This window comes from Plecotus auritus (genome assembly GCF_963455305.1).
Source record: "Plecotus auritus genome assembly, chromosome: 6".
NCBI classification, from domain to species: Eukaryota; Metazoa; Chordata; class Mammalia; order Chiroptera; family Vespertilionidae; genus Plecotus; species Plecotus auritus.
In genome coordinates, this window is record NC_137773.1 from 114,964,112 (window position 1) to 115,035,505 (window position 71,394).

The 71,394-nt window shown below is 52.3% G+C and overlaps 1 protein-coding gene and 1 pseudogene across 2 annotated transcripts; both read right to left on the bottom strand.

Annotated features, from left to right (window-relative positions):
- Positions 1-3,999: 3,999 nt before the first annotated feature.
- LOC308251877 (large ribosomal subunit protein uL24-like) lies at positions 4,000-4,470 on the bottom strand (annotated as a pseudogene). Its single transcript has one exon. The product of its transcript is annotated as a large ribosomal subunit protein uL24-like (transcript).
- Positions 4,471-8,632: 4,162 nt separating this feature from the next.
- Positions 8,633-42,535, bottom strand: ALPK1 (alpha kinase 1; the record flags this gene model as incomplete). The annotated part of the gene is given in 16 exon segments (XM_080675495.1): positions 8,633-8,820; positions 10,482-10,536; positions 10,540-10,668; positions 11,483-11,645; positions 12,160-12,313; positions 14,379-14,529; positions 14,533-14,864; positions 15,137-15,405; positions 15,407-15,720; positions 15,724-16,443; positions 18,394-18,498; positions 18,870-18,892; positions 20,473-20,532; positions 27,589-27,787; positions 39,359-39,513; positions 42,412-42,535. Coding segments are annotated over 16 exon segments (3,141 nt in total).
- Positions 42,536-71,394: the final 28,859 nt, after the last annotated feature.

Here is a 71,394-nt window from a genome sequence, read left to right on the forward strand (position 1 = left end):
AGAAGTCTATAGATTCAATGCACTCCTTACTAAAATACCAACAGCATATTTTACAGATCTAGAACAAACTCTCTAAGAATTTATATGGAGCCAAAAAGACCCCACATAGCTGCAACAATCTTGAGAAATAAGAAGAAAGTTGGAGGGATCACAAAACTAGATATCAAGATATACTACAAAGCCACTGTTAAGCAAAACAGCCTAGTACTGGCACAAGAATAGGCATATAGATTTATGGAACAGAACAGAGAACCCAGAAATAGATCCAAGGCATTATGCTCAATTAATATTTAACAAAAGAGGCAAGAGCATATAATGGAGTCAAGACAGTCTCTTCAACAAATGGTGTTGGGAAAATTGGACAGATACATGTAAATAAATGAAATTAGACACCAACTTAGATGATACACAAGAGTAAACCCAAAATGGGTAAAATATTTAAATGTAAGTCACAAAACCATAAAAATCCTTGAAGAAAGCATAGGCAGCAAAATCTCTCATAGTAACACATTTATAGATATATTTCCCAGGGAAAGAGAAACAAAGGGAGAAAATAAACAAATGGGATGACATTAAAGTAAAAAGCTTCTGCTCAGCAAAAGAAACCAGCATCAAAATGAAAAGGGAGCTCACTGTACGGGAGAACATATTTGCCAATGATACATCTGATAAGGGGTTAATTTCCAAAACATATAAAGTACTCATGCAACTCAGCAAAAGGAAGACAAACAATCCAATCAAAAAATGGGCAGGAGACCTAAGTAGACATTTCTCCAAAGAGGACATACAGATGCCAAGAGACACATGAAACAATGCCCAAAGACACTGATCATCAGAGAGATGCAAATTAAAACGACCATGAGGTCCCACCTCACACCTGTCAGAATGGCTGCCACCAACCAATCAACAAAGGACAAGTGCTGGTGAGGATGTGGAGAAAAGGGAACCCTTGTGCACTGCTGGTGGGAATGCAGACTGGTGCAGCCTCTGTGGAGAACAGTATGGAGTTTCCTCAAAAAATTAAATATGGAATTGCCATTTGACCCAGTGATCCCACTTCTAGGAATATACCCTAAGAAACCTGAAACACCAATCAGAAAGAATATATGCACCCCTATATTCATAGCAGCACAATTGACAACAGCTAAGATCTGGAAACAGCCCAAGTGCCCATCAGTAGATGAGTGGATAAAAAAGCTGTGGTACATTTACACCATGGAATACTATGCAGCTGTAAAAAAGAAGGATCTCTTACCCTTTGGGACAGCATGGAGGGACCTGGAGAGTATTATGCTAAGTGAAATAAGCCAGTCAGAGAAAGACAAGTATCACATGATCTCACTCATATGTGGAATCTAAGTAACAAAATAAAGTGAACAGAGTGGACCCAGAGACATGGAGGCAGGGAACAGAGTGCGGAATCTCAGAGGGAAGAGATTAACCAAAGAGCTTGTAAGGTGGCTCAGTGCATTACCCATGGACAATAGTGGGAGGAATGGGAGTGGGGAAGAGGGTGGTCAATGGTGGAAAAAAGGGGACATTTGTAATACTTCCAACAATAAAGGTAAATTTTAAAAAGAGCATGTTTTCTTTTTAATCATGTATTTTCTTTTAAAAAAATATGTCTTTAATTCATGAAACTTACAAAACACCCCTTATTTATTGCTCTTAAAAGCACCTGCTTTCCCAGCCAAGACCTATATGAGGCCTCCTTTACCACTTATCTTTAAAGTAGTTGGTGCTTTAGCTGGAGCATATGATGAAATGATACAGATGATGCAGGTTAGCAACGTTTATCCATCATTTAAAAAAATGAGGTTATTAACACATTTTGGCCATGTAGGAGCGAGTGCTCCTGGGATAGTGATGCTTCCTCATGGAGGCCAAGGGCAGATGGCAGGCACTTTCGCCAGAGTCATCAGATTTGCAGATGCATGAAATAATAATAAAACTGGACATCAATACAGAACCAGGAACAATTGTGTGTGTGTGTGTGTGTGTTTTTACCAATTTTAATCTGGGTACCCCGAATTGTTTAATTGTCTTAATTAAATAAGCACTAAAATAAAAATCATAGAAAACAAGAGGGGACTGGATGTCCCTAAGCAATGAAGCCCACAACATTTTTACTTCTTTCTCCAGACAAAAAACTAAAAACAAATAACAAACAAACAAAAAACTTGTCCAGCCAGGGGCTAATCCATTTTCTACACTCATTATCATTCAGATGAGCCTTTTGAGAAACAAAGACGTGGGCCCAGCTCTTTCCAGGGCCTGAGACCCTTTCTTGTTTGATTCTACAAATAGAGAGGACCCTCTGGATCTAATTAAGAGACTCTCACCTGCCATAGCCACTCATTCAGGCCTCCGACATCCATGGAACGCGTGCGCTAAGCACTGCATTACACCAGGAGCCGTGCACACTGGGCCGCTCATAAAACCACACTCTTAATTAATCTTGTGATTTTTAATGATTTAATTCTTTTATTCAACGAGGCCTTATTAACAACCAAGTGCTGGGCTGCCCCGGGGGTGACGCACTGAGCTCAGGCTCTGCTCTCCTGCTCACATTCGAGTGGGGAGAGACATAAACAAGTGATTACTGTGTAACTAAGTCCCACCACCAAGGTGTGTACATGAGCATGTGTGTGCTTGCATGTGTGTGTCTGTGTGCACCAGGGTGCATGAGCACGTGTATGTATGTACGTGTGTACATGTGTGTGCCTGTGTATGTATGAGTGTGTGTGTGTGCATGACCATCCACATGGATGTGCATGAGTGCATGAGTGTGTATGCGTGAGCATGTGAGTTCTCTGTATAAGCACACGTGGGCAGGTATCTGTGTGCACTGATGTGAGCACATGTGCATGTGTGAACATGTGTGCATACAAGTATATACATGTGTGAGAGCATGTGTGTGTGAGTGTGTGAGCAAGTATATGCATGCATGTAAGTGTGTGTGTCTGTGTTACTAGAGTAAAATAGGAGCAGAGGGTCTAAGGCAGGGGTGGGCAAACTTTTTGACTCGAGGGCCACAATGGGTTCTTAAACTGGACCGGAGGGCCGGAACAAAAGCATGGATGGAGTGTTTGTGTGAACTAATATAAATTCAAAGTAAAGGATTGGAGGGGAGAGCAAGAGAACCCTCTGCTCTTTCGGCTCCGCGGGCCGGATAGAACAGCCGAACGAGCTGGATCCGGCCCGCGGGCCGTAGTTTGCCCACGGCTGGAGACTCTAAGGGGTGGGACTTGGGCTGAGTCTTGAAGGATCAGTGGGAGCTCCCAGGAGAGGGGGAGGGTACTCCAGGCCCAGGAGACAGCCGTGGGAAACATGTCCCCTCGGTAGACTGCACTCAGGGGAGGCTGCGAGGGTGGGGGACACCTGGAGGCTGGAGCGACAGAGAACGAGGAGTCATGTTGGGTGCTACGTAGGCTGAACCATATGAACTTGCCAATATTAGACTATTTTGACTTAAAAAATAGTGAATTGCTTGGGTTTCAATAATATTTCAAGGTGACATGATAATGAGTGAGTCATGAGGACATGAGCGGCATCTGTTATTGTTGTTACCATTCGCGTCCCCACTCTCCAGCTGCTCAGAAATCACTTCTCGGGGACACTCCAAGGACACAGGCAGGACCGTAATCTTGCGAGTGGGAGTGGGAACGCGCTCTGCAGGGTCACGCTGGAGAATGCCATTGGATGGCAATGAAGATAAAGCCCTGTCCTTCCCTGAACCCACATGCCCGCCTGTGCTGAGCCTGGGAGCCCTGTGTGTCTGTTATTCCCATTGCCGCCTGGGAACGCAGGGGGAGGGGGCACCTTCTGTGGCAGCAGCGCCTGGCGCATTCCTGTGACTCTTGGGGCCTGGTGACCCTCACCTAGAGAGGAGAGGTGAGGCCAGAGACTGGGTGTGGCCCCAGGAGTCACTTCCGTGTCAGAAGTCCTTGCTTTTTTTCCCATTTTAAGTTTGTAATGGAAGTTGTATATAAGATTACTTTATTCCTGCATCTTCTCAATTGTGTCTTCCTTGTATTTCCCCTTTTCCTTTCCTACTTGGCGAGATTTGGCTCTACATTCAAGGATCTTTTTGTGGTCTTTGTCCTGCTTTAGTCTAGTGATCATCACCTTGCTGGGGCGGATGCTGCATAAACAGTGGCACCGTTAGCTTTCCCCGTTGCACGTGTTCAGTGTACCTGGCATATGTCTTCCTGTAAACCGGGGCTACTTTGCCCATTTGCTGCCCTTTGTAATGTCCTCAGACAACCTGAGCTTCATCATCCTTTCGGATGGGCATGGATCCAACATCGTACTTCTGTCTCAGCTCTTTGGAAAGAGGAGATGACATAATCTTCCTGCAAATGTGGGAAGGTGTATTGAAATCCTTTTACGGTTCTTGCTTCGGTCAGAAGTCACAAAGGGATTGAACTTCATTTTGACCGCTGGCGTTCCTACGATGGCCGCGAGAGGGAAGAGACCCACACGCTGTTTTCGGTTCTGTAAGTTCACCAGAAGTCCTTGCTTTTCAATGTCAATGTTTTTGGCCTTAGGGAGGCGGGGAGGGAGGAGATAGTCAAGAAGCAGGATGGGGTGACCTCTCCTCTCCGCCTCCCGGGCAGACCCCCACCGGCTCCACAGTGCACGCTGGGCCCCCGCCACAGGAACGGAGCAGGCACTTGGAAACTACTTCCCATCAATGGTTGCATAAAGCTGTGTAACATCACATGATGAAGACATTCTCTTTGTTCCCCTAAAATGTGCACAGGAAGGAATGTGTAATCAAGAAATATAATATCACCGGGCCGGTGTGGCTCAGTGGTTGAGGGTCGACCTATGAACTAGGAGGTCATGGTTTGATTCCCGGTCAGGGCACATGCCCGAGTTGTGGGCTCCATCCCCAGTGTGGGGCATGCAGAAGGCAGCGGATCCATGATTCTCTCTCATTATGGATGTTTCTCTCTCCCTCTCCCTCTCTCTTCCACTCTGAAATCAATAAAAACATATTTAAAAAAAGAAACATAATTTTGTTGAAAGAGAAAACAACTCGAGTTATTTCATTAGGGATGAAGGGAACTCATCTCCAACAGAGTGGAAAGCAGAATTAATCACACCCGTAACCATGGAGACTTCAGCGGTCTCTCTCTTCCTGCAATCGTACGGGACTGTGGAATGCTCCCTGAAAACAATACTTCCTTGAAAGTTGGATTGAGTTTTAGAATTTATAAAACGCTAATTTCCTTCAAGGGTCTTTTCAGTTCATCTTTAAAAAAACACATGCTTTTATTGATGGGAGGGAGAGGGAGAGAGAAACATTAATGATGAGAGAGGATCCTGGATCAGCTGCCTCCTGCACGCCCCACCCTGGGGATCGAGCCCGCAACCCAGGCCTGTGCCCTGATCTCCTGGTTCATAGGTGGATGCTCAACCATGGAGCCACCCCAGACGGGCGGACTTTGATATCTTAAACTTCCTTTGTCGGAATAATTTATGGCTTTGAGTCTTTGCACAAGGCTCCTGGCCTCCACTGCGCTGAGCCTTCATACCATTGAAGAGCTTTCCTATGGCGTCCATGGGGCAAAGAGGCCACTGCTTGGAGGGGCCTGTGTCCGGCCAGGCCCATCAGCTCCAGCACACACACGCCCTGGAGGCCAGGAAGGGCGCAGCTGCCCGAGGCCTGTCCGAGTCCCAGGCCTGCGATGCAGGTGCTCAGGCTGCGGTCCAGCCCAAGGGAACGCTGCGCACGCCCCAGGTGCTGCCCAGAGAGGATGCGCCCCGTCGCCAGCAGCCGCGTGGGCCCTCTGTCATTTGGAAAAGACCATGTCAAATGCTCACAAAAGGGCTCCCGGCCCCTCTGCTCCGGGGTCTGTGCAGGGAGAGAAGGCGGATGCCGACTCAGTCCCGGCAGAGAACACACTCCCCTTCCCGTCATGGCCACAGAACAGTGTAGAACTGATAGGGAGGGACAGTGACCGAGGGTTGGCGATGCAGTTACAAGGAACAAAACGAGGCATTCTTTGATTCTCAATCCCTGTGAGTAGAAAACGGTCAGTACTTTGAGAGAGACGGTGGCGTGTCAAAATATGCCCCAGAGGTACCCGATGACGACATTTCTAGTAACAGTGCCGCCTAAAGTTCACCAGGACCTGGGGGGAGCCACCGCTGCTTCTCTGCAGCCACGTCCTTCCCAGGGCGAGGGCTAACTGGCAGAGCACACATTAAACCCGGAAGTTACTTTACCTTTTAAAAATGTGATTATGAAGGCATTTTTCTTTCTTTTTTTAAAAAAATATATTTTATTGATTTTTTACAGAGAGGAAGGAAGAGTGATAGATAGTCAGAAACATCGATGAGAGAGAAACATCGATCAGCTGCCTCTTGCACACCTCCTACTGGGGATGTGCCCACAACCAAGTTACATGCCCTTGACCGGAATCGAACCTGGGACCTTTCAGTCCGCAGGCTGACGCTCTATCCACTGAGCCAAACTGGTTTTGGCAGAAGGCATTTTTCTTACATTCATTTTAATCAATGCACTTATTCAGTATAAAGTGAAACCCAGTGGGCTTAGTTTTCTTCTTGCTTTTGAAATTCACTTCTAAAAGCAAACGTAGCACAGCTGCAGACTCGGTTATTTTAAAAATACGATTTTGTGTAATATGATACTATTTGCTTCGGCTCTGTAACTTACAGGCTTCCGCTGTGAGCTCCTTTCTGTATGCAATTCATTTAACACGCGATTCCTGTGTGCACTGCGCCCCAAAGAGCCATGGTAACAGCTCTAAGTAGCTGCAGGATTTCCAACCTGCCCCCAAGCAGAAGCAAGAACTGCCCCGGGCAGGGCTGCTCATCTGTGGCCGTGTCCCCGTCATTTGCGGAGACAATAAATCAGTGTCCATCGCTGGCGACACACTTGGCCCCTCTCCAGGTGGATTCTGTGTTGTCGCGCCGTCTCCAGGGAAGCCGTGTAGACGGAAGTGACATTCCAGATCTGTTTTCCTGTTACATTCTCTGTTTTCCACCTTTGCAGCTTCTGTGACGTTCCCACTGGCTGCGAGGGAGCCCTTTGTCTGGGCCACACAACGAGCTCACCCACTTAATCTCCCTCGGAGCACGCGAGCGCCCACACGTCGTGTTAATCGGCGGAACGCGGGCTGTGGCGTGTCCCATGCTGATTTGACGTTTCTATGGGAAAGCGGCTCCCGGTCCAGTGATGGATGCCTTGTTCCCGCAGAACAGCAGTCAGGATGGGGAGTGCCCTGGGGGACAGACGGAGGCGCTGGGAACGGGCAGCCCTGACGGCCATGCTCGTGCCGGACAAAGAATCGGCTCCGAGCGGATTAGCCACACTCGCCTCGTGGCGGCCAAAGCCTGTGCTCCTCGCGCAGCTGCAGAGCTCGCTCTCCTGGCGGTTCTGCGCCACCAGGAGATTTACTTTCCTCTCGCTCTCCCTGACCTCTCGCCTTCACACCTAGCTTTTTAAAAACATACTTTTATTGACTTCAGAGAGGAAGGGAGAGGGAGAAGAGAGAGAAACATCAATGATGAGAGAGAATCATGGACCGGCTGCCTCCTGCACGCCCCACACTGGGGGTTGAGCCTGCAACCCCGGTGCCCTGACTGGGACTAGAACCTGACCTCCTGGTTCATAGGTCAACACTCAACCACTGAGCACCTCCTGGGGGCAGGTTGGAAATCCTGCAGCTACTTAGAGCTGTTACCATGGCTCTTTGGGGCGCAGTGCACACAGGAATTGCGTGTTAAATGAATTGCATACAGAAAGGAGCTCACAGCGGAAGCCTGTAATTTACAGAGCCGAAGCAAATAGTATCATATTACACAAAATCATATTTTTAAAATAACCGAGTCTGCAGCTGTGCTACGTTTGCTTTTAGAAGTGAATTTCAAAAGCAAGAAGAAAACTAAGCCCACTGGGTTTCACTTTATACTGAATAAGTGCATTGATTAAAATGAATGTAAGAAAAATGCCTTCATTGTTTTTTTACTATGAATTAATTTTCAATTATAAGTATTTTTTCTGAATCATTTGATATTATAATATGATTTCCCCCTTTATTTTGTTAATAAGATGATTTTTTTTCATTTCTTTTTTAAAAAATTTATTTTATCTTATTGATTTTTTTACAGAGAGAAAGGGAGAGGGATAGAGAGTTAGAAACATCGATGAGAGAGAAACATCCATCAGCTGCCTTCTGTACACCCCCTACTGAGGATGTGCCCACAACCAAGGTACATGTTCTTGACTGGAATCGAACCTGGGACCCTTGAGTCCGCAGGCTGACTCTCTATCCAATGAGCCAAAACGGTTAGGGCCCATTTCTTTAATAAATGTGTTAGTTTGGGTTCTTAAGAAGCAAATATCAAGAAGGGGGTAGACGTGCAGACATTTATTGGGGGAGATAGCTGTGAGGGGTAAGTGGAAGCGGGAGAGAGACCCCAGGGTCTGGCACGGGTCTAAGTGTGAGCCTGAAATGGACTCATCAGTTCCTCTTGCAATCCTTGGCCAGACCAGCCCTAGGGCCCCAGGCCCCGGGACCAGGCTGTTCTGACCCCTGTGCACCTGGAGGGGGACCCACTCATGGCTGCTGCATCCCCAGAAAGCCTACAAGTTGTTTCATGTCTCAGTTGGCGGTCTTGTCAGAGAGAGACGCCTGCAGATGTCGTTGCACTGTGCATGCTGGTGGTTGAAGAAGTAAGAGATGCCCCTTTTCCCGAAGTTGGTGGTGACCTCTCTGCGGCCCAGCGAGTGGATCTGGGGGTCCATCAGGTAGAGCAGCCCCTTCCCGTCGCTGGTCACCCAGCCTGCGGAGAAGCACGTGTCTGAGGACCAGGCCTTTGGGGCGTCCGCGACGCGTCCCAGAGAAAGAGTTACATGCTTAACAAAACACAGAAAGCCCAGCCGTCCTGGGCTTCACGTGTAATAAAGTTCTGCTGAGCAACTGGGTGTTACGTGCGCCAATGATGGCTTGAAGGAGAATTGAATATTGGATAATTAAAACTGTCTCCTATCGCATACCCAAAGGAATGGTTTTCAAGGCCCTGGAGAGCAATAAAATGCACCTGCATCACGACTAAAAGCACAGGACTGACTCTTTCGTGGTTCACACGTTTCTTTGATGCCTCCATCATTCATGCGCATCTTCATTTGTGTGAGAAACAGTCAGCGAGAGCAGATCCTGTACAGAGCCCAGTGCTCGGCCCCGGGCCTGCGATGGACAAGCTTGTTGCCACCTGAGTGCTCGCGGGGCTAACACTGTGGACGGGGCAGGTGGCTAAGTGGCCTGAGTAAGTATAACACATGAGTGAGAAAGCGTGAGGACAGGCACTGTGGGGGACAGAGAGGACCAGGGTGGTCATAGGAATAATGGTAATAAATCTCATGTATCAGTGAAACAAGCTTGAGCCCGAACCGGTGTGCTCAGTGGATAGAGCGTCAGCCTGCGGACTGAAGGGTCCTGGGTTCGATTCCCAGTCAGGGCACATGCCCGGTTGCGGGCTCGATCTTCATCAGGAGGCAGCCGATTAATGATTCTTTCTCATCATTGGTGGTTCTATCTCTCTCTCCCTCTCCCTTCCTCTCTGAAATCAATAAAAATATTTAAAAAAAGCAAGTGCAGAGTATTGGCTAATAAATTCTGATAAATAATAATCGGGATGAACAGAAACAAAATTAAGACATGAATGCAGAGAACGTAAAGGAAGTCAGATTGAAGTACACGCAGCTCTGTCCCCTGAGGAGGCCAAGCAGGTCCCAGAGCTCCTGCTCTGCTTCGAAGCGGGGCGGCTGAACCTGAGCTCCCGCCTCAGGGTGCCTGCAGCCATGCACAGCACTAGAGGTGAAGGCGGAGGGAGGAAAGTGGGAGGATTTTCACTCGGAAACTTAGAAAGTGGGTGTGTGTGGCAGAGGACTCAGCCTCACAGAAGGGGAGCCCCATCTCTTCATGGATGAGTTGACATCTTAGAGACTTGCAGAAGTCTCGAGGTATCCTTTTCAGGCAGTATTTACTCCCTAGAGTCAAATTGATCAATTAATTAAATTTTTTTAAAGCCAAGTCACGTTTCATTTGTGTGTGTGTTTTTTTAAATCGGTGATGCACATTTGTTTATTTATTTTAAATATTTTTTAAAAATTGATTTCAGAGAGGAAGGGAGAGGGAGATAGAGATAGAAACATCAATGATGAGAGAGAATCATTGATCGGCTGCCTCCTGCACGCCCCACACTGGGGACTGAGTCCACAACCCAGGCATGTGCCCTTGACCGGAATTGAACCCAGGAGCCTTCTGTCCGCAGGCCGACACTCTAGCCACTGAGCCAAACCAGCCAGGGCTCAAATTGATTAATTTAATTCCAAGCAGGCACTGCACAATCTGTTAAAGAGGGATGGGTACAGGTAGTTGCAAAGCCTCACACTGACATGTAAACAACACTACAAAGGAAGAGGAAGCTCCTGCTGCACGTACCTTGTAAATCTACGACGACATCCTGGTGGTTGGAAACCTCGTAAGAAAAGTGGCTTTAAGCCAAGCCGCATTTGGTGGCTTTGTACACTGTCTTCACCACTTTCGTGTTATTGGATAATTTTACAAACTCCCCTAGTATGTAAGGCTCCACACTGACACATACTTTTATCATCTCGTCCTCTAAAATCTGAAAAACAGAAGTGGGAGGCCGTGTGACATATGGTGAGGGCACGGGCGTGGCACGGGCGATGGATCTGTGAACCTCGGCTTTGCCGCTCAGGAGATTGATGACTGGACCTGGCTCGCTTATTTGCATGTGAAGTGCGTCACATCAATGGAACACCATAGAACAGGGTGGGCAAACTTTTTGACTCGAGGGCCACAATGGGTTCTTAAACTGGACCGGAGGGCCGGAACAAAAGCATGGATGGAGTGTTTGTGTGAACTAATATAAATTCAAAGTAAAGGAGTGGAGGGGAGAGCAAGAGAACCCTCCGCTCTTTCGGCTACGAGGGCCGGATAGAGCAGCTGAACCGGCCAGATCCGGCCCAGGGGCCGTAGTTTGCCCACGGCTGCCATAGAACCTACAGTTATTCTTCTTTCACTGAAATGCTTGTGTCAAACTTGGGCCATGATGCTTCTTTTTTATTTTTAAAAAATATATCTTTAATGATTTCAGAGAGGATGGGAGAGGGGGAGAGAGAGAGAAACATCAATGATGAGAGAGAATCATGGATAAGCTGCCTCCTGCACGCCCCCTACTGGGGATCAAGCCAGAAACCTGGGCCTGTGCCCTTGACTGGAATTGAACCCATGACCTTTCAGTGTGCAGGCCAACCTCTATCCACTGAGCCACACCAGCCAGGGCTCATCATTGATGTTTCTATCTCTCCCTCTCCCTTCTTCTCTGAAATTAATAAAAATATATTTTAAAAAAGGAAATCTAACCTAATAGGTGTCTATGGGCCTGTTTCCCCCAGCCCTGGCTTCTTTCCTCTCACCAGCAGCACTGTGGACGGGACGTAGAAGATCTGGGTTGGGATCTTTTGCTCATAAATTCGCTTGTTGAATTCCGTCATGTAGTGCTGGGCGGTCACCTGATGCTCCACATCAGAGAAGTGCAGCCACAGCGCCTTCAGCTCCTTATATGCCTTCCCAACGTACCTACTGTTAAATAGAACCACCAGGTGACCTTCCCAAGGAGGCGGCCTCCCCGCGTCCCGGATCCATGCACCGTCCTCACCGGCTGCCCCCCGCCCCGCCCTCTGGGCAGGTGTCCAGGGTTCATGCTCTGGTCCACACCTGGGCTGCCTCATCTCTGGCCTAAGATGGTTGTCCTGCCTTTTTTGCAGGCTCATTCGTTTACTCAAAGTGTGGCTTTAAGAGTTGAACTAGACTTTTCACCAGCATTTAAATATTCTTTCTAAATCCTCGCTCAAGGATGTTTAAAAAAGTTGATATTTTTATTGATTTCAGAGAGGAAGGGAGAGGGAGAGAGATAGAAACATCGATTATGAGAGAGAATCACTGATCAGTGCCTCCTGCATGCCCCCCACTGGGGATCGAGCCTGTAACCTGGGCCTGTGCCCTGACCTCCTAGGTCATAGTCAATGCTCAACCACTGAGCCACGCCGGCCGAGATAATCATCCCTTTTACATGAATGATGTCGATCAGTACCTTCCCAGCGTTTCTTCTTGATGGAGATAATGAACCCAAAAGGGGTTTCTCTGTCTGCCCATCTTTGTCAACTTCAGGTAGTCCTCCAGGTATACAGCAGTCTCCTGGGCCGTCCACAGTTCCGATTTCTTGGAATATTTCAACAAAAGAGCATCTGTGAAAAACAGATCAGATGAAAACAGACCTAGGCTCCTACCTATGCCAGGATGGCACAGTTATGAATACAGTTGAAATGGCTCAGGGCCTAATTCAGCTGATCTGAAATCTTCAGCTTCTGTATACGTTTCTCAAAGGTTAGCCTCTTCCATGGAGACTAATAAAAGTTAGTGAAGTACAATAAACAAGCAGAGCTTCACTAATAAGACAAAGACTAGCCTTTGATTCACAGAATCTTGTTTGTGGCGGCAACATGAAGATAAGGCCAGGGTTTCAGGATGAAAGGAGAGGAGAATAAAGGGCTATTTATTTATTTTTAAATAAATTTTTATTGATTTCAGAGAGGAAGGAAGAGGGAGAGAGAGAAACATCAATGATGAGAGAGAATCACTGATCAGCTGACACCTGCACGCCCTCTACTAGGGACTGAGCCCGAAACTCAGGCATGTGCCCTGACCGGGAATTGAACCATGACCTCCTGGTTCATAGGTCGATGCTCAACCACTGAGCCACACCAGCCGGGCTAAACAGGGATACCTCAGAGACATCCTGGAACACGTGCTACAGGCTTGCATCTTCTTCTGATAACCTGGGGGCTCCAGGTAACGGGCTCTTACCTATGCCAGGTGCTATGGACAGAAATACATATCAACACTTTACCTCAGAGGTCCCTGGCATTCCAGGGATCCTAGATTACATGTTAAAGCACACCCTCATCTTCTCTTCCTTGTTTTGTTTAATTTGGAAAAACCCAATAATTACTTGAGAAAATATAGCTACTGTACAAAGATATGAACTCACCTGAAAAAGGGAAAGATATGAAGAAATAAGGACCATCTTCACCTTGAAGAATGAAGAACAGCCTAGCCAACCTGGCTTAGTGGTTGAGTGTCGACCTATGAACCAGGAGGTCATGGTTCAATTCCCGGTCAGGGCACATGCCTGGGTTTTGGGCTCCATCCCCAGTGTGGGGCTTGTAGGAGGCAGCCGATCCAGGATTCTCTCTCATCATTGATGTTTCTATCTCTTTCTCCCTCTCCCTTCCTCTCTGAAATCAATAAATCCTATCTAATAAAGAGGGAATATGCTAATTGATGCTCACCCCATCACAAAAGATGGCAGCGCATACAGCCAATAAGGAGGGAATATGCTAATTGACTGCCACACCCTCAAAAATGGCTGCACCCAGAGCCATAAGATGGCGGCGCCCAGTCCCCTCACCCTGCCAGGCCGCCTGCCTCCAGAGTCCCCCAGTCCCCTCAGCCCCCTAGCCACCCAGGGCCGCGCAAGGCTCAGATAACCAGGGCTGGCCGAGGCTTGCGCTGCCGGCAGTGGCAGCAGCAGAGGTGTGATGGGGGCGATGCCTTCCCCTGATCGACAGGTCACCTCCAGAGCCATGTACCCACCTCCTGGGGCCATGCACTCACCTCCGGGGAATGCACTAACCTCCGGGGCCATGCACCCACCTCTGGGGCCATGCACTTACCTCCAGGGCCGTGCACCCACCTCTGGGGCCATGCACTCACCTCCGGGGCCATGCACCCACTTCTGGGGCCAGGCACCCACCTCCGGGGCCATGCACTCACCTCTGGGGCCATGCACTCACCTCTGGGGCCATGCACCCACCTCTGGGACCATGCACTCACCTCCGGGGCCATGCACTCACCTCTGGGGCCATGCACCCACCTCTGGGACCATGCACTCACCTCCGGGGCCATGCACTCACCACTGGGGCCATGCACTCACCTCCGGGGCCATGCACTTACCTCTAGGGCCAGGCACCCATCTTCGGGGTCATGCAACCACCTCCGGGGCCATGCACTCACCTCCGGGTCCATGCACTCACCTCTGGGGCCATGCACTCACCTCTGGGGCCATGCACTCACCTCCGGGGCCATGCACCCACCTCCGGGGCCATGCACTCACCTCCGGGGCCATGCACTCACCTCCGGGGCCATGCACCCACCTCTGGGGCCATGCACCCACCTCCGGGGCCATGCACCCACCTCTGGGGCCATGCACTCACCTCTGGGGCCATGCACTCACCTCCTGGGGCCATGTACCTGTCACAGGCTGTGTTTTTCCGTATGCCTGGTGCAGCTGGCTGGGCTTAAACAGCCTCTGGAGCAGCCAGTCATGTGTCACGCCCGCCAGGAGTCGTTCCAGGTCATGGGGCTGCAGTGTGCGAGCCTCGAGCATCTCTTGCCGAGTCTCTCACGCCAACAACATTAAGGAACTCCCGCTGGATTTCAGGAAGGACCAGGGCTTGCCCCCCTCAGAGGACCCGCTTGACGCAGTGGGCGGTCTCCACCTGCGACCCCAGGAGGAGCTGGAGCTCCCGCTGCCACTGAGGCTGAGCACTTGGGCGGGCTTGTTCCCCTCCTCTGTGGTGGTGCAGGCCTCGTGGCTCCTGGAGGCAGGGGGCAGCCTCGGAGCACAGGGCCTGGGGCAGCCACGCGGTCCGGTGGGGTCCAGCAGCTGTCCCCCCTTGTCCACGGTGGAGGCATCGGGCTCCACCTCCTGCTCTTGGACAGGGCCCCCGCTGTGTCCTGATTCCAGATGTTGAACGGGCCACGGTGACGTGGCAGGGTGACGTGCCATTGCAGAGCTTGCGCCCAGAGAATTGCCCAGGACTCCATGGGATTCAACGGCTTCTTCTGGGGTTCCCCAGGAGGGGCTCCTTTAAATGCAGGGCCTGCTCCTTGTGTGCATCCTGCTCCCAGCTCCTCTCCAGACCTGTGTGCGGCATTGCCACTGACTGCTGGAAACTCATCCATTATCTCAAAGGTTTCTTCTTGAAATGAAGGCTGTGTGGCCACACTCTGGGGCCAACGGGAACCAGAAGACCCAAATGCAGACCCCAGTGAGGGCCTGGGGTGAGCAGAGGCACCTCCAGGGCCCGTGGCTCTGCCTGCCCGCCTTGCCTCTGGGCCTCCCTCTGCCAGCCCTGCCCCGGAGGGCACGTGAGCGCCCGCCCTTGCCTCTGGGCCTCCCTCTGCCAGCCCTGCCCCGGAGGGCACGTGAGCGCCCGCGGTGCTCCCAGGAGGGCAGGTGGCTGAGGGCGTGTGGCTCCGAGAGGACTCGGAAGGGCGCCGGGAAAGAGAAACCTTGAAGCTCCGAAGACAGAGCACGCGCAACTGCGCTGTTCCCATGGCTGCCCGGCTCTCCTGCCCCGGCAACAGGCCCCCTAGTGTCCATAGGGCGTTCCCTGCCGGGCGCTTGACTGGGTGATCTGTTGTCCACGTGGGTGTCCACTTCCTCCCAGCTGGAGGAGAAGCTATGTCTGGACAGCCTGTTCCAGGGACTGGTGCTCCGGCTGCCACTCAGAGCAGCGTCCCCGCTGCCATGGACTTGCGACGCAGCCTTGGTCTCCACGTCTGGGTCCAGGGAGACGCGGAATATATCCTAATGGATCCAGTCCCTCCTCCCCACCCGCTGGGGCGCCTCCAGACTCCTCTCAGCTGCCTGGGAGGGAGACAGTCCCCTGCCTGTTTGGAGGCACAGCCCGTCCTCAGCACTCGCGGTGTCTGGGCCCCGTGTGTCTGTTTTCAGTGCCGTGATGCAGATGCCCGTTTTTGGATCCTTCTGTTCATTTTTCTTGTTTCCACAGATGCTTTCAAACGCCCCACACACCGAGGTGTGGTGCTGGGCATGGGCCTGGAGGACCGTCGGGAAGGCCATGTGCCCCAGCAGGAGGGGCCTGTCCAGTCCATGCATGAAGCACGCAGGGACGTATGCCCTGTCTTCCGAACTTGGGAAGCTCTGAACTGGTAGCAGGTCCTTCACCTGCACGATCCCATGCATGCTCTCCCGAGAGAGCGTTGCCTGCTCTGGGGCTGCGGCCGCCGCGCCAAAGGCATACGGCTTCCCCACAGCCTCACGGCAGAGCCGGAGGGCGGCGTGGCCCGGCCCCGTGTCCCCGTGGAGCCTGCAGTGCACCGTGCAGAGGCTGAATGCGGCCCTGAGGAAGCTGTGCAGCCCCTGCCTCCCGGGCACCTGCTCATCCCCGCGCTGGGTGAGGAGGCCGATTTCAAATGCCTCTCTGGCGTCGTGCAGACACGCCGTCTGCATCCCAGGGAGACAGGTGCCGGCACTGGCGTAGGACAGCAGGCACGTGCCCCGGATATTCTGGGAAAACACCAAACACAAAGGTAGACATGGAGTTGGAAACTGCAGGTGAAGCAGGAAAAACTTCTCATTCCTGGAGGACAGCCGTGAGAAATGTGGAAAAATAAACTCTGTGTGTGGGACACCACGGGCCACAGACATCCTGGGGAAAATACACAATCGAACATTGAAGAACCTGAGGTCTTGTCTGGCCGGCGTGGTTCAGTGGGTGAGCGTCGGCCTGTGAACCAGGAGGTCATTGTTCAATTCCCAGTCAGGGCACATGCCCAGGGTGCGGGCTACATCTCCAGTGTGGGGCATGCAGGAGGCAGCCCATCAATGACTCTCATCATTGATGTTTCTATCTCTCTCTCTCCTTCCTCTCTGAAATCAATAACATTATATCCTATCTAATAAAGAGGGAATATGCAAATTGACTGTCATGCCGTAAAAAGATGGCTGCACCTGCAGTAGAGGCGGGGATCCTGTAACACAAGATGGCTGCACTCACAGCTGAGGCTGAGTTCCCTTAACGAGCCTTAATGAGCAATCAGCAGGGACCTGAGGCTGTGTGATGCTGGGCCAGGGCAGGGGACCTGAGTCTGTACCCCCTGCCTGGTGGGGCTTGACAGGGGACCTCAGGGCATGCCCCCGGCTCGGCAGTGCCCGGGCACTGAGCCAGGGGATCTGAGGCCGCGCCCCCCGCCCAGTGGGGCTTGACAGGGACCTCAAGGCGTGCCCCCTGCCCAGGCCGGGGGACCTGAGGCTGCGCCCACCACCTGGTGGGGCTTGATGGGGGACCTCAAGGTGCGCTCCCTAGCCCGGGCCAGGGGACCTCAGGCCACGCCCCCTACCCCAGTGTCAGGCCAGGCAACCTGAGGCTGCACCCCCCACCCAGCGGGGCTTGATGGGGATGGGGCCGGCCATGTCTGGATCAAGCCCAATGGGGGGGTGGCCGGCCGGGTCTGGATCTCACGCTATTTCGAGGTGCACGTGGGTGGGCGGGGACTTGACTCTGGGTCCTGCGCCCCAGACTCTGACAGGAGGAAGATTTTCATATACATTTTACTAATTTTCTTTCATCTCTGACACTTCTATTATAGAGAAAGGGCAAATAGCAATATTAAAATATTCCCTCTAATTAATTCCCTCTTAATGTGCATGAATTTCATGCACCGGGTCACTAGTTTATATATAAAAAAAGAACCTGAGGTCTTTCTGGTGATGGGGAGGAGGGCCAGGAGGTCTGAGTGGCTGCTAAGAGCTGCCTACGAACCACTCCTCCCAGAGCCCCAGACTCTTTGATTAAAGGTGTTCCTTACATTTGTTGCTGTTGTTGGTTTTAGCAAGTCTATATGCGGGACATGGACATGAAAGCTTCTCTATGCAAATAAAGTTGCTGTGTTTAAATATGCTTTATTCAATAATAATCAACATGATAGGCTAGTGCTTCCACACCCCCCTGTGCATTTCAGTCACCTGAGCAGGGTTGAGGGAGGGGCCCGGGAAGGTGTGTTTTAAAAAGGCTCCTATGGCCAGGCCAGCGCACTTAGTGGTTAGAGCATCTGCCCACACACTGAAGGGTCTCAGGACACGTACCTGGGTTGCAGGTTTGATCCCCAGCCCCATTCGGGGCACATGCAGGAGGCAACCAATCCATGTGTCTCTCTCACATCGATGTTTCCCTCACTCTCTCCCTTCCACTCTCTAAAAATCAATGGGAAAAATGTCCTCAGGTGAGGATTAACAAACAAACAAACAAACAAACAGTCAATCAATCAATCAATCAATCAAACAACAGGCTGCGAGGGCGATTCCGGGTCCTGGGGACACTGCTCCGGAGCAGATGGCACCGGGGCCTCCAGCTGGATTAAGGGAGCCCCCACCAGGATGGCACCACCTGCCCCATACACCTCCCACACAGCATCTGACCGTGTTATCCGACCAGGCCCGTCCCTCCCGCCTCCTCACCATGGCTGTGAGCACGAAGAGGGGCGTGTAGGGGCTAAAGGCGGCGGCCAGCTTGCAGGCTTCAGCGGCCAACAGCAGGCGGTGGGCACAGTCCCTCATCAGGCCCTGGAAGAGAGTGGGGGCCACGGGCCGTGCCCACAGTTGTTCATCCATCAGCCAAAGACAGACCGTGACCCCCGTGGGCCCCTCCCCGCCGTTTCTCTTCCAGATTCCTGGGGATGCCCCAGCTGCCAGCAAACTGTTTCAGAGCTGTGCCCAGAGAGGGGCTGTCCCCCCGCCCCCAAGCCCAGCCTCCTGTCCAGGCCACGTGGGCAAGGCTCAGGTGCCAGTGGCTTCCTCCCCACAGACCCCCTGGAGGGACTAGGTCCACTTCGCAGCCACGTTGATGGCTGGCTTCTGAGTCATTCTCGGTGGAGAGCCCTTAAATTTACGGTCTCATGGCAATCAAGGTCCCCATTTGTTCTGGAAACACGTACTGCTTGTCTCTGTGCGTCAGGCACTGTGTTAGGCACAGGGACACGCAGAGAGCCTGCTACGGACTGCCTTCCTGCTGAGGGAGGGGATCAGACACCCAGCGTAGGTAAGATGCTTGTAGCGAGGGGCCCGGGGAGGAGGGACAGAGCCCTGCGCTGTTTGTCCGAAAGCAAGAGCAGCAGCTAGAATTCCGATTCCGATCGCTGCCAACAGCTGTGTCCTCACGTGTCATAGCGCTGAGCGTCGTGACTGCTGTCACTCAGGACTTAACGGAGTTGGCAACATCAGGGATCCTATACAGATCTCACTTTCCACCCGGCCAGCGTGGCTCAGTGACTGAGCGTTGACCTATGAACCAGGAGGTCAGGGTTCGATTCCTGGTCAGGGCACATGCCCAGGTTGCGGGTTCGATCCCCAGTGTGGGGCTTGCAGGAGGCAGAAGATCCATGATTCTCTCATCATGGATGTTTCTCTCTCTCCCTCTCTCTTCCTCTCTGAAGTCAATAAAAACATTTTTTAAAATCTCCACTTCCATGCAGGACGGAGCAGGTCACTGTCCCCACAGCCGCCAGCTCAGACCCACTGGGACACCCTCCTCACCAGTCTGTCATGTCACCTCTGTGTTCACCCAGCTTCTAATCCCAGTGTGTGTGATTGTGTGTACGTGCGTGTGCATGTATACACCTGTCTGTGCAGGCATATGTGTGTGGGCACACATGCATGCATGTGTACATGGGTGCACATGTACACACCTCTGTGTGCATGCGGGCATGTGTGGACATGTGTGCCTCTGTGTGTGCAGGCATGTGTGTGGGCACATGTGCATGCATGCAGGTGGGTCTCTGTGTGCAGACATGCGTATGTGTGGACATGTGTGCAGTTGCACACACATGTCTCTCTGTGTGCAGGCATGTGTGCATGTGTACTCATGTGTCTCTCTGTGGGCACATGCACATGTGTACATGTGTCTGTGCAGGCATGTGTATGGGCACGCATGCGTGTGTACACATGTCTCTGTGTGCGTGCAGTGAGCAGATGAGAAACGTGCATGCTGTATGCTAGTGGCGGTGGCCACACTGGGGGGTGTGGGGTCAGTATTTGTACTTCAAACTGCCTCCCCTGGGAATGTCTGCCAGTTCGAAGGCTCTGGGACCTCCTGGCCGAGCAGACTGAGCGCAAACTGCTGGGAATTGCCATCGACTAGCTGCACACTTGCTGCCCAGAAGGCTTCAGTGACTTGCGCCCCAGCCCCTGGGACTCCTTTCTTTCATGTGGGAGTCAGTATCTGCCATGCCCGGGGCTCAGTTGGTTGGAGTGTCATCCTGTACCCCCAAGAGGTTGTGGGTTTGATTCCTGGTCAGGAGACATGCCCAGGTTATGGGTTCGATCCCCAGTCTGGGCACGTATAGGAGGCAACCTGATCGATGTTTCTCTCTCACGTCGATGTTTTTTTCTCTCCCTTCCTCTATCTCTAAAATCAATTTAAAATAACTTATCCTCGGGTAAGGATTAAAAATATATATTAAAAAATACCGGTTCATAAAGCTGTTTATGCTGGAGCTCTGCAGGCCTGAAGGTGGAGGCGGGACATGTGGACGCTCTTACCTGTTGCTCCCTTGTTGCTGATCAAACTGCTCAGGATGTCCTTGGCTTTTAAAAGTTTCCCTGAAAAGAAGCACACAGATGCCACGCAGTCAGCTCTGAGCAAATGCTTTACACACAATCTACCCTGAACACGTCACAGCAGGGGCCACGGCCACAGGGAACGCTCTGTGTCTGTCTAACATCAACACCGTCATTACATACAAGAGGGAGAAGGACAGGACTCTCAAGAGTTGGGAAGGTGGGACGTCGTGTCTGACATGACGATCAGGCTCGTGCATAAGAAGGACAGATCACGGATCCCGACCTCTGCGTGAGCGTGGCATTCCTCCCGTGGGACAGCGTCGCGGGCGAGCTGGGCTGACTGCAGGATTCACTATCAGGAAGAGTTCTTAGGGGCGTGGGAGGTTCTTTCTAAACTTCCCACTTGTGCTGCCATGTAGTAAGCGGGAAACATGACCATTTACTGTCTCATCCGCCCCTCATCCAGCCCCTGGGACGTCTCATGTCATCGAAGTGACTTTGGCTCCCTCTGCCTGGGGCACAGTGGCCTCCTGACCCATCCTGGAACCTGTCCGGCCAGTTTGCCCTCCACTCTGTGTGCTTGCATCACTCTGGACTGGAATCTGTTTATCCTAAACCTCTGTAAGGCTCCACCCCGCTCCTCAGCCCCTGCTCGGATGTGACTATCGCTAAGGCCTCCCGGCCTCGGTTCCATTGCACACCGTGCCCCCCTGGTGCTAAGCTATGTCCCCGAAGCAGGTCACACACGCTGTTCTGTGGGGGGCCTGCCAGCTCCTCACCAAAGGCTGGGACTCACGTTTCTTCCTTCTCCTCTAGCTAAGCTGTCCCCGGGGACCTGCTATGACCAAACCAGTAAATTCATGTTCGTTCCCTGCTCTGCCCTGTGCTTTAAGCAGACTATTTTTTAAAATGTATATTTTTATTGATTTAAGAGAGGAAGGGAGAGGGAGAGAGAGAAACATCCATGATGAGAGAGAATCAGGAATTGGCTGCCTCCTGCACGCCCCACACTGGGGATCGAGCCTGTAACCTGGGCATGTGCCCTGACGGGAATTGAACCGTGACCTCCTGGTTCATAGGCCGATGCTCAGCCATTGAGCCACGCTGGCTGGGCTGGGCAGACTACTCTTAAGCCACGTGTTTCTCGTGTTTATTTCTGTCCTTTCCTGGGTTTTAGGGTGCCGTGTTCCCTGATTGCTGTCTGTGCTATGCCCTTGCGTGCTGCTTGTGAATTGTGACCTCAGGCGCCTCTGGCAGGTGGTCCCTACCCCCCACTCCCCCGCCCGCCCCCGGCCCTGTGCACACTTATCTGGAGCCCAGGTTTGCACGCACCCTTCTGGGCCCTGGACATTTCAGTCCTGATCTAGTTTTTCCTCAATTGTTTGGTGGGATTCTAGTGGAGAGGGCAAACTCAGACTCCACATGCACATTTGGCACAGACATGGCGGTTTTACTTCTTTCGGGGGATTTTTTTGGCTTCCACCCAATGCGGGGCAGCCTGCATGCCTCCCTGTCACGTGGCGGGCGGCTGGGGGCTGTGCAGACCTTGAAGGATCCCAGCTTCTGCAGGTGTTTCACGCCTCGTGGGCCCATGGCTCTGTCTCTGTCCTGCACAGAGTGGGGCTGGCCTTCCCTGGGACCAGACCACGTGTCTCAGCATCTGCTGCTCTGACTGAACCTGCCGTGTCTCAGGTGCTTGGACGTCTAAGTCACTATATCTGTGGCTGGGGGAAGGTCCACACGTGCAAGCCTCCGTGTGGAGGGAGCTGAGTGGGACCTTTAACTGGTGGGAGAGGTGTAACTCCAAGTGTCTGGGAGCGGGGCGGGCCCAGGGCAGCCCCTCTGACCCGACCCCCACCACATTGACCGCTGGGCCTCTGGGTTGTATTTCAGGTGGACGCCAGGAAGGGCGGGTCCGGGGACAACAAGAGGACGTGCTGTCACCTCATATCACACTATCCCTGTCACCCTGTGACAATGCATAACTCCCACCTCTGCACGGGTTCCTGAGGCCGAGGATGGAGCCTGCAGCCAGGACAGCGCCTCCTCGGTCCCTGCGGGACGCCCAGGCAGGTGCAGCCCCAGAGACGTTAGGGGCAAGCGTTGGACATAAGCACCAAACACTGGGCTGTGAGGTCTCTCAGGCGCCTCTGAGAGTGTCCTCGAGGCAAAACAGCCCAACTGTCGGGGAGTAAGATGGGACTCTCATCCCAGACATGGCCTGTGAGCCCTGCCCTGAGGCCCCCACGCTGGGACATGGCCTGTGGGCATGGTGCCTGAGGCCCCCATGCTGGGACACGGCCTGTGAGCCCTGCCCTGAGGCCCCCACGCTGGGACATGGCCTGTGAGCCCTGCCCTGAGGCCCCCACGCTGGGACATGGCCTGTGAGCCCTGCCCTGAGGCCCCCATGCTGGGACATGGCCTGTGAGCCCTGTGCCTGAGGCCCCCACGCTGGGACACGGCCTGTGGGCCCTGTGCCCGAGGCCCCCACGCTGGGACACGGCCTGTGGGCATGGCTCCTGAGGCCCCCACGCTGGGACACGGCCTGTGGGCATGGCTCCTGAGGCCCCCACGCTGGGACACGGCCTGTGGGCATGGCTCCTGAGGCCCCCACGCTGGGACACGGCCTGTGGGCCCTGTGCCCGAGGCTCCCACGCTGGGACATGGCCTGTGGGCATGGCTCCTGAGGCCCCCACGCTGGGACACGGCCTGTGGGCATGGCTCCTGAGGCCCCCACGCTGGGACACGGCCTGTGGGCATGGCTCCTGAGGCCCCCACGCTGGGACACGGCCTGTGGGCATGGCTCCTGAGGCCCCCACGCTGGGACACGGCCTGTGGGCCCTGTGCCCGAGGCCCCCACGCTGGGACATGGCCTGTGGGCATGGCTCCTGAGGCCCCCACGCTGGGACATGGCCTGTGGGCATGGCTCCTGAGGCCCCCACGCTGGGACACGGCCTGTGGGCATGGCTCCTGAGGCTCCCACACTGGGACACGGCCTGTGGGCCCTGTGCCCGAGGCCCCCACGCTGGGACACGGCCTGTGGGCCCTGTGCCCGAGGCCCCCACGCTGGGACACGGCCTGTGGGCCCTGTGCCCGAGGCCCCCACGCTGGGACACGGCCTGTGGGCATGGCTCCTGAGGCCCCCACGCTGGGACACGGCCTGTGGGTCCTGCGCCTGAGGCCCCCACGCTGGGACAGGCCCCCACACTGGGACACGGCCTGTGGGTCCTGCGCCTGAGGCCCCTATCCTGGCCGTCACCAGACAATTCTCTATGGAGCACAGCTCTACAGAGACAGGACAGAAATAGCAAAACCAAACAACAAACAAAAGCAAACAGTTAGCCTGGCTGGCATGGCTCAGTGGTTGAGTATCGACCTATGAACCAGGAGGTCATGGTTCAATTCTCAATCAAGGGGTCAGGGAACAGGCCTGGGTTGCAGGCTCAATCCCCATTGTGGTTGTGCAGGAGGCAGCCAGTCAATGATTCTCTCTCATCATTGGTGTCTCTCTCTCTCCCTCTCCCTCCCTCTCTGAGATCAATAACAATATACTTTAAAAAAGGCAGAAGTTAGGCCGCGTAAAGCAAAGCAGTCGGCGCATCTACTCCCCATGGGACCCCACCCCCACGGGACCCCACCCCCATGGACCCCACCTTCACGGGACCCCACCCCCACGAGACCCCATCCCACAGGACCCCACCTCCACGGGATCCACCCCCATCCCCACACCACTCCATAGCAGTGCTATGCACCACAAAGGTGCCACACCAGCTGTGTCCCTACAGGGCTCTCCCCACGCAGCACAGCGTGGGGGTCCCTCAGATCCGACATGCTATAAAATGCCACAGATCAGGGACACAGAAAGGTAGGGACTTTTTCTAAGGTCAACACTGTCCCTGCCATCCCTCTAGCAGAGTAAATAAGGAGACATGGGCACATGGAGGTCCAGCTGCGTGCATGGGGACTGAGGGCCTGGCGTGTGGAAAGCCCGCGGCCTGTCCCAGCAGCTCAGCCTTCTCTGCAGCCAGTATTGCCCGGGGTGGTGGTGAGTGCAGCTCCTTGTCAAAGACAACGAAGTGAAGGCATCAACCTCCCAAAGACCAGGGTTATCCAGACCACAGCCACAGCACAGCCACAGCCACAGCACAGCACAGCACAACCACAGCCACAGCCACAGCTATGCCACAGCCACAGTCACAGCCACAGCCACAGCCACAGCTATGCCACAGCCACAGTCACAGCCACAGCCACAGCCATGGACAGCTACAGCCACAGCATAGCACAGCCATAGCACAGCACAGCCACAGCCACAGCCACAGCACAGCACAGCACAGCCACAACCACATCCATGCCACAGCCACAGCCACAGCACATCCACAGCCACAGCCATGCCATAGCCACAGCCACAGCCACAGCACAGCCATAGCAGAGCCACAGCAGAGCCACAGCCATAGCCACAGCCTCAGCCACAGCCACAGCACAGCCACAGCACAGCACAACCACAGCCACATCCATGCCACAGCCACAGCACAGCCACAGCCACAGCAAGCCACATCCACAGCACAGCCACATCCACAGCACAGCCACAGCCATGCCATAGCCACAGCCACAGCCATAGCACAGCCATGCCACAGCCACAGCCATAGCAAGCCACAGCCACAGCAAGCCACAGCCACAGCCATGCCACAGCCTCAGCCACAGCCACAGCACAGCCACAGCACAGCCACAGCCACAGCACAGCCATGCCACAGCCACAGCCATAGCAAGCCACAGCCACAGCAAGCCACAGCCACAGCCATGCCACAGTCACAGCATAGCCACAGCACAGTCACAGCACAGCCACAGCACAGCCACAGCTACATCCATGCCATAGCCACAGCCACAGCCACAGCCACAGCACAGCCACATCCACAGCACAGCCACAGCAACAGCCTCAGCCTCAGCCACAGCACAGCCACAGCCACATCCATGCCACAGCAACAGCCACAGCCACAGCACAGCCACAGCACAGCCACAGCCATGCCACAGCCACAGCCACAGCACAGCCACAGCACAGTCACAGCCATGCCATAACCACAGCCACATACACAGCACAGCCATATCCACAGCACAGCCACAGCCATGCCACAGCCATAGCCACAGCCACTGCATAGCCACAGCACAGCCACAGCCACAGCCACAGCACAGCCACAGCCAGGCTCCTCTCTGGGGAGGCAGCTCCCACTGGTTCTTGATTCTTTCACTCATGGACATGAGAGTGGTGGCCATATGTTTCTAACCCTCACGTTGTCGGGAATTAAAGACTAACTGAGAGCCTGTGGAGGGGACCCCACTGGGCCGGCCCCTCCCCTCAGCCCTCTGTAACCCCAAAGTTACAGACGAGCCTCCCTCTCTATTCCACTCACAGGGACAGGAGGGAAACACGCGCTTTAAGTAAATTGGGGACAGTGCCCATGTCCCATGTCCCATGTGTGTGGCGGGAACCGCAGTTACTCCGTGTGCTTGTCAAGGGCCCTCCAGCAAGGAGCCGGGCCCCAGAGAAGAAGAATTTTAACCTGATGCTTACAGGCTCCTGCTCAAAGTGCAGCGATGCAGGCCCCTCTGTCTGACAGCAGTGGGACGGCTTTGTAGGAGACAAAAGCTCCAACTACACTGAGTGACCAGATTATTATGATCTCTGAATGCATAATAACCTGGCCACTCAGTGTGTATGTGTGTGTGTGTGTGTGTGTGTGTGTGTGTGTGTGTATATATATATATATATATATATATATATATATATATATATATATATTAGAAGCCCAGTGCACGAAATTCGTGCACACCCCCCTCTGCCAAATTTCGTGCACCGGGCCTCTAGTACAGAATAATATTGCACCCTCTCCAATCTGGGATCCCTCAAGGGCAGTTGGACATCCCTCCCACAATCCAGGACTGCTGGCTCCCAACTGCTCACCTGCCTGCCTGCCTGATTGTCCCTAACTGCTTCTGCCTGCCAGCCTGATCACACCCTAACCACTCCCCTGCCAGCCTGATTGATGCCTAACTGCTCCCCTGCTGGCCCGATTGCCCCTAACTGTCCTCCCCTGCTGGCCCGGTCACCCTATCTTCCCTCCCCTGCTGGCCTGGTCACCCCCAACTGCCCTCCCCTGCAGGCCTGGTCACCCCTAACTGCCCTCCCCTGCAGGCCTGGTCACCCCCAACTGCCCTCCCCTGCTGGCCTGGTCACCCCCAACTGCCCTCCCCTGCAGGCCTGGTTGCCCCTAACTGCTCTCCCCTGCTGGCCTGGTTGCCCCTTAACTGCTCTCCCCTGCAGGCCTGATCCCCCCCAACTGCCCTCCCCTGCAGGCCTGGTCACCTCCAACTGTCCTCCCCTGCAGGCCTGATTGCCCCCAACTGCCCTCCCTTGCAGGCCTGGTCCCTCCCAACTGCCCTCCTTTGAAGGCCTGGTCACCTCCAACTGTCCTCCCCTGCAGGTCTGGTTGCCACCAACTGCCCTCCCCTGCAGGCCTGGTCCCTCCCAACTGCCCTTTCCTGAAGGCCTGGTCACCTCCAACTGTCCTCCCCTGCAGGTCTGGTTGCCACCAACTGCCATCCCCTGCTGGCCTGATCGCCCACAACTGCCCTCCCTGCAGGCCATCTTTGGTGGCCATCTTGTGTCCACATGGGGGTGACCATCTCGTGTGTTGGAGTGATGGTCAATTTGCATATTACCTCTTTATTATATAGGATATTAGAGGCCCGGTGTATGAATTCGTGCATGGGTGGGGTCCGGCCAGCCTGGCCAGGGGAGGGGACATGGGCGGTTGGCTGGCCTGCCTGCTGGTCGAACTCCTGATCTAGGGGACAATTTGCATATTAGCCTTTTATTATATAGGGTATACACTGAGTGGCCAGATTATTATGCGTTCAGAGATCATAATCATCTGGCCATTCAGTGTATATTTCCCACCCTTTCATGATTTTCTCCGCACTCTGGCCCTGCAAGCCGGTCTTTGTGCCGGGGTAGGAAGGGGGGACAGGTGAGAGGGCATGGCAGAGCCGGCCATGTCCTCAGGGTCAGGTCGGCCAGGACGGGCGGGCAGGTGTGCCTACCTGCGTTGAGTGCCACGCGGGCCTGACAGATGACCAGCTGCGGGGCCATGGGTGTGGCGGGCCACAGCCGGTGCAGTGCCTTGGTGACCTGCAGGAGCTGGTGGGACTCATCGAGCACATAGAGGAGCTGGTCGCTCAGGAACAGGATGGCTGCTGCTGTGGCACCGTCCCTGTCGAGGATGGTGGCCTTCAAGGACACCTGGAGGTCATGCAGGGACAGTGAGCCTGAGTGACATGGCACCTGCCTGTAGAGAAGGCTGCTGGGAGGAAGCCTGGTCTTCGGGTGTTTTTATCAAACAAGGAGCACTGTGCCTGGCCTGTGTGGCTCAGTGGATAGAGTGTCGGCCCGGGGACCGAAAGATCCCGGGTTCAATTCCAGTCAAGGGCTTGTACCTGGGTTGCAGGCTCAATCCCTCGCTCCAGTGGTCGGGCGTGTGCGGGAGGCAACCAATGGATGTGTCCCTCTCACATCGATATTTCTCTCTCTGTCTCTCACCCTCCCTTCCCCTTTCTCTAAAAATCAATGGGAAAATATCCTTGGGTGAGTATTAATAAACAAAAGGAAGGAAGGGAGGGAGGGAGGGAGGGAAGGAGGGAGGAAGACTGTATTAGGCAACTGAGCCAAAAGAAAAAATATACGGAAAAGTCCAGTCCAGCTGTGGGAATGACAATACTTCTTCCCTTCCTTTCCCCACTCCATTCCTGAAATTACACACGTGATAAAAGCGTGTTTTGTAACATGACAGGTAAACATGGAACACACCCCTTTTTCCCACCCTCCTCTCCGTCATGTCGCTCCTTTCTGCCCTGCCCCTGGCCCCACGTGGGGTGAGGACCTGGTGGTTCTCTCGCGGGATTCCTCTCGTGCACCGTCTCACCTGGAGAGCTGCCCATTGCGGTGCTCGCCTGGCCCAATCCTTCCTGTGATGGATCAGGGTGCCCACACGACTCCGGGACTCCTGGAGCAGACCCCGTGCTGCACTACTTACAAAGTTCTCTCTTCCAACTCAGCCTTTACCAGAACTAGAGGTAAAACTTAGTCTCTTGTCTGCCTAAGCCTTTTGCTGAAGAACCTCTCTTTCTGACTCTGGAACCCAGGAGGGGAAGGAGGTATCATTTGTCCGATCCTCCAAGGACCCCATCGTTACCACTGCCTGAGAGACCATGGCTCCCTTTGAAGCAGCCGTGATGTCGCTACTTGACCTTGACCCCCCATCCATCCAGGGGCCCCCAATCAGTGATGATCTCTCCATCATTGATGTTTCTATGCCTTCACACCTTGACCCCTACCTCCCTGACCTTAACCCCACCTCCCTGACCTTGACCCCACCTCCCTGACCCCCACCTCCCTGACCTTGACCCCACCTCCCTGACCTTGACCCTATCTCTCCCCCCAACAGGCAGCTCACGTCTAAGCTATGAGGACCCGCCTAATGCCGGGCTCATGGCTCTCTGGCTTGGCTTGAAAACAATAAATCTATTAATCTGAGCTAAGAAACAGAGAGAATTATCCAGTGACAGGATGGAGAGGAGCAGAAAGGAGGGTATAGCTGAAACAGATTTATGGGCAACACCAGACTGAAGATCCAGGAATGAGGACCGAATGCAAATCCGCCTTCTCATCAGTGTGATCCCTCAAGCTGCGTGCGTATCTTCATAATAAAACACACCCTAGGTTATGAGTTTGCTTGAGCCTCTGTTCCTTCCAACTGAAACCACCTAACTAACACGGGGATGTTCAGAACTTAGATTGGGGCGTGTCAAGCAAAGAATCTGTCTGAAGAACCCAAGGTTTAAATGTAAACTGTCAGTTCACAGATGGTAAATAGCCCTGGCTCGGTTGGTTGGAGCGTCAACCCCATAACCCAAAAGGTTGAGGGTTGATTCCCAGTCAGGGCACATGCCTAGGTTGCGGGTTCAGTCCTGGTTGGGGCTCGTGCAGGAGGCAGCCGATGGATGTTTCTCTCTTACATCCATGTTACTCTCTCCCTTTCCCTTCCTCTCTCTCTAAATCAACAAGCAGATTCTTGGGTGAGGATTTGTTAAAAAGGATGAAGAAGAAATGGATGGTTTTGTGTCTGCCCAGCTATCTCTGGGGGGGACCTTCCTCCTCGGGGCGCACAGAAACACTTTCTGCAGAACTTCCGGCTTCTACCACTATTATCTCATTTCCTTTTATTGTCACTAAAAAGTCCAAGTAAAATAAGGAAACGGGCTGAGAGGTTCTATGACTTTCCAAGTTACAAAGTCAAAAGGGTCAGAGTCAGGAAGAAACTCAAATCCTATTTCCTCTTTATATTATTAATTATTATTATTATCATTATTGTGGTCAGAACATAATATTTACCCTCCTGACCATTTTAAGTGTCCAGGTCAGTGGTGTTGCGTGCAGTCACATAGCTGTGGATCAGATCCAGAACTTTTCATCTGGCAAATACAAAACTCGAAACTTGCCCTGGTGGGTGTGGCTCAGTGGATAGAGCATCGACCTGTGGACTGAAGGGTCCCGGGTTCAATTCCAGTCAAGGGCACATGCTGGGGTTGTGGCTCGATCCCCAGTGTGCGCATGCAGGAGGCAGCCGATCAGTGATTCATCACTGATGTTTCTCTCTCTCCCTCTCCCTTCCTCTCTGAAATCAATAAAAATATATTTAAAACAAACCAAAAAAGCCCTCTGAACTTAGTTAATGACTCCCCTGTCCGGCTCTCTCCAGCCCCTGGAAACCACCATTCTACTTCCGTTTCTACGAATTTGACTCCTCTAGGGCCCTCGGAAAAGCGAAATCACAGGGTCCTGTCGTCATGTGCCTGGCTGATTTCACTGAGAGTCTTCCTCCAGGCCCCTGCCTGCTGCCATCTGTGCTGGAATCACGTTCTGTGGAGGTGGGCCACGCCTTGTGTACCCACTCGCCCACCCGAGGTTGGGGTTGCCCCCTCCTGGCTGCTGTGATGAATGTGACGAGGAACATGGATGTGCAGATAGCTCCCGGCCCTGCTTCCCATTCCTGTGGGTGAACACCCAGGTTTCCTGGCATCTGGGTGTTGGGGGCTTTGTCTGAGACTCGGGGTCATTGCCACACTCCATGCTGCTTCAGGCTCAGAGAGACGCGGGGGATGCTCAGCACGGAGCCCGGCTCCTCGTGGGGCCGCAAATGACAGGGAACATGAGGGAAAAATAGGGGAGAAAGGCAATTCATGCATTCCCACTGCCGTGTGTAAGGAAACAGCGAGTGTCAGGGGGGTTTCAATGGGGTAAAAAGGGAATAAAAGTCATGCAGCCGACACCTAGAAGGCTCATCTCAGGAAATGTCTGCATCTGCAGTTTTTAACACCTTGTTCCGTCCACCCACTCTGAGGAGCGAGTCACTAGACGAGGAGAAGAAGGGCGGAGGCCCCCTGCCCCATGGCCTCGTCCCGTGGGGCCCCGCCCGCCCACACCTGGGCCCAGGCTGCAAACACCATGGTTCCTCCTGGACACGCCAGGGCTCCTAGCGAGAACGCAGCCTCATCTATCCCCGCCGCCCCCCACTCTCCATAGATCCAAGCACAAAAGACCGAGAGAGGGTGACCCAGCGGACAAAGGCCCTTTGAGCTCCTTGGAAAGGAGCTGGGGCAATGAAAGGGGTCCAGGGGCCGTTCTTCCCACTTGCACTAATTAGACATTTTTCTGTTGGCCATTGAGAACCGCTGAAAGGCCAAAGCGCCAGATTCATTTCTAAAGTGTTTACAGAAGTTTGCATCTGTTTGTGTCTCTTCAGGAGGAAAATAAGCACTTCAATAGCTTTGTGGGAACCGAAAGGGAGCCCTTGAGGGCTGGCCTGCAGCTGCATAACTTAGCTCCCTCCTGCTCCGGCCTGTGAGGAGGAGGAGGAGGAGGAGGAGGAGGAGGAGGAGGGAGGAGGGAGGAGGGGGAGGAGGGGGAGGAGGAGGGGGAGGGGGAGGAAGAGGAGGAGGAGGGGGAGGAGGGAGAGGAGGAGGAGGGAGGAGGAGGGGGAGGGGGAGGGGGGAGGAGGAGGGGGGAAGAAGGGGGGAGGAGGATTAGGAGGAGACATGGGGCCGCAGGAGGCCCGCCAGGCACCGTCCTGGCCGGCCACACTGGCTTCTCTCCCTCTCTGAGCAGGACACGCAGATTTGGGGGGTTCATACTTGTGGGCTAGCAGCACTCTGAGAAATGAACCCCACTTTCAACGCTCCAAGGACAGGCGGTAAATTCCTCAGCAGCAAAGCTGAGTCCAGCAGCACCCTGGACTGGCCCCGGGGCCTCCGGGACCTCTGACTGCAGCGGAGCAATGAGAGGCTGAGTGTGCGGGGAACCCGGGAGTGCGCCCCATGGAACCCCCTGGTTCTGCACAGTCAGAGGAACAGAAAGAGGGCCATGCCCAGAGAGGCAGAGAAAGAAAACAACACAAGCCCAGCTCGCCGTCCATGGGGCGTCCTGGGGAAGGCGTGCTGTCTGCACGGAACCTGGCCGGCTCTGTCTGTGCAGCTCTGAGGCCACAGCCGACCTGCCGTGGAAGGGGACACGACAATATGGCCTTGCCCGGCAGGGTGGCCGGGCTGGGGGAGCGTCATCACGTGTAGCCAAGGGCTGCGGGCTAGATCCCCGGTTGGGCAGTCGGGGACCTACGGGAGCCACCTGATTGATGTTTCTCTCTCTCACTCTCAAATCAATAAAAACATATCCTCAGATGAGGATTAAAAAAATAAAAGAAAGTGTGATTTTTACATAGTGGCTCAGTAACAGATCATAGTGCTGACCCAGCATCAGATATTCAAGATGAAAACAAGCCGGAAGAACGCTCCTGTCTCTCTTCTCCGCAGCTGATGGGAGAGGCTGCCAGGCGCCCATGCCCACAGGTCCTATCCCTGCTGAACAATGGGGTTAGATCCACATTCACGAGGTGAGGGCCTTAGGTACCTGCGGCGCAGGCCCACAGATACATGGCACGCACTCAGGCACGAGGCAGGCAGGCATGCACGCAGGCACGCAGGCAGGCAGGCACACAGGCAGGCACGCAGGCATGCATGCAGGAAGGCACGCACGTAGGCAGGCAGGCATGCAGGCAGGCACACACGCAGGCAGGCAAGCAGGCATGCAGGCATGCAGGCAGGCACGCACACAGACATGCAGGCAGGCACGCAGGCAGGCAGGCACACACGCAGGCACGCAGGCAGGCACGCAGGCATGCAGGCACGCAGGCATGTAGGCACGCAGGCAGGCACGCAGGCACGCATGCAGTCAGGCAGGTAGGCACGCACGCAGGCCAGCAGGTACGCATGCAGGCATGCACGCAGGAAGGCACGCACGCAGGCACGCACGCAGGCAGGCAGGCAGGCAGGAACGCATGCACGCAAGCACTCAGGCACTAACCACTCCCTTCGTGGTGGAGATTCGGGGTCCAATGGAGTTGGAGGCACAGGGGAGCTCCAGGGCTGGGAGGCTGAGTCAGGCAGTGAAGGAATTAAACTTCACCCTAAAATTTCTATTCACAGTGATTGGAAACATGCTAACGAGCCTGCCGAAGGGCTTTGGTGGATAGCAGGACCGTAGCGAGGAAGAGGGTGTGTGCCGCGCTCACGTCTGCCCGCATTAGCCCGCCCCTCCTCGTGACGCCAGCCCCAGTGCGCCCCAGCCCTGGCTCAGTGCCCTAGGTACTCACACCAGTGACAATGGCCGCTGATGGGGTGGAGGAGGGGGAGACGAACCAGGACAAAGCCATCTTGCATTGCTGTTCAGGGGGCATAGGAAAGGGAAGCTGTGGCTGAGGAGCAAACCGGGAGACGGGGGTGGAGGGCTGTATGTCCCGAGGTGAGGAATCAGCAGAATGAACAAGTGAGAAGTGCTGATGCCTGCATCGCTGTGCACCAGCCGTGACTGCTGAGGACCGCTCGGGGTCAGCAGGGCTCCTGGTCTGTGCACCTGCTGACCTGGGAGGAGGCGGAGGAGCAGGAACTGCCCCAGGTGGGGGCCCAGGACCTGTTATGTTTCCCTGGTCCCTCCTCCCTTCCCCAATGCAGCGCACAGACTCAGCTCCTTCCGAAAGTGGTTATCGTCTCCTCTGTCTCTGGGTCTAAAGATGACACTTTGAGCCCAGCCGACTTGGCTCAGTGGCTGAGCGTTGGCCTAGCAACCAGGAGGTCACAGTTTGATTCCTGGTCAGGGCACATGCCCGGGTTGCAGATCCCCAGTGTGGGGCGTGCAAAAGGCAGCCGATCCATGATTCTCTCATCATTGATGTTTCTTTCTCTCTCCCTCTCCCTTCCTCTCTGAAATCAATACAGATATACAGTATATAACACTTTGAATCATCTACACCTACTCTTTCACCCGCCCTTTCCCAAATCTGCTGTAAATGACACCACCTGTTTAAGGAAAGAGAAAGCAATCCCAAAATAGACACCCCTCCACCCCGGACCTGCCCATGGCCTGACCTCTGCCCTGGAGTTGCCAAGGCTGTTGTGACAGGTCCCTGCCTCATCCCCACTGAGCCCACCCTAAGGCGCCGGCAACCTCCCCACCCAGTGACCACTTACTGACCCTCATCTGACTCAAACTCCCAAGCACCTGGGGGTGACAGTCACCCTGCCTTTTCCAGTCACGTGACCTGTGGCATTTCCCACTGTCCTGGTAATTCTGAAAACATAGCACAGTCATTTAAAACCATTTTCTTTTATTGACTCACCTCAAAACCAATGAAACTGTTCTGTCACTTTACAGTTTTCTAATTCAAGAGTCACATTCATACAAACAGTAGAAATAAAGGTTTCATCAATAAGGGTTAGCCTTGCTTTAATAAAACCTCATTAAAAAACCCCAGACAACTAAATTATGAAGTGTGGACATAAGAAATTGTTTTGTTGCTACGACAATGTTCACCCTTTGCTGTCATGTTTAATCCTCACCAAAGGATATTTTTCCACTGATTTTCAGAAAGAATGGGAGAGAGAGGGAAAGAGAGAGAAACATCGATGTGAGAGAAACACATCAATTGGTTGCCTCCTGCACCCACCCCAACCAGGGCCTGGGCCAGGGAGGAGCCTGCAACCAAGGTACGTGCCCTTGACCGGAATCGATCCCGGGACCCTTTAGTCCGTCACTCTATCCAGTGAGCCATACTGGCCAGGGCCATGTTCTTTTTTTATTTATTTCTCCTCATCAAAGGATATGTTTATTGATTTGAGAGAGAGAGGGAGAGAGAGAGAGAAAGACATCACCAGGGATTGAACCCACAACCTATGTGTCCTGACCGGGAATCAAATCCACAACGGTTTTGGTGTAGGGATGACACTCCAACCCTGACCCACCAGCCAGGCTCGCTATTATGTTATTAAAGAATGAGCTTTTCAACACCCCCACACCCCTCTGGCTGCAGCCCGGCTACGGCTCCAAGATTGGGTGTCTCTCACCCTCAGTCCAGGCCGAGGCAGAGGCAGAGAGCGTCTGATTGCCGGACTCACCATGGCTCCTGGAGCTGCGGGGACAGGACTCTGTCACCACTGATCCCATTTCACCAGCTGAGACAGTTACGTGGCCACGCCTGGGCGGCCTGAGGAATGTTGGAGCACCTGCCTCAGGTCAGGTGGCCAACCAATGGGCGGCCTCCAACAAGCAGGTCTTCAACCAGGGTGGCCCGTCTCTCGGTGCTGGGAGCGGGTCTCCAGGGTATGCGCAGGGGTCCTGATTCTTTGAGTTGATGTCAGAGCTCGAACTCAAATGCCTGATGCTGCTGACAATAAAGCTTTGCTGAATGAAGGAAGGCATATAGTTTGCATTCTGTTCCCTGACGGAAAAGATCTGAGGGATTGATTAAAACCCCAAAGCTGCCCGGCTGGTGTGGCTCAGTGGTTGAGCATCGCCTTATGAGCCAGGAGGTCACAGTTTAATTCCGGTCAGGGCACAAGTCCGGGTTGTGGTCTCCATCCCCAGAGTGGGGCGTGCAGGAGGCAGCCGATCCATGATTCTCTCTCATCATTGGTGTCTCTCTCTCCCATCCTGTCTGAAATCAATAAAAGAATATATTTTCAGAAAAGCTTTATTTTCATATTCTCATCTCACTGTGTAGAAATGGTTCTTTCCAGAAAAGTGAATGTTACTAGAAGCAAAGGTGGCATCCAGAGACTGGCCTGTCCCCTAAGCCTCGTGCCCAGGTGGGTCCCGGATGCGGCCCGCCGTCGCCATCACGCCGTCATAGAAGCAAATGCTGCGGGGGCTTGAGACAAACCCATTGCAATGCCTGCTGCGCTGCCTCTCAAGCCGCTACCCGCCCAGAACCCCAGTGCTGCCCCGCGCTTCATCTCTCCCCGCGAAGTGTAAACATGATGTTGAGTGAAAGGAGCTGAAGGAGAGCTCCCTTTCCCTTGAAATTCCATGTTTAAATGCGAGAGGGAGCAAGTCCTTTCTCCGACCAGCACTAATGACAGACGGGTCAGCGTGTCAGGCGAGTGGCAGTCACCTCGAGCACAGACAGTCCCCCTCCCCCAGCACAAAGGGCCTGGGACATGCATCACCTTGAAGACGGAAGAGCACTTCAAAGCCAGGGCGGTGCTGCGGCCCGCTGGTGGGGCGATTGGACCGCGGTCCCCTGGGACCAGGACGGGGGGCGCCCCTGAGCAGTGGGACACTAGCGTGAGGCAGGACCGAGGTCCCCGCAGCCTGCGGCCCCGGGACGCGCCTGGCCTCCCCGGGCAGCTGCCTTGTCCACAGATGTTTTAGCAACAAGTAGTGTCAGCATCTCGGGGGGGACCTGCCCCAGGGAAAGGGCAGAGTTCCAGACATGCTGCCCGTTGTGCCAGCCACACTCATGGAGAAAATCCAGCTCTCCAGCCCCATTCGCCACATTTCAAGTGTGTTCGAGCCTTGCGTGCTGGCCCTGACCCCTCAGGCAGCCAGGCCCCACCAGACCAGCTTCCTTCAGGCCGGCTGCCTCCAGCAGCTCCCGGGCCCCCAGGGAGACCCTAGGGGACCGAAAGGGGCTGTGAGTCTGAGCCCCTCAGTGGTCTGTCCCCGGGTGGGCGGGTCAGCTCCCTGCACCGTGTCCTCGCTGTTACAATGTGAGGAGGAGGAGGAAGAGAAGCACTGGAGGCAGTTCTGAGAATTAAATGAGAAGACGCTTGTGCACTTTGCAAACTGCACAGGGATGTATGAATGACAGTCACTCCTCCACGCCTCGAGACTACTGACAGGGGCAAGGAGTTTAATCCTCTCCCCGCATCCTCTCAGCCACCCGCTTCCCTTGGCTGCAGCCCCCATTAGCTTAGGCCACGGGTCTGTGTGTCTGGTTTTGGTGGGTGGGAAGGTGGGGATTTACTGCTTATATTAACACTGCAGAGAGGCTGTGATGTAGCTCAGGGTCTTTCCTGGGTTTTTGTTTTGAAGGCAAAGACAATATGTAAGTTCTGGGAATATATCCTTAAAAAAAAACAAACACCCACCAGAAAGAATGCATGCACCCCTATGTTCATAGCAGCACAAGTTAACAATAGCCAAGATCTGGAAACAGCCCAAGTGCCCATCAGCAGACAAGTGGATAAAGAAGCTGTGGTACAGTTACACCATGGAATACTATGCAGCTGTAAAAAAGAAGGATCTCTTACCCTTTGAGACAGCATGGAGGGCCCTGGAAAGTACTGTGCTAAGTGAAATAAGCCCGTCAGACAAAGACAAGTATCACATGACCTCACTCATATGTGGAATATAATGAACAGAATGAATTGACCAACAAAATAAGACCCCAAGCAGGGAGGCAGGGACCAGACTGACATCCTTGGTGTGGGGTTGGAGGGATGAGAAGAGATAAACCAAAGACCTTATATACTTACTAGAGGCCCAGTGCACAAAATTCATGTATGTGGGGTCCCTAGGCCTGGCTGGCAATTAGGGCTGATCTGCAGGGTGATGGCCTGGGGCCTGCAGGCTGGGAGCAACTCCTGTGTTGAGCATCTGCCCCCTGGTGGTCAGTGCACATCATAGTGACCAGTCGTTCCACTGGTTGTTCCACTGTTCGGTCGATTTGCATATTAGGCTTTTATTATATAGGGTAGGCACAGCCCATGGACATGGGCCACAGGGTGGGAAAGACCTGGGGGTGGGTAGGGACTGGGAGGTGGGGGTTAAAGAGAGGAAAATGGGAGATATCTGTAATTCTATCAACTATAAAAAGTATATTAAAAAAAGACAATGTCTATACATTTATTTGCCTATGAAATAAAAAGTTTAGGGTATTGTCATTGCTTGTACCTCCTGGTCTCCAGACATATTTTATTTGAGAAAAAAATGCATAGAAGTGCACACAGTCTCTCCATTGACACTCATCCGAGACAATGTGGGTGAGAAACTTTCTGGAAAGCAAGCCGGTGCCCTGGGGCTTCCTTAGATCCTGAGCTGAATCCCGACCCCAGACCGCCCCCTGGTGGAGGCAGTGGTGTCATTAGCTCCCGGTCTGTGAGCTCGGGACTAAGCGTGTCAGCGATGTTGGTACGATGCTCCCTCTTCAGCCTGATCCTGAGAAGACGGGCCTGAGTCTGGGTGGAGCCTGCACATCACCCTGATGACAGGTGGGGAGTGTGTTCACAGGGAAGGCAGAAGTGAGCCCACAGTTGTGCGTACACGAAACGCAGAGTTTACTTTGTATTATTATTTATGTACTAGAGGCCCAGTGCATGGAATTCATGCATGAGTGTGGTCCCTATGCCTGCCCAGTGATTGTAGCACGAGCATCTGGCATGGAAGGGCAGGTCCCAGCTGACCTCTGGGCTCTGGGTAGCACCTGGGCCTCCGGGCCCCCGCACTCCTCCCTTCACCTGAGTGATCTGGCCCCCACTAGGGCTCCCTCAGTGCCTGGGAGCTTGTGGCAGCCCCACCCCCTATCACCACCGCTGGTCGCTGTCTGCAGGGTGATCAGTGGGGCGACTGGACCCCACTCACACCCGCCTTGGCCTGGCACCGCCCGCTCACTTGCTCTACCATCCCACCGCAGTCCCCCTTTCATTGGGGCTCCTCTGACTCCACTGCCACCTGCTGCCAGCACACATTGCTGATGCCTTCCTGTTCCATGCTGCCCTCTAGTGGTCAGCACACATCGTAATGAGTGGTTGGACTCCCAATTGAGAGGACAATTTGCATATTAGGCTTTTATTATATAGGAGTATTTTCCATAAAAACAACTGTAAACCTACTTTTGCCATCCTCCCGTATTTAAGCTCTCCAACTTTTATTTATTTATGTATTTATAATATATTTTTATTGATTTCAGAGAGGAAGGAAAGGGAGGAGAGAGATAGAAACATCAATGATGAGAGATAATGATTGATTGGCTGTCTCCTGCATGCCCCACACTGGGGATTGAGCCGCAACCCAGGCATGTGCCCTGACCAAGAATTGAACCGTGACCTCCTGGTATATAGGTTGATGCTCAACCACTGAGCCTCGCTGGCCGGGCATTTCAGCACCCCAACTTTCAAGTAAGAAGCATTTCAAACAAGAATGCAATGTGGCACGGTGCAATCAAAACTGCAGCTCTGGCCGGCGGGCAGGTGAGCGTTTCAGGACACAGGTGTCTGCATAGCCTCTCTCTGTGCCCTCCTCCCCTCGCTTGGCCTGGTTTGTAGATGCCTGGCCTCAAGATGCTTTTCTAAAAGCTGTTCCCTCCCTTTAGTCAGCTGGCTGAGGGGGCCACGGGGAGGGGCTGTCTTAGGCCTCAGAGAATCTCCATTGATGGCAGCGCTTAGGGCGACACGCCTGGCGGGTCAGGGAGCAGGTGGGGTGTCCTATCAGTAGCTGCTGCAGCCCGGCGCCCACCAGGTCCTGCAGGTTGGCTTTGTCCTCGGGGCCCGCAGCGGGCTTGTACTGCCACTTCTCAGGCACGAAGGGCCACACCATGCCCTTGGCCTCCCGGAGGAGGGTCTGCAGCTCATCGGGGAGTGCAGCTGGAAAGGTCAGAGTTCAGGTGAGGAATGGCTCCCAGAGGAAGGCGGTGGCCCCTGGGTTATGATGAAGCACCTCAGTGGCAGAGACACTGCCCCAGCCCCCCAGGCCAGTGGGAGCTGTGGTCAGGCCCCCAGAATAACAGCAAGGGGCGACCTGTCCCTCCGGGCAGGTGGGGCAGTGGGGTACGGAAAGGTTCAGGGGGAAGCGAAGCACTTCTGTGAGCAGCTCTGTGTGAAGCGGGACAGGATGTAGGAGACACAGTTTCCCTGAAACATGAGAAAGGGACTGTCCGGGGCGCACCTGGGGCTGCAGCTGCAGACACCACCTGGGCCCCTTTGCTCCCACTCCTCCCTCACCTGCACTTTCACTGCAATGGGATTTGAATGCAGAAAAGAACAGGGAAAACCCAAATGGGGTGTGAAATGGTATCAGTCTTCTGTGAAATGCCCTTGCCTCACGGAGCAGATCTATTTAATCACTTTTTAAATACATTTATATTGCTATTGACTTCAGAGAGGAAGGGAGAGGGGGAGAGAGATAGAAACACCAATGATGAGAGAGAATCATTGATCTGCTGCCTCCTGCACACCCCACACTGGTGATCGAGCCCACAATATGGGCATGCACCCTTGACCAGATTCGAACCCAGGACCCTTCAGTCTGCAGGCCAACACTCTAGCCACTGAGCCAAACCAGCTAGGGCTATTTAATCTCTTCGTGGCCACCACACCTAATTAGCACACCCGTCCACACTCTTCTGTCCAAACGCAGTGAACTCAGAAAGCTCTGGAAATTTGAAGGTGTTCCCTTAAGTTTGATGCCCAAAGCAGCTTGAAGTGATGAGAGGCTACTGGTGGTTGTGTTTATCCTATGGAGTGAGCTCAGTCAAAAATTTTGCTGCAAAAATGCTCCTGTTTGACTCTGGTTGCCGCCCAGTTCCTGCTGGCATGTGGGCGTCCAGAGGCCACATGCCATGCAGTGCCTCCCAGACATCTGGGAACCTCTGGATTCTGGAACTCATGTGTCACCAGCTCTGCCTTTCCAGGTGTGAGCTGTGCAGACACCGCAGACTCAGCATCCCTCTGACAGAGCTTGTTGCCTTCCCTCCAGCTGTGTCTCCCTTCTATCCTCTGCTCCCACACTCACCGAATCCCCAGATCGGACACCAGGAGTCAGTTTGGACTTCATGTTCTCTCTTCTCTCTGAATCTAAATGGGTATCAAATGCTGAAGCCCATTTCCCTCTTCACTAGGAGTAATTCCTATCACTTTCACTGCCTCCAGTCTTGTCCGCCCACCCCATCTTCCGCCTTGTTGATCCTAGTTTTCCGAGGCACAGGTGGCTGGGCATGGGCCTGTACTGAGTTCTTTAATAGTTTTCACACCTGCTGGCCCTATTTTGCTTGCTCTCTCCCAACCCCTCTGAGGTCAAGCTCAGGCTCACCAACAGCATTCAAGGCAAGCATGCCATTTCCTGTCAGCCCCCCTGCCTCCCATGCCTGAGGTGCCCTCCTGAGCATCCACAGATCTCTGGGCCATGCCCCTCTCAGCACGCATTTCACAGAAATTAGTGAGAACATCAAAGACATGAAAAAGGACCCCTGTCAGAAATTAAGCATACACTAACTGAAATGAAGAATAATTTACATGGAATCAACAGTAGAGTAGAGGCTGCTGAGAGTCAAATCAACAATTTGGAATATGAGGAAGCAAAAAACATCTAATCAGAAGAGCAAAAAGAAAAAAGAATCCAAAAATATGAAGATAGTGTAAGGAGCCTCTGGGACAATTTCAAGCATACCAACATTCGAATCATGGGGGTGCCAGAAGGGGAAGAGAGAGACCAAAATATTGACAACCTATTTGAAGAAATAATGACAGAAAACTTCTCCTACCTGGTGAAAGAAATAGACTTACAAGTCCAGGAAGTGCAGAGAGTCCCAGACAAGAGGAACCCAAAGAGGCCCACACCAAGACACATCATAATTAAAATGCCAAGGGCTAAAGACAAAGAGAGAATCTTAAAAGCAGCAAGAGAAAAACAGTTAGTTACCTACAAGGGAGTACCCATACGACTGTCAGCTGATTTCTCAACAGAAACTATGCAGGCCATAAGGGAGTGGCAAGAAATATTCAAAGTGATGAATAGCAAGGACCTACAATCAAGATTACTTTACCCAGCAAAGCTCTCATTTATAATTTAAGGTCAGAAAAAGAGCTTCACAGATAAGTAAAAGCTAAAGGAGTTCATCACTGCCAAACCAGTATTATATGAAATATTGAAGGATATTCCTGAGGAAGAAAAGGAGGAATAAAATAGAACCAGAGGCATGGAAACATGGAACAGATTAAACAAAGAACTTATATGTCCTATATTACCTATGGACACAGACAATAGGGTGGTGAAGACCTGGGATGTGGCATGAACCGGGTGGAGGGGGGCAATGGGGGAAAATGGGGGACATCTGTAAAACTATGAACAATAAAGATTTTCAAAAAAAAAAAAAAAAGAAAGAAATGCATTGATGATCCAGACAAGAGAGATTGGACTGATGCAGTGACATGTTTATGGAAAGCAGAGACATCTATGGAAACGGATGAGGCATAAAAGCCCCATTTGAGAGAAAGTACGTGCCACCATTGAGAAGTTGCCTCCGTTTTTCTCATAATTGAAACGTGCGGGCACCAGCCCACTCGGAGCCTTTGTTCCCCTTGAACCTCACTGTGTCTTGTGGCCTCCTGTTTACTGAAGCCTAAAATGAGAACTGACAGTGATTCACTATGACAGAGTGGCCTTCCTCCTGCCCTCTCATCCCCCCGCTCCCCATTCCTGCCCCAGATCCGTGGTCCCTGGGTCATCTGCCTGCCTGGGGAGAGATGGGGGTGGGGGGACCTCACCTCGGTGTGGCTGGTCCTCATCCCTGCGCTGGTCCTGAGCAGGTGCGCCCAGAGCCTCTGCCAGCTGCTTCAGCAGGTGCAGGCACTCCTGTAGTTGTGCAGCCACTGCACCCGGCCTGTCCATGCCCTCCCTCACGCAGGTGAACGTCCCTGGTCCACGGGCTCAGCCACCTAGGAGAAAATATCCATTCTCAGTAAATGAGGCCCTTCGAGGTGATTCGCTGAGCATCCATGACCTGTAAGACTCGAGGAGACCAGGAAGATGCAGACAGCCTGGGGTTCTATGGGGTCTGTGCAAATTCCCTCCAGGGCCCGGTCCAGGCAGCAGCCCCTCTGAGCAGGTCCCGGAGACACCACCACTGCAGCGATGTTGGTGGAGCCACAAGGAGCCTGCAGAGGCAGAGTAATGCACCTCTGATGACATGGCTTCCAAACCCCTCCGGTCCGTCCGTGGGTCCCGGGGACACCACCGCCTGCCCCTGTGGAGTCCCCAGGAAGCTTCTGGCTGATGCGCCTGCTATTCAGACACAAGCCCATGGGAACCCACTGCTGATTCCCCAAGTGTGTCCTTCGTGGCATTTGGAGTAAGATAGGCAATGATAGCCCTGGCCGGTGTCGCTCAGTGGATAGAGCAACGGCCCTGCGAACGAAAGGGTCCCAGGTTTGATTCCGGGCAAGGGCATGGACCTGAGTTGCAGGCTCCTCCCTGGGGTGTGTGCAGGAGGCAACCAATCGATGTGTTTTTCTCACATCGATGTTTCTGTCTGTCTTTCCCGCTCTCTTCCACTCTCTCTAAAAATCAATGGAAAAGTATCCTCAGGTGAGGATTAAAAATAATAATAATAACAATAATACATTAAGATAGTCAATGACAGATGCTGAATATAAAGTTCTCCCCAGCTGGGCACACTCCCAAATAAGAGGGAGATGATAGCTCAGAAAACCCAGCTTCCTAGCTTTGTCATACGATGAACAGGTCTCCCTCACTGCAGTTTAACAGATGTGTGGTTGACATGCCTCTTCTGTCAACATGACTACATTGTCATGAGCTACTGTAGTTACGGTCATTCAAGAACAAATAATGTACTGACAGTACAAAAAGGCCTGACTAATAAATACCAACCAGTTATCTGATTAACAAGCCTTTTTGTCTGTCTTCCCTTTGTTGAAGAATCTACACTAATAAAAGAGAAACATGCAAATTGACCATACCTCTGCTATGCCCACAAGCCACACCCACCAGCCAATTAGGAGCAAATATGCAAATTAACCCAACCAAGATGGTAGTGGTCACAGAGCTGGAGGGAGCAGGAGGCTTGGGTTGCCCTGGCATTGGAGGAAACCAAGCTTCCCGCCTGCCCTGGCTGGCCCTGGCCTCCGCTCAAGACTACAAAGTTTCAATTATAGAAGATAAATAAATCCCAGATACTTGCTTCCAGCCGGCTCTGGCCTCTGCTCAAGGAGGCGCTGAAAAAAAAAAAAAGAAAAAAAGGAGGGGCTGGGAGCTTGGGTCACCGGGGGCTGATCAGGCCAGGATGGGACAGCAGTTGTGGGTGATCAGGCTGGTGGGGGGCAGGGCCGTTGGGGGTAAGCAGACCAGCAGGGGGGCCAGTTGGGGGTGAGCAGGCTGTCAGTGGGGGTCCAGTTGGAGGTGAACAGGACAGCGGGGGGTGCAGTTTGGAGTGAGCAGGCCAGCAGGGAGGCAGTTGGGGGCAAGCAGGCCAGTGGGGAGGAAAGGTGGGGGTGAGCAGGCCAGCAGGGTGGGCAGTTGGGGGTGATCAGGCTGGCACGAGGGGCAGTTGGGGGTGATCAGGCTGGCAGGGAACCATTTGGGGATGAGCAGGCCAGCAGGCAGAATGGTTAGGGGCAATCAGACAGGCAGGCAGGCAGGTGAGCGGCTGGAGCCAGCAGTCCTAGGTTGTGAGAGGGATGTCCGACTGCCGGTTTAGGCCTGATCCCTGTAAACCGGCAGTAGGACATCCTTCAAGGGGTCCCAGATTGGAGAGGGTGCAGGATGGGCTGAGGAACACCGCCCCCCACCCCCCGTTCACGAATTTCGTGCACCGAGCCACTAGTGTGTATTATAAAGAACACAAGCGAACTTGCTCTCTTTCTGACTCTCCAGAAGAGAGTGAGCCGCTGTCTGGTGTAGACACCTCGCAGGTAGAATCTTATCACCAGAGCAATGGAGTCTGAAAGGAAGAGAGGAAACCTAAGGGCCAGCTGCCTCCTAGCTCATCCGCGCGTGGAGACACAGCGTCGTAGGGTTACTGTGTGCTACCAGGCAAACTGCAGTCTCATATTCAATGACCTTACTGCAAGCAGTTGGGTGTAGCCCGGCTGGCGTGACTTAGTGGTTGAGCATTGACCTATGAACCAGGAGGTCACGGTTCAATTCCCAGTCAGGGCACATGCCTGGGGTGTGGGCTCAATCCCCAGTAGGGGGCGTGCAGGAGTCAGCCGATCCATGATTCTCTCTCATCAAGGATGGTTCTATCTCTTCTCCCTCTCCCTTCCTCTCTGAAATCAATGAAAAAAAAATATATATATATATATTTTAAAAAGAAGTTGATTTTTGCCTTAGCCGGTTTTGCTCAGTGGATAGAGTGTTGGCCTGTGGACTAAAGGGTCCCAGGTTCAATTCCAGGCAAGGACACATGCCCGGGTTGTGGGCTCGATCCCCCCCCACGAGTAGGGGGAATGCAGGAGGCAGTCAATCAACAATTCTCTGTCATCATTGATGTTACTATCTTTCCCTTCCTCTCTGAAATCAATAAAAATATTTAAAAAAATGAAGTTGGTTTTAGCCCTAGCAGGTTTGATTCAGTGGTTAGAACATCGACCTGCAGACTGTAGGATCTCAGGTTCGACTCCAGTCAAGGGCATTACCTGGATTGCAGACTTTCAAGACCTGTGCGGGAGACAACTAATTGATGATGTTTCTCTCTCTGTCTCTCGCCCTCTCCTCCACTCTCTCTAAAAATCAATGGAAAAAAATATCCTCAGATGAGGATTAACAACAAAAAACTTGCTTTTAAATTTGAAATAGAAAGCAAGAATTTTTCTATCTTTCTTCTATTCTTTGAATAGAAAATGAAGGGTGAGCTGACTGTGCAATCTAAATTTTGGCTTTTTCATTCTAACCTAGATGGGAGAGGTCATTTGTTCTGAGTTTTAAAACACATGCCCAACACACACACACACACTCACACACACACACACACACACACACACACACACACACACACACTGAGCCAAGGGTAGGGTGCCACAGGCTTGTTCAGTGAAAGTAACGATGTATGTGTGGAAGAACAAGCACAGTTTTTGACAACAACACTCTTTTTTTATTTTATTATTTTTTTATATCTTTTTTTTTTAAGAAATCTTTATTCAGATTATTACAATTGTTTCTCCTCTTTCCTCCCATAGCTCCCCTCCACCCGGTTCCCACCCCACCTTCTGCCCTTACCTCCCCCCCACTGTCCTCATCCATAGGTGTATGATTTTTGTCCAGTCTCTTCCTGACCCCCCCATACCCCTTTCCCCCTGAGAATTATCAGTCCACTCCCTTTCTATGCCCCTGATTCTATTATATTCACCAGATTATTCTGTTCCTCAGGTTTTTAATTCACTTGATTTTTAGGTTCACTTGTTGATAGATAAGTATTTGTTGTTCATAATTTTTATCTTTACTTTTTTCTTCTTCCTCTTCTTTAAGAATACCTTTCAGCATTTCATATAATACTGGTTTGGTGGTGATGAACTCCTTTAGCTTTTTCTTATCTGTGAAGCTCTTTATCTGCCCTTCAATTCTGAATGATAGCTTTGCTGGGTAGAGTAATCTTGGTTGTAGGTTCTTGCTATTCATCACATTGAAAATTTCTTGCCACTCCCTTATGGCCTGCATAGTTTCTGTTGAGAAATCAGTATGGGTGCTCCCTTGTAGGTAATTAACTGTTTTTCTCTTGTTGCTTTTAATATTCTCTCTTTGTCTTTTGCTCTTGGCATTTTAATTATGATGTGTCTTGGTGTGGTCCTCTTTGGATTCCTTTTGTTTGGGGTTCTGTGCGCTTCCTGAACTTGTAAGTCTATTTCTTTCACCAGGTGGGGGAAGTTTTCTGTCATTATTTCTTCAAATAGGTTTTCAGTATCTTGCTCTCTCTCTTCTTCCGGCACTCCCATAATTCTGATGTTGGTATGCTTGAAGTTGTCCCAGAGTCTTCTTACACTATCTTCAACTTTTTGGATTTTTTTTTTCTTTTTGATTTTCCGGTTGTGTGTTTTTTGCTTCTTTGTATTTCAATTCTTTGACTTGATTCTTGTGTTCCTCTAGTCTGTTTTTGGGTCTCTGTACAATATTTTTTATTTCAGTCAGTGTATGTTTAATTTCTAGTTGGGTCCTTTTTCATATCTTCGAGGGTCTCGTTATATTTATCGGCCTTTTCTAGGATATTCTTGAAAAGTCTTATAACCGTGGTTTTGAATTCTATATCCAGTCGTTTGTTTTCCTCCATTTCTTTCGTTTGTGATCTGTTTCTTTGATGCCGCATTTTCACTGCTTCCCTGAGTTGGTAGGGTAGCTTTGTGTGCTAGGTTTCCTATATGGCCCAGTGGGTCGGCCTCCCCAGTTAACCTGAGGTGGACACTCTTGTTGCACCCCTTTGTGGACTGTGTGTACAGCCTTGTTGTAATTAAGTCTTGATTGTTGTTGGTATCACTGGGAGGAATTGACCTCCAGGCCAGTTGGCTGTAAGGATCAGCTGTGTCTATGCTGGGAGAAGTTCGGTGCTGGAGACAGCCTTATAGGATTAAACTTGCCAAATTGCAATAGCCTCTGTGCTCAGCTTGGATGGGGTGGAGTCTGAGGGCGGAGCAGACAGTCTTGGCTTCCTGTCAGCCTTGCCCTTGTGCGCATGCGCGCACCTTCAGACCTCTGCCTTCCCCGGCTCCCGAGTCTCCACCCGAGAGTCCAGATTCCCCCCACAAGAGCGTGGGTCCCCAGGGGCTCGCCTGGAACTGGGGTTCAGTGCAGTCAGAACTGGGGCTCAGTGTAGTCAGGAGCTTCTGACTCCCTTCCACTTGGGAAAGCCTGTGGCAACCTCCTCAACCTTTGTGCGCACTGGCACGCGCGCACCTTCAGACCTCTGCCTTCCCAGGCTCCCGAGTCTCCGCCTGAAAGTCCAGATTCCCCCCGTAAGAGCGTGGGTCCCCAGGGGCTCGCCTGGAACTGGGGTTCAGTGCAGTCAGAACTGGGGTTCAGTGGGGTCGGGGGCTTCCTTCCCCCTTCCGCCAGAGAAAGTCAGCCAGGCTCTCAGCCGCCCTTCCCTCTGCGCGCACAAAGACCCTTTGCCGTACCTCCAATTCTCTGTGAGCTTTTCTCTTTCCTTCTAGTTGTAGAATTTTCACTCAGCCAGCTTTCCTGTGGTTCTGGATGGTGTCCGTTCTGTCTTTTAGTTGTAGTTTTGAAATTGTTGTGCGAGGCAGCAGTTTAGGTGTTTACCTATGCCACCATCTTGGTTTCTCCGACAACAACACTCTTGTTATTTGAAAGAGTGTTCACCGCAGGGAGGCCCTGAGGAAGGCGTGCCCAGAAGCATTTGAGATCAGTGTCAATTTCCTCTCTCTTCTATTTAGGGCATTGGGCTGTTGGACTATATGGTTTTCCATGTTTCTTTAAGCTCAAGCATTTTGTGGTACAAGCTGGCCGTGTGCTTGCCTTTCTATGCAAAGCACCGGGTCCAGAGCGAGCCAGTCAATGGAGCAGAGCGAGCCTGAGACTAATGGTGCTCCCCGGACCAGGGGCCATGCCTACCCTGGGAGGTCAGTGTGGAGACTGAGGAATAAGCTGGAGGTGAGAGGTCAGGACTGAGCGGTGAGTGAGCTGCACCCTCACTTTTCTCTAATATATTTTATTGATTTTTTACAGAGAGGAAGGGAGAGGGATAGAGAGTTAGAAACATCGATGAGAGAGAAACATCGATCAGCCGCCTCCTGCACACCTCCCACTGGTACATGCCCTTGACCGGAATCGAACCCGGGACCCCCCAGCCTGCAGGCCTACGTTCTATCCACTGAGACACACCAGTTAGGGCTTGCACCCTCACTTTTCTTCAAGTCCTAAATTAGAACGAGAAGGGGGTTCTCATCCCTGGGGTCGTTCCTTAGGACTTCATCTAGAAAGAGAGGTGCAAAGAGAACATTCGAGCCCAACTGGTGTGGCTCAGTGGTTGAGCGTCAACCTATGAACCAGGAGATCACGGTTCGATTCCCAGCCAGGGCACATGCCCGGGTTGTGGGCTCAATCCCCAGTGTGGGGCATGCAAGAGGTAGCCATGATTCTCTCTCATCATTGCTGTTTCTATCTCTTTCTCCCTCTCCCTTCCTCTCAGAAATCAATAAAAATATATTTTAAAAAAAGAAACAGGAAGGATTGATGGAAAAAATCTAGGATATGTCTAATCAAAGTCCTAAATGGGAAGAAGAAAAGGAAGCAGAATAAGTGTTTGGAGAAATAATGATTAAAAACTTTTAGACCAGAAGAAAGACAGCAATCAAAATACCCATAACCTTAACCAGAACAAACAAGCAAGCAAACAAATAAATAAAATCCATGCCTAGAAATATCATAGTGAAAATAGGGAACACCAAAGACATAGAAAATACCTTTAAAATAGCCAAGAGGAAAGACTCCTGCAGGGGAGAGGGATTTTGCAGAGGCGTGTGGGTTTCTTGACGTTAAAGAGAGACTACCTGCCTTGTACCTTTAAAGAAACAACATGGGTTTACTGCTGGTTACCTAAGAACAACAATGGGAAGGAGAAGACAGATATCTCCAATACATGGGGTGCAAACTCTGCCAAGTAAAAATATTTTAAAATAAACCTCAACAGTTCCTTTCTAAATAAATGGCTAAAATAGTACTTTAGATAACAGGAAAGAGATCACAGGTGAAGGGCCCATTATTCAAGGGGAAACAAAAATGATGCCATCGGCTAAATCTAAGCATGTATTGTATAAAGCTGTAACAGTGTCTTGTGGGATGAATAAAAAAGTATACACAAACACCAACAGAATCCACGTCGGGAGGAGAGAGACGGGCAGGAAAGTGTTCTCAGATCTTTGAGTTGGTTAGGAGGAGGGGAAACATTAACTTCGGACTTCGACAAAAATTTTAAGATAATCTCTAAGAAAATTGTAATAAGACATACAACTTTAAAACTAGTAGAAGAAGAAAATGAAGAAAATTCCAAGAGAAGGCAATAAAAAAAATTAAGAAATACTCTCCTAAGTCACTTGCAGGCCAAAGAAGTCATCATTATGGAAATTAGAAACTATTCTAATGGAATGGTGATTGCTATGTGTCAGAACATGTTGAGCCCCGGCTGGTTTGTCTCAGTGGGTAGAGCACAGACCCGTGAACTGAAGGGTCCCAGGTTCGATTCCAGTCAAGGGCATGTGTGGGAGGCAACCGACCAATGTGTCACTCTCACATCGATGTTTCTCTCTCTGTCTCTCCCCCTCTCTTCCACTCTCTCTAAAAATCAATGGGAAAAATATCTTTGGGTGAGGATTAACAAGAAAACAAAATAAAACAAAAAAAACATGTTGAGTTCAGTCAAGTGGGACATGAACTAGGAAAAGTCAGATCAGAGGATTCACAGAGGGGAGACGGAGGGAAGGGGGTGAGCACAGGAGACCTGCAGATGGTGTGTGTTCATTGTTCCATCTGTGGGTATCCATCATGCTCCGTGCATATTACACCTATTTCACAATTGTTTGATATCTGTTAGACTTCATTTTTTAAGGTATTTTTATTGATTTCAGAGAGGGAGAGAGAGATAGAAACATCAATGAAGAGAGAGAATCACTGATCCGCTGCCTCATGCATGCCCTCTACTGGGGATCGGGCCTGTATCCCCGGAATGTGCCCTGACCAGGAATCAAACCGTGACCTCCTGGTTCATAGGTCGAAGCTCCACCACTGAGCCATGCTGGCCGGGCTCTATTTGACTTTTAATTAAAAATTAAAAAGAATAAAATGGAAATTGGGCCCACGAGTGTGGCTGAGTTATAAACATGAACTTCTGCCTCAGGGCTGTGGCCCCTGATTCCATGGCAGGGGCTGGGCAGGGGCCTCCCGGGTCAGACGGAAATCTCCGGGGACAGACGTGAGGACGGGAAATCAGGTGGGACAGATTCCGGGAGCAGGTCCTCTCCGTGCTAAGAGCCTGGGAGGAGCACGTGTGGTAGAAACAGTGAGGAGGCCGGTGGGGAGCCATTATTGTGACCATCGCTTGGTTGCCAAGAAACCCCGTTTACTTTTCAGTCCATTTGCCGGGAGCATGAAAGCGTGTGCTGGGATTTCTTAAACAGGATTTTGGGAAATGCTGCAGGTGACACGCAGTTCTTGCCCGGCTCTCGGGTGCCCAGCCCGAGGGCACAGCTGGGTAACTCAGGATGGAGGCCCTGCCCGGCCCTGCCTGTGGCCCTTTGTCACACCTGCGGGTGCAGGAAGGCAGGGAGGGTTCCGGGTCATGGGCAGGGCACCTGCTGCCTCAGGGAGACAGAGGAAGAAGAAGAAAAGGCCTCCATCACAGCGCCTCTCGCTCGGCTCCGGTTACTTCTCCATCAGCGTGGTGACACCTGTGAACGTCAGCCTGGCCCGGCTCCCAAGGGACACCTCGGGTCAAGGTGAGCCAGGCTGCCATCTGGCCCAGCTCGAGGCTCCTGGTGCCTCTTCCAGGAGGTTGTCTCTGTGTCTCTGACCCCAAAGGAGAGGCGGCTCTCCCACTCAGACAGCTGACTGGTCATGGCCCCGAGTCTAGGGCTGCCCTCAGCCAGGGAGCAGCCGAAGCAGGAACCGGCCTCGCAGATGCGGGAGGCCCATGGGGAAGGCCTGCTCTGGAGGCAGGCAGCCCTGATCCAGGTAAAGGGCGGGAGCTGAGAGGATGCGGCGGAGAAGCGAGAGCATCAGGATGAGAATCCCGGGGTCTGACTGTCCCTCAGACGCACTCTGCTTCCTACTAAACAGAGGCCCGCGTTCTGGTGGAAAACACAGTGGGAGGCCTTTGCTGGAAGAGGAACTGTCCATCTTTAAAAGAAGGAACAGCCCTGGCTGGTGTGGCTCAGTGGACAGAGCATCAGCCTGCAGACTGAAGGGTCCTGGTTTCAATTCCCATCAGGGCACATGCCCGGGTTACAGGTTCGATCCCCAGAATGGGGCGTGCAGGAGGCAGCCGATCCGATTCTCTCTCATCATCAGTGTTTCTCTTTCTCCTTCTTTGTTCCTCTTTAAAATCAATTAAAATATTTTTAAAAGTATTTTTAAAAAGAAAAAAAAAAGAAGGAACAGAGCGGCCTCACCTGCTGATGAAGAAGCTAGTTCACAGTGAGGATGCAGACCTGCTGCCCGCCGTGACAGGTGCGTGTGAAGATGCGCATGGAGGTGCATGTGGAGGAGCGTGTGGAGGTGCGTGTGGAGGTGCGCGTGGAGGTGCGCAGAGCCCTGCAGAGGGAAATCGCCACGGCAGGGACCTGTCACATGATTCTCATGAGGCCAGCTATGTGGGGATTAAAGTTAATGTTGCAACAAAACCCTTTCAAATCTGTGTTACTCCTGCAGGGGAGAGGGATTTTGCAGAGGCGTGTGGGTTTCTTGACGTTAAAGAGAGCCCACCTGCCTTGGAACAGTCTGTCTTGGAGAAAGGGGTGAGGGGGCTCCGAAATCATAGGAGAAGAGAAATGATGTTGAAATGAAAGTTGCTGTTTCACTGTCAGTCATCGAAGGGGACAGGTTCAGCTCATGGCCCTGCCCTCAGGCCCTTGGCTGGGATTTTGGTTCTCTTCCCCACTGGCCTTGGGCCAACCAGATCCGGTGTCCTCAGAAGGGGAGAAAGGCAGATGAATGGTTCCAACCTCAGAGTTTTTTTGTTTTTTTTTTCAATTTTCACCCGAGGATAATTTTCCTTTGATTTTTAGGGAGAGTGGAAGAGAGAGGGAAAGACAGAGAGAAACATCTATGTGAGAGAAACACTGATTGGTTGCCTCCTGCATGCGCCCTGACAGGGAGGAGCCTGCAACCAAGGTATGTGACCTTGACCAGAATCGAACACGGGGACCCTTCGGTTCGCTCTATTCACTGAGCCACACAGCCAGGGCTCACAGAGTTCTATAAGGTGCGTTAACATGTGCAAATGCAGGTGCCTACCATGCAGTAAGAGCTTCGTAGGGATCAGCTATTATTGTTAATTTTTTCCAAAAAATAAAATTTCCTTTCTAAAAAGATCATCCAATTTTTTCTTCAGTTTGCTTGGGTTTGGGTGCCTTGCTGTCTTCTTTGGCATTTATGGGTTTGAGAAAGGAAACTGCTCGGCTGTGCAAAGTCTTCAGGTTCTTGCTATTGTTCCCAGCATATTGCCCTGTAATAATGGGATCACCCCCTAAACGACTCTCCAGATCCACAGCAACTAAGGAACAGAAATCCTATCCTAGCATTGAAATATTATGACCGGCGAAGACATTTTCAGGAAGAAAGATGTGAGTTATTTGCATGAAAATGAAACCTGAGAACCCAGCCTCTGAGGCTTAATCAGCTGTTGGCCGCAGCACAGGTGTTGGGAGTCCCTCGCCCCCCACTAGTGGCCAGGGCAGCTCCCAGGATTGCAGCCCAGACAGAAACGCCAGACCTTATCCTCGTCTTTGCTCCCAGACACACACAAAGCTCATTATTTATTTTATACTTAAAGTGTCAGAGGCGCCGGGTGGGGGGCTCTGGGCTGGGGATTGCAGACCACACTCCTGGCAGACAATAGCGTCCCTCGTGTGGCAGTGTGCAGGTCCCCAGGCTGCTGGGTCTCCGCAGGGAGCCTCCCGCAGGCCTGGGAACAAGTGGGGACTTGTGACTCCTTGAGTGAAAGCCCCTGTGATGGATGCCTGCTCAGTACCCACACATTTAGGGGCCAAACATCCACAAGCCAACCACTTCAGTACGTGACCACCAAGCCCAGCCCCACAGCCAGGCTCTGCCAAGAAGGAGGATTGTGACCTCAGGGGGAAGCGTACATAAGAAAAGAGAGCGCGATTACTGTTTTCCTCGCCTACCTCTTGGCTGCCGAGAAGCCTACGTGCACACACACGCGGAGTCCTCCCTCCTCCTTGCTGCTCCTCCTCCCTCCTCCTCTCTGCTCCTCCTGCTCCTCCTGCTCCTCCCTGCTCCTCCCTGTTCCTCCCTGCTCTTCCCTGCTCCTGCCTGCTCTTCCCTGCTCCTGCCTGCTCCTCCTCTCTGCTCCTCCTTGCTCCTCCCAGCTCCTCTCGGCTCCTCCTTGCTCCTGCCTGCTCCTACCTAGCTCTTACCTGGCTCCTCCCTGCTCCTCCCTCCTCCTCCCTGCTCCTCCATGCTCCTCCCTGTTCCTCCCTGCTCCTGCCTGCTCCTCCCTGCTCCTGCCTGCTCCTACCTGGCTCCTTTGGCCAGAAAGACTGTCAGACCCCCAGGCACCCTGCTCTCCGGGACTGCAGAGCCGGGCCCCGGTTTCTCAGGGCTGACGTGGAAGCAAGGAGCTGAGGTGCAGGACTGTGTACTTCTGCTGAGCTCTGTCACTGAGTCAGGTGCAGCGGAGAATGTGCTCAGTGTCGCTCGCCTGATGGGCAGGTAACCATTGTTTTGCGCCACTGCACGCACAGCTAGGGGAGATCCTGGAGCGGAAGGACTCTTGTATCTCCTTTCTCTAAGGAGGAAGGTGGGATCGGAGACGTGTTGTTAATTCTACTCTTTGCTTTTAGCTAATGGAGGCACATTTGCCAGCATAGAACTAACACTGACACAGAAAAATATTTTTTAAAGACAGTGAATTGAAATAGGCAAGTGAAACACATTTGCTTTTATTTTATTTTATTATTATTTTTTATTTTATTATTATTATTATTTTTGAAACACATTTGCTTTTACATCATCTATTATGGCAAACAGAAAATTGTTTTCTACGGGCTCCTTAACACTTGGCTCTAATACAGGGGTGGGCAAACTTTTTGACTCGAGGGCCACAATGGGTTCTTAAACTGGACCGGAGGGCCGGAACAAAAGCATGGATGGAGTGTTTGTGTGAACTAATATAAATTCAAAGTAAAGGAGTGGATGGGGAGAGCAAGAGAACCCTCTGCTCTTTCGGCTCCGTGGGCCGGATAGAACAGCCGAACGGGCCGGATCTGGCCCGCGGTACATCGTTTGCCCACGGCTGCTCTAATAGCTAATGCGGAGGCTTGCAATAGAACACACTAGGCACTGTATTCGCAAACTCCTGAATGGGAGTTGGCATTTCCTGGTACCCGGTAGGCATTGTGCTTCATGCCTTTGCAGGCTACTGAGAAACAGAACAGACTTTTCCTCAAAGACAACCTCACTGGGGAAGTAAGACAAGTAGATAAGTCAGCTTAGAAAACCCCAGCCCCTTCCCCCCCCGCCCCCCAACCCCCGAAAGTCAGACTCACTGACACCAGCTGGAGTATTCACTCTATCCCCCCAAGCTTACGGGAGTAAAGGTAGATCGGATCCTGGACAAAGGCATTAGAGGAATTGGATTGATTATCTTATGTTTACAAGATCACACTGAGGCAGGTAGCAACTGATATGGCCCCTGGTGAAGATGTAAAAAGTCAGAAGTTCGGTGATTTGTTCACGTTCCCATGGCAGCTCCGAGACCTGGGGGAGGGAGTTAGACACAGAGCCAGACCTCCTACCCTCGGTTGTTTCCTGCGAGATGACTCCGTGTCCTGGCGTTTGGAGAAGAAACAAACAACCACACTGAAGAGCAGGTGTTTTACTTTGGTAGCTTGTGCGTTCCATGAGAGAAATGTGTTCCAGTCACTTAAAGAAATATGACCACGTCTCAAATGTTAAAGAACTGAGATTATAACTGCTGTGCTTTGTTTTGTTTTTGAATCCTCACCCAAGGATATTTTAACATTGATTTTAGAGACAGCGGAAGAGAGAGGGAAAGACAGAGAGAGATGTGACAGAAACACATTGATTGGTTGTCTCCTGCATGTGCACCGACCAGGGTCCGGGCGGGGAGAAGCCTGCAACCGAGGTCCATGCTCTTGACCGGAATCTAACCCGGGACCCTTCGGTCCACAGGCGACTGAGCCAAACTGGCCAGGGCACCAGGGCTACGTAACATTTTTAATCCCAGTTTATCATCACAGACACCAGGGCAGGCGGAGGGGTGTGTGTGTGGGGGGGGGCACTGTCCGTGGGAGCACCTGGAGTGGGGGTCCTCGAGCCTGTGCACGGCACTCGGAGAGGCAGGCTCTGGGCTTCCCAGTGGAGAGATGAGGGCATCAGGGTCAGACCCCACAGGGTTTCTAAAACCATTTGCCTTCCAGCTACCGACACAGCCCTGAATATTTCAAAACACATCCATGTGCACACAAAGACAGTCCGAATGGTAGTTTCCAGGACTCTCAGCTTCCAGCAAAGCAATTCTGTAAACACACACATATATAACCTATGTCCTCTCTCACTTCACTAGTAAACCAGTTCCTGCCCAGCCTGCGCCAAAGAAAGTTAATCGAATGCTTGAATTTCCTCTACGCAGACCAGAAGTAGACTACTGAAAAGGGGCGGCTAATCCCGCCGGCACCCCATTGTTTTCAGGGTGGGTGACAACCAGGTCTCCAGGGCCCTGAGCGGTAACTCAGGCCAGAACCCCCACTCTGTCCTCTCCAGCAAGAGGTGTCTGCCTCCTACAGATAATTAAAAACTCAGCGACGCACTTCCCAGGATTCCTCTAGGTTTTTCCTCTTGTCAAAGAAGAAACTTCAGCTGGAAGATTAGGGTTTTCTCTTTCTCTGAAGCTGAGTGCACCAACTGGCGTTGCTGCATTGAAATCAGGGGCAGCCTGTCCGTAGTCAGCCGCCCGCGGAGGGCGGGCTCTGTTAGCGCGCAGCCACATGAAAGGGTCCTTTTCATCCCACAGCGGCAGAGTGTAAACTGGGGGCCCCTGGCATACAGCTCGGCTGCGACCTCCGAGGTAAACGGGATTTACATTACTTTCTGACGAGAATTAAATGAGGGCCTTGGAGGCGGCAACAGATGGGCCTGAATGTGCTCCCCGGGAAAGCCACGGCGACATCTGTGGCCTCCACATCCTGGTGGTCACGGCCAGTTGCCAGGCGGGGGCTGGGCGAGCGAGCATGTTTGCGCACGCGTGGGTGTGCACACGTGGGTGTGAGTGCGTGTGTGCGCGCGCGTGTGTGCGTATGTGTGCATGTGTGTGTGTGTGGGTGTGAGTGCGCGTGCGAGTGTGGGTGTGCGTGTGTGTGCATGTGTGCTGGAGCCCTGGCCGCAGGGTTCGGCCCTATGGTCACCATCAGATGGAGAGCGTGTGCTGCACGCCTGTGTGCACCCAGCGAGTCTGAGATGATGCCTCTGGTTTGACTGGAGGAGCGGCCCTGGCGCTGATACCGTCTTTCAGGGCAGCCTCTTGGTGACGGTGCTCACTTTTCTGTCTGAGGTGGAGGGCGCTGCTGTCTGCCGGTTGATGGGGTGCGATCACGTGTGGCCAAGACAACACAGAGACCCTTCCCCAGAACATTCTTTCTCCAAATCTGTTTATTTCCTCCTCGAAAGGGGCGTCCTGTTTTCACGAGGAAGTCTCAGTCCGTTCCTGGTAGAGACCAAGTCAAGAGACAATGCAATGGCGACCCTGAAAGACGACCTGATGGGTGTGAGGGAGGCTCCTGGAGATGGAGGGAGGCAGGCAGGAGGAGAGCGGCTGGCCCGGCCTGGCCAGGCCAGGACCCCCATCCCGTCCACACGCCCCTCTCCCCCACGCTCTCCACTCTCCGCGAGGGACCAGGACGGGTTGGCCTGGGGCGAATGCTGGGAGGTGAGGCGAGGGGTCCAGGATGTGTGCTCTCTAGTTCCAGAGGGAGGAGGGAAGGCCTCCCAGGCCTGCAGCCCCGACAGCAAGAACCGTGGCTCTGGATTCAAGTGCCCATGTCTGCTGGGCCACGGGCTGGTGTGAAGTGGTGGGCGACGGCCGTATGCCTGTGTCCTAGGCTGTGGAACAGAACAAAGCAGTGTCTACCTCCGTACTCAGACTGGAATCGTGTCCCCATGGGAAGTGCTTCTGGCATGGCTTTGAGGCTGCTCTCACCCTCACTGTGCAGGGAGGGGTCCAGAAGCCCAGGGGCAGAGCCCAGCCTCTCAACGAGTCTTCTAAAATGAGCAGCACTGTGCTCCACGCGTTCGTGGAAATTCAGAAAACAAACTTTCCAAAAAAACTTTTTTTTTTGGCTTCTAGGAATCTAAGGTTATACTTTAAAATTACATGCTTTTCAGCCCTGGCAGCGTTGCTCAGTGGTTAGAGCACCGGACTGCACACCAAAGGGTCTCAGGTTTGATTCCCAGTCAAGGGCATGTGCCTGGGTTTCGGGTTTGTTCCCGGCCCCAGTTGGTGCACGTGCGGGAGGCAACCAATCAATGTCTCTCTCACATTGATGTTTCTCCCCCGCCCACTCTCTCTAAAGAAACCAATGGAAAAAAAAATCCTCACTTCTTGTGTGACGATTAAAGAAGAAATCACATTCTTTTTATAATGAAACTATGATTTGCTGTAATGAACTTGCTAATGATCAAAAGCAGCTGGGTATTGCTAAATTATTTTATAGCCTGCCAAGAGGCTAATAAAATAAAACATTTAGATGAAGAAGAGAGGGTCAAGCCATATAATTTTTTAAATATATTTTATTAATTTTTTTTTTTTTTTTTTTTTTTTTACAGAGAGGAAGGGAAAGGGAGAGGGATAGAGAGTTAGAAACATCGATGAGAGAGAAACATCTATCAGCTGCCTCCTGCACACCTTCTACTGGGGATGTGCCCGCAACCAAGGTACATGCCCTTGACCGGAATCGAACCCGGGACCCTTCAGTCCACAGGCCAACGCTCTATCCAGTGAGCCACACCGGCCAGGGCTGAGCCATATTTTTAGCCTCTCTGGTGAAGAAATGGAAGTGGCCGGGCTCTCGATGGGAAGTTCTGAAAGACAGTGGTTGGATGCAAGCTTCTCCCCCTTCGTCCAGAAATTAGTGCAACAACTGCTCAGAACAGCAGCAGCAGGAAGAAGCCCAGGCCTTCTGCCCGGAGGCCCTCCTGCTGTGAAAGCTCACCCTGCAGGGTTAAGGCAAGTGTCCCACATGGACTCACATTCGTATCTTCTGCTCTGTGTGACTTTAAAAAAATATGTCTTTTTATTGACTTCAGAGAGAGAGGGAGAGGAAGAGAGAGGGAGACATCCATGATGAGAGGGAATCATGGATCGGCTGCCTCCTGCACGCCCCACGCTGGGGATAGAGCCCGCAACCCGGGCATGTGTCCTGACCAGGAATCGAACCTGACCTCCTGGTTCAAGGTCGACGCCCAGCCCCTGAGCCACACCAGCCGGGTTCTGTGTGACTTTTGAAGGACCCAGGTGTGAGCCTCGTTGAGTGAGCGGAGCCTGGCGCCGTGTGAGGCTGCTTCTCCGGGAAGCAGGTCCACAGACAGGCCCCCCCCTCCCCAGCTTCCTGTCACCCTGACTGGACGAGGATGAAGCAAGCGCAAGCACTGTGTTCTCACCAATGGCAGAGCCCTGCCTTCCCGAGGCTGCAGCACCGCACAGCCGTCTTCCCGATGCTGCCTTCCTGCCGGGCCAGCAGCAGAGCCCTTTTTCTTCTGGCCGAGGAGAAGCCACGGAACAAAGGCATCTGTTGTTCCCTCTGCAGCCTCAGAAGTGACCGCAGGCAGCGCGCCCCGCTCTCCCAGGCTCCCCACACCACCCACTCCCCCATCGTCACTGGACGTGAAAGGGTGGTAATTGAGGGGAAGACCCATAAATTTCAGAGCTCTCCAGGGACAGACAATGAATTTGGTACAGCACATATTTCTAGATCAAAGATGCCTTTGAAGTGACAAAACCCTAATCCACCAACGACCAGGCACTTCCCCTTGGCCTGCAAGCCCATCTGCAAATAAACGTACGTTCAGGAAACTGTCTTTATCTGGACACGGCCACAGGGAGCCTCACCCCAGTGACACCGACACCAACACCGACACCGACGCCGACACCGACATGGGTGAACGTGTGGAAAGGCCAGGCCTGAGGACCCAGGGGCTGGCTGTGTGCAGGGCCCTGGCCTGCAGCCGCAGCGCCTGCTTTGTGCGCGCTCGGGGCCTGCAGGGTGCTCGGTCATGGATGTGCATTATGTCAGGAAGAGACATGTCCTCCAGATCCCAGAGACAAGACACGCACACCCCGACCAGCAAAACCCCCAGGACCCGGAGCAACTCGGCAAGCGCGTGACATGCTGGCCACCAAGGGCAGGTCACGCTGGACAGGCTGCACAGCCCGGCTGCGGGTGACAGGGTTTTCACTCCCTGGCGACGGAGGGGAAATTTGACAGGGATTTCAGTCCTCGGGAACCACGGGTGTGGATCCCAACATGCAAAGCACACACCCACCAGACAGCAAGCCCACCCCCTCCCCCAGTGTCGACGAGGTTCTGAAGTTCTGAGTGTGGGAGAATAGCATCCCCATGAACTAAACACACGCGCGGCTTTAAGAAACTGATCAGGCCTCACGCTCGCTTCCTGTGAGGCATTAAAAACAGGAGGTGGACATTATGATGAAGGCACAGGGTTTCCCATATTGAGCAGAAGGTCATTGTGCAGAAAAAAGTGAAAATCGCAAATAAGCAATTTTAGGGTGAAATGGTGGAAACCCACACTGTCACCCGAAACAGGGCTCAGAAGTCCCTGTCCTACGCACATTCTTTTCCACAAAGACCAGCTGTTTCACAGCGACCTGGGGTGGAGCTAGTCGGGTGTTTTTGAATGATTGGGCTTTGGTTTTTCTGCCAACTTTGAAATTTAACGTAATCAAAATATAAACATAAATTTAAATGAACTTTTCACAGAAACAGATCCTTGAGGTGGCTGCATTTGCGCTTGTTCCTTTTCTGCTCTCCTTCTGAGAGAGAAAGCCGGTTCCCCACTGGGCGAGACAAAGCGGGCTAGGATTTGGGATATTCCCAGTGTTCCTAGACGTCCCGCCTCATTAGCATAACCTCCTCCCTGGAGGGAGCCGGCTCAAAGCCCAGCCCCCGCTAATCCCCTCGCACAGCTCTGCTTGCGCCCTTTGAAGAGGAACAGAGTCCCTTGTGCCTCCTCGGGCGCCTCCTGGCCGTGGCACTGGGCATGGAACGCGCGCTCCCCTGGGGGGAAGGACCAGGAGGCTGCAGTGTCCAGGAGAGTCCGCTGCGTGCAGGGGAGACGCTGGCTAGTCTCACTCTTCCTCAGTGTCCCTCCCGACTGCTTGGCTGAGATGACCAGGAGCTCTACCCTGCACCTTGGCTCCTTTGAAGAGGGTCAGGCGCTCGCCACACGCCTGCCGGGCCATGGCGTCCTCGCTCATCCAGGACAGAGACTGGTCACAGACCTCTTCCGTCACCCGCATCTTCATGGGACAATGTGGCATTTAGAGATGGCCATTCTGGTGGCTCATTTTCCACAGACACCGTGGACATACCCAACGAAGCAGCAGGTGGACGAGCCAGCATCCAATTTCTTTTTTTTTTTAAAATATATTTTATTGATTTTTTACAGAGAGGAAGAGAGAGGGATAGAGAGTTAGAAACATCGATGAGAGAGAGACATCGATCAGCTGCCTCCTGCACGCCCCCTACTGGGGATGTGCCCGCAACCCAGGTACATGCCCTTGACCGGAATCGAACCCGGGACCCTTCAGTCCGCAGGCCGACGCTCTATCCACTGAGCCAAACCGGTTAGGGCTAGCCAGCATCCAATTTCAATAAAATGCAAAAATACCCCGAAACAAAAATCCAAAAAACAGTAAAAATTATACAGCAGCGTGAAAAACGTTTGCCATTTTTTTTTGTTTTGTTAAAACCAAAGGCTCACGAGTTTGCTGAAGACACTCCCTCACGGAGGCCTACATTCCGTGTCTAAAAGGCAAGTGCTAGGTGTGAGCACAACTGATTCTAGTTGTTTTCCTTATTTTCTGATCATTAATTTGTAATGAAAGGCACCAGCTTATCACAAGTTTGCAATCTTGAAGTCATTATTTCATAACATTGCTGGTGAAGATGCCCGGCACGCACTGTGTCACCCCCGCCCGCTCGCTCTTCCCGTTAAAGCAGGAGACGCTGGTTCTTGTGCGCATGGGGCTCCCGTGCACGTGAATCTGCTGCTGGCATCAGGTCATTAGCATCTGACCCTCGTCACGTTTTCTCACAGGAAACTCGGAACCGGATGTTGCCATTGGCTCCATGGTGCCTTCACTTGGCCAGCCTCACACAAACCACCTGTAGTAACAGTTCTAGACACATCTGTGAGTCGCAAATGGATCGCTTCAGATATTTCTGAGGGTGTGCACAGGTTAAAACACAGTTCACAACAGTGGTCCTTATTCGGCATGGCCGTTCTCCTCACACGCATACGAAGGGAACTCAGGGTCTGCAGGTGGAGGCTGGAATTCGTGGCACCTACTATGTGGCTGGGGACTAAGCTGTGAGGCAGGTGACCAGTTCTCTCTCTTGCTGGAGCCACTCGGGCACATTCGTGCCCTAAATCAGATCTGCTGTGCCCTTCCAGCCTAGCAGCACCAACATGCGGTTGCCCAAGCGCTGGCAAGTGCCAGTCCGGGGGGTGGGGGTACTTCTCCCAGGCCCCATCCTTTAAAAGTTATTAGAGCCCTGGCCAGTGTGGCTCAGTGGATAGAGCATCGGCCTGCAGACCAAAGGGTCCCAGGTTCGATTCTGGTCTAGGGCACGTACCTCGGTTTCAGGCTCCTCCCTGGCCCGGGCCTTGGTCAGGGCTTGTGCAGGAGGCAACCAATTGATGTATTTCTCTCACATCAGTGTTTCTCTCTGTCTTTCCCTCTCTCTTCCACTCTCTCCAAAAGATCAATGGGAAAATATCCTCAGGTCAGGATAAACAAAAAAACAAAAAAAAAAGTTATTAGAACATCTCTTCTGTGTGAATGTCCTTCTTACACCTTCTTCCCACACTTCTAACTTAAACAAGATAGGGAACGATGGAGAGAGTGGGACATATTTATGATTATGTATGATACTTATACTAAAAATCTGTCTTCCTTGGAAAAAAAACAAAACACCACACCGCTAAAATACTTAAGAATAAAAAAAGTCACAACATGGCTTATTAATTTAAAAGTGCAAGCCCTTCAACTCGTGCCCAAAATAAATGCATGTTACTGCTGAGCATTTATAAATATTAACAATATAGTAGGGAAAATTATTTGGCCATGATACATTTAAGAAGCTCTGAATTGTTAATCAGAAGTTAGCATTTATAATTAGCCCACTTGGAAACTTCCACTGTGCTCACAAGTCATTTTCCAGTTCATCCCCAAACAGAGCCCACGGCTACATGCACAAGACCAATAAAAATGACGTGTGAGCCTCGATTTCCTCCCAAGAAGAAACCAGCAAAAACCAAGCCTTAGGGAAGCAGAAGGAGCAAACGAGCAAAACATGTTTAAAAATAGTGATTTATGCCCAGCAGGCCTACCTCAGTGGCTGAGCATCGACCTATGAACCAGGAGGTCATGGTTGGATTCCCGGTGCAGGAGGCAGCCAATCAATAATTCTCTCTCATCATTGATGTTTCTATCTCTCCTCCTCCCCTCCTCTCTGAAATCAGTAAAAATATATTTTAAAGAAATAGTGATTTATAAAACAGTAGATATATCAAAATGGTGGTTATTTGAAAAGGCCAATGAGAGGCTTTCAAGAAAATCTAAGGGATGACAGGAGAAAGAAGAATGTGGAAAATGGGATAAACGCCATCACAGGTGAGATCTTAGAAGGATGTGAGACTATAATGAACAAGCCCACCTTATGTATCTGCTTCTGAAAAAACAAGTTAAACATTTACCAGCTCTAACCCTATCCTGTTGGCATCTTTATTGCTTATTAAAGGTGTCAATGACTTTGGAGAGCATGACTTACAAATAATAGGCAACCTTTTCACCTTCTCAGTCTTAATTAGGTCTTAGGCTTTTCGTCAGATTTTTATTTTGTTTTAAATATTTTTATTGATTTCAAGAGAGGAAAGGAGAGGAAGAGAGAGAGAGAAACACCAATGATGAGAGAGAATCATGGATCGGCTGCCTCCTGCATGCACCACACTGGGGATTGAGCCCACAACCCGGGCCTGTGCCCTGACCGGGAATCAAACCCTGACCTCCTGGTTCATAGGTCGACACTCAGCCACAGAGCCATGCGGCCGTTTTAATAATATGTCAAAATTGTTTAGAGAATAAGCTGCTCTCGCCACGGAGATCCTGTGGCCCAGGGCACCTGTGTGCACAGTGGTCGCAGATCTGAGCTCTGGGAAGACGACCCAGTGCAGCGAGAGCTGAGCAGAGCCGTCGGGCCTCTGGGACAAACACCTCTTCCTTGAGAAAAGCCCCTGCTTTTTGTGCTGGGCCCTGGGAGAGACCGGGTGTCTCTGTGGGAAATGGCCTGAGCCTGAGACCTGAGCCGCCTTCCAGGCTTTTATTGGCAATGTCTCCTCCTGTGGACTTACCGGAGGCTCCGTTCACCCGCAGCAACACACACAGCATCGCTCTAAGGATGCGCTGGGTGTTCCCACGGTTCAGGTTCGCCGGTTGCACCACAGCCCAGAGCAGCTGGCTGTCCGAGCGGGCGCTAGCCAAGGAGGACTCAGCCCAGAGCCCGCAGGGGCATGCGCGGAGGCGGGTCCCCGGCCCAGAGAAAAGGTATCTGCGCCACATCAGTAACCAATGCCTGGCGTTGTTTTCGACAAGGACACATCACAGGAATGACGGGGCCTCCCCCCACCACCCCCTTACTGAGAGCACAGCCTCACAGCCGGTTCCTCAGAGGGGCTGTCGGCACGGCAGCCCGCATGGCGGCACAGTCATCCCCACCTCCCTGTCCCTCTATACCACATAGGCTGTTTGGTGGTGGTGCCTTTTACAGTGTAGTCTGTGAGTGACATGCACAGGGCGGTGCAAAGTAGAGTTACAGTGGTTCCCATGGAAAAGAATACAACAATCAATAAATAATAACACTCAGTGTTTGAGCGTCCACCTATGAACTTGGAGGTCACAGTTCGATTCCCGTGCAGGAGGCAGCCGATCCATAATTATCTCATCATTGATGTTTCTCTCTCTCTCCCTCTCCCTTCCTCTCTGAAATCAATGAAAATACATAAAAAAAGAATAAACGCCATTCTGCGTACTCACTCCTGTAAACCTGCTCTGCCCTGCCCTGTGTGCAGCTTGTACAAAACTGTTATGGAGTCTCTTCTTTCTCTCAGGTAAGTGTCCGAGCAATAGCTTCTTTCTAGGATGAAGTTGCAGGGACAAGGGTGCATTCCCAGGCTGGGACACCCCTGCTGTAGTGGGACCTGGTCGCCAGGAAGCTCGGGCTCTGACCAGCTCCGTGCGCTCGGCATGCCCGCCCCCAGGCCCTGCCTTTCAGCTGCCTTCTGAGTGGTTTCTGGTCAGTGCTGCTCACGGTAACTTTCCTACCTGCTCCTCGTTTTTATCACGCGTGTTACTCGACGCCCTTTCACACACACTGAGGTTCCCCTGTAAGTGAACGAAATACACCTGCCTTTAGCCAAGCAGCTCGGCCACACGACCCGCTCCCTCATCCAGTTTCCCTGAGCACCCACGTGACGTGCTGGTCCTGCCCTCCTGTTGCCGTTGTCCTGGCCGTACCCCACTGTCAGCTCCTCTGGCCGGGGAGCTGCTCTTCCTCCTGCCCTCGGAGCCCACCTTTCACGGGCGGGTCCCTTTAAATCCAAGCGCACGCTCAGCTGAGATCTTACAATCTTACACTTTTGGTAACGTCTCCAGTTGCCACATCTTAGGTTAACGGTGGCCTCTCCCCCTGAAAGCAGAGCTGCCTCGTCCTTGAGCTGGATGTGGTGCTATGATGAGGACGAGGCCGGGCAGGGCAGCACGCCCGAGGCCAGCTCACAGCCCAGGGTGCTGTGGCCGGGACGGGAATGAGCGTGCCAGGCTATGGGGTCCCCTTTAGCCTTGTCCACACTCAGCCCCTTTCTCTTTCTCCTCCGAGGATGTTTGTGTGAGTCAGGTGATGCCCTCACTCGTGCTTGGCTTTTCTTCTTCCCCCCAAATTGGTCTTCCCTCCTTCCTGCCTGCTATTCCTCCCAGAACATGTGATTAGTCTTTAACTCTTTCCGCGCTGCGGGAAGCAGCTAGTATGTGCCGGACACAATCCGCTTAAGGAGAAGCAGTTGAGTTCCTGGAGTCTGGAGCACGCGCTGCGGGAGGCCGCTGTGCGGACAGGGGTCCCAGCCCTGAGCTAAATGGAGGCACCACAGCTGTCCCAGGTACCCCTCGCCTGAGCATGGCCGGGAGGTGCCCTGGGACAGCGACCTGCTTGACAGTGCAGCGAGCAGGTCCACAGGATCACAGCCCCTTTTGCTGGGGCATCGCTGGTCTTCAGGACAGAAGCAACCACGTGACATCCCAGGCCGCCCGTGACCACGCATAGCTCAGCACGTCGCACTTATCTCCCACACCCCCATGTTGCATGAGGCTGTGGTCTGGGGTGGAACTCCCACCCAAAGTAGCATTTTAAGAAAAAACACGTTTTTCAAAGGAGAACAGAGATCCCCAGGATCCCGAGTGCCTGCGCGGTGCCCAGAACCCGTCAGCCAGAGAAGCGCAGTGGATACAGGGGGAACTGGTACCTACAGGGTGTCTGGGTTGCGCACAGCAAATGCCACAGTGGCGATGGGTGAGCACGGGGATGTAATTATTTATGTAGATTGAAAGGTGGGGGTACTTGGGGGGATTCCAAGATGGCGGCGGGTTAAGTGGAAGCCCCACCGACCCTCTCCTAGCGCCTTGCTGATGGTCACAAGACAACTTGTGTTTCCATTCTCAAAGGTCATTGCTGGTCACAAGACAACTCATGTCTGCATTTACATTAATTTAAGTAATCTAAGGTCTGAAAGCCATGCAGAGTTTTGTATATATATATATTGATTTCAGAGAGAGAGGGAGAGAGAGAAAGAAATATCAATGATGAGAGACAATCATGGATCGCCTGCCTCATGCACGCCCTCAACTGGGGATTGAGCCCGAAACCTAGGTGTGTGCCCTTGACCAGATCAAACCTGGGACCCTTCAGTCCCCAGGCCGATGCTCTATCCACTGAGCCACACCGCCCAGGGCAGGACGAGCAGTCTTAATCTCGTCCACACAAGTGTGTGCCGCTGGCCTGGTGCTAACTGAGTCCTCAGCAGTGCGTTAGGCTCAGCACCCTCACGCTGTACCTGCGGCACTGGAGGCTGCAGGGCCAGCAGCTCAGCCAGGACGCATCAGTGTGTAAGGCGGGGTTTGGGTCTTGCAGATCTGTCTCCCTTCAAACCTGTGCCCAGGACAAACCCACCATTGCCTCCAAGTGTTTCGTTTCCTAATCTTCAAACCTGGGATGCTTGCCCATGGCCGTTCCCTGACCACCCGCCCAACTGTGAGGTTTATACCTGACCCCCTGCTGCTGTGGGAAGGAACGGCCTTTCTTCTCAGGACCTGCACACAGCACGGGCGGCCCCAGAGCCCGGAGCCCCTGCAGCTCCGTGTCAGCCGAGCTCAGAGTCCAGTGGAGCTGACTGCGCCTCCTCGTCGAGCACTGAGCTTGGCAAGTGTCTTCTGTCACAGCTGACCCTCCCGTGGCCTTTAAGTACAGCCACGTTCCACCAGCAATGCCCAAGCCACCCTCTCCCCAAAGGATCTCCAGTTGGAGTTTGTCATGTTTACTCCAGAGGTTGTCTTTTAAGAAGACTATCAAGCCCTGGCCAGTTCGTTCAGTGGTGAGAGCATCGGCCGGCAGACTGAAGGGTCATGGGTTCGATTCCTGGTCAAGGGCACTGCAGGCTCCATCCTCAGCAACCAACCGATGTGTGTCTCTCACATCAATTCCTCTCTCTCCCCCTTCCGCTCTCTCTAAACATCAATGGGAAAATGTCCTCAGGTGAAGATTTTAAAAAAATAAAAAGAGAAGACCATCAAGTGTTCTTTTTGGAGGTGATTTGTTTATTGTCAGTTGAGTCCTATTTTCAATTTCACTAAATTTCCAACTTTAGGGTTGAACCCAAACTGATTTATTGGGGGCCCTGAGGTAGACTGCTTTCCATTTTCCCCTCAGTTGAAGGTAATGGACTAATGGTGAGTTGTTTTGTGTTTTTTAAAATATATTTTATTGACTTTTTAAAGAGAGGAAGAGAGAGGGATAGAGATTTAGAAACATCAATCAGCTGCCTCCTGCACACCTCCCACTGGGGATGTGCCCGCAACCAAGGTACATGCCCTTGACCAGAATTGAACCTGGGACCCTTCAGTCTGCAGGCCGACGCTCTATCCATTGAGCCACACCAGTTAGGGCAGCCTTGGGCAAACTACGGCCCGCGGGCCGGATCCGGCTGTTCTATCCGGTTCTCTTGCTCTCCCCTCCGCTCCTTTACTTTGAATTTATATTAGTTCACACAAACACTCCATCCATGCTTTTGTTCCGGCCCTCCGGTCCAGTTTAAGAACCCATTGTGGCCCTCGAGTCAAAAAGTTTGCCCACCCCTGAGTTAGGGCAATGGTGAGTTTTTTAAAATGTGTGTCTCAGGCTATAATATAAACTGCAATAGGCCAGGGACTGCATCTGTCTTGCTCCCTTTTCTAAACCTGGAGTATTCGGAATCTGGAGTAGTTCCTAGCACAGCTGAGGCTCTAAAAACATTCGTTGTTCAATGCACACGAAAGGAGACACTGGCTGAACCTGGGCACCCTCTCTTACTTGCTTAATCCTATGCATTCACACTGTTTACTGTCTATTTGATAAGTTGGAAAACTTCCTTTTACTCCAGCAGTATCTCTACTGTCCACAGATGAGGTGCTTTTATTGTCTCCATAAGGATTAAACTCTTGGTCTAAGTGGCAATTACATCCTCTCATCTTTTACCTTCAAACTGATGTAAAGTTTTCAGTCCTCATCGATCTTAACAGACATTTCCACACATTGCATTACAAGGACATCGTCGGATCTTCTGGAAACCCTGTGACTGTGTTTACGTCATAGTCTCTGGCTCAGAAAGTGAGTGAGTTAAATAGGGTGTCTGCCTGGACAAATGTTTGCGTCATTCGCATCAGGGTCTTCCTCACTTTTCCGCAAGAAGAGCCTGTGATCTGTCCTTCTTCCCAACGCCTCTCTGCCGCCCTCTCCTGGTGGCTCATAGCAGCACAGGCCAAAGAGAAAACCCTTGCTGTATATGCTTACTTATTAGGGAAAACAAGTGTTTTGTTTTCAGAAGAAAGATCTAAATAAATTACAAGACTTAGTAATGACCAAAGGAAATGTAGAACTTCTGTGAAACTTTGAAATTGACGATAAGCAAAACAAAACAAAACAAAACAAAACAAAACATACCCTTAGGTGAGGATTAAAAAAAAAATAAAACAAAACAAAAACACATTGAAATAGTGATGCATATTATTTGCCTGACCAATAAATTGAACTCTATTTCAGTAAAAATACATGAATCTTTTTGGAATTCACTCTAGGAAAAAAAATTCACTAATCTATTATCTCAAAATCGGTGATGTTTCCATGTAACAATGATAAAAATTACACTTGGCCATCTATGGTGTGTTTGCTAACCAAATCAGTACCACAATGAATTCAACCTTTAAATCCTGCCCGTCCGTGAATCTCCTGTCCGTGACCTATTCATTCCCAACCACACAGGAAGGTCTCTAGAGTCCCTTCTGACTCACAGAGTCTATGATGCGCTCTTCACCCTCTTGAAATTCAGTGGGACGTACCCGAGGACGGTGTCAGCCTCGAGCGATCTGCGTAGATGCCGCAGGACTTAATAACAGCAGCATTTGTCATGACCAAGTCCTGGTATAAGGTCCTCAATGCGAAAGTTCATTTGATTTTTGTAAAAACCATACGGGATAGTTACCCTTCCTGTTGGGGCGAGAACACTGACCCCAGGTCAGGTCCCTGTCAGGGTCACACAGAAAAGGAGCAGAGGTGGTTCTGACAGGGCAGCCAGAGCACAAGCCCCCGGGGCTCCCACGCACATGGGATAAGGGCGCCTGGAACAGGTGTTATGTTCAACAGACAGGAAGAGGATCTGAAGGGACGGCAGCCAGACGCAGGAGGGAAGTTAGGGTGGGTAGTGGGACAGAGACCAGTCCAGCATGAAAACTGCAGAGAGAGAGAGAGGTGAAATCTACAAAGTGGCCTTTGGGTTTGGATAAGGTGAGCAGAGGTCACTTTCCTGAGTGGAAATATATTTAAAGAATGTGCCCCAAGGAGAGCAAGGAAGGAGAGGGGCTCTGCCCATCTGCCCGAGATGGGAGGGCAGTTGGGGGCGACCGGGCCAGCAGGGGAGCAGTTAGGCATCGATCAGGCTGGCAGGGGAGTGGTTAGGGGTGATCAGGCTGGCAGGCAGGTGAGCAGGTTGGGAGCCAGCAGTCCTGGATTGTGAGAGGGATCGGGCCTAAACCAGCAGTCGGACATCCCCCGAGGGGTCCCAGATTGGAGAGGGTGCAGGCTGAGCTGAGGGACACCCTCCCCGCCCCCAGTACACAATTTCATGCACTGGGCCTCTAGTAGTGATATAAACAGCTAATCACAGTATATAGACAAAGACATGGGTTCAGGTTCACATACCGACATAGACATAGGTGATAGAGGAGAGAGAGAGAGAGAGGGAGAGAGAGATAGAAATAAGAGAGAGAGAGAGAGAGAGAGAGAGAGAGAGAGAGAGAGAGAGCGAGCGAGAAATGAGAGAGAGAGAAGCAGAAGGGAGAGAAGTGGCCTGCCACTGTAACATGCCATCCACTTCAGAAGATCTGTGAGTTATACCTGTGCCGTTTCACGTGAGTAGCTGTAAGAATCCTAGCTGAAGCCCTGGCCAGTTTTGCTCAGTGGAGAGAGCATCAGCCTGCAGACTGATACCCAGTGTGGGGCGTGCAGGAGGCAGCCAATCAATGATTCTCTCTCATCATTGATGTTTCTCTCTCTCCCTCTCCCTTCCTCTCTTTAATCAATAACAATATATTTTTAAAAAGAGTGATAGCTGAGTCTGTGAGCACCTTCTGTGTTGATGCTGTCTCACTCCCGCCGCGCCCATGGTAGCTGCCATTTGCTTAGCCTTTCCTCTTTATTAGGGCGCTTGCAGTTCTTCCTCATCACACACACCTTCGTGATGAAACTCTGTGATTTTCTCCATATTCACAACCATCTCCTCCCTAGAATGGATTCCCGAGAGGAAATGACCAACATGAGCATGTTGGCGGCCGTTGGCACATAGCATGATCGTTATGGCCTTGAGCTCGGTGCTCCTTGAGGTTCAGAGAGCCGTCTGACCGGCAGGAAGGAGCTGGGGGTCACCTGGGACAACGCGCCTGCTCTATGCCTCATTTCACAAGTGTTGGTGGCGTCTGCACCTCCGATTTTATGACAATTTGTAATGAAATACGAAGCAGCACAGCCTAGTGAAAGTTTGCTAAAACACTTAGTTATCTACAAATATGTCGCATGTCTATAATCAAGAAACCCAACAGACTGTGTTATCAATTAAGCTCTGTAACCCAGGACCAGCGAAACTCAAGATTCCCACCCGCCCTGGTCAGAGACGCCCACCTCTCACACCAGTGCCTATACCTCAGCCCTTTCCAGGGTGCCCTCCAGGGCCGCTCCCCGTCTGCACATCACCTGGCCTGGTATTCATTTCATCGTTTCCTTCACATGGACAGTAAACTGGCTCAACGTCTTTCAGGGCAATAACATCCAGGAAGCCACCGATGTTATGCACTGATTGTAATTTTAATTCACATTAAACCAAGCACATAATGCAAAGTTTCAAAGTCTGGAAGGAGCCGCCTGACATCAGTAGTTTGT